Below are 72,089 nucleotides of genomic sequence, written 5' to 3' on the forward strand. Positions count from 1 at the left end.
CTTGGGGATTGTTTTAATGGTAAAATGTTCTTATCGTTGTCAAAATTTTACTTGACAGAACTTGAATTGTTTAAGTGGACTGTTAAACCGAAAACCAAGGCTTGCGTAGATTGCCAGATTTCGCGCTCCGATCACGATCGTGAAAATAAGAGCACGTGAGAAGGATCTATTTTCACGGGCGACAAAAATCAAATTTTTGTCAGGTAATATTTGGAACTTTGAATCCTGAAAATTGAAGTTTGAATCTTTTGGCATTCGACGGCTTACAATGGGCCAATTTTTCCTCAATTAAGCCTGTACTGCTACACTGGTCACGCGCTTCAGTTCATCTGTTAACAATACATTTTTCGGAATCTGGAAGCAGAGGGGTTTGAAGTTAAATTAACTTGGAAAAATATTTGATTGGTAGAAAATCCCGGGCGTGTAATATAACATGATTTGATTTCTAAAACGCAACATGTATTGTGAAGAGGAGTCCTCAGTTCTCCCTTTAGGTTGTTTCTCGTATAGAGAAGTAGGCCTCTTGCAAAAAAGAAAATTGGTTGGGTCCTCCGCTAGTGCTTGTTTCCTGAATTTGACGTCATATTCTTTTCTAGCATGATGACAACAGTGTAGTCATGATGACTACAGGCAAAATACCTGATGAGAAAACCGCTGTGGTTGAGAAAGTAGACTTGACGCTCATTGATTCGCCAGTCAAAAGGTAACACTGGTTGCCAATATTATTGGTGCCCTCCTTTACATTTCCGTACAATATATTTTATTGTCAAGAGAATGGGCTTTTTTGTGCTTGTATTAATCGAAACTCGACGGTCGTTTGCTCGAGCAAGTTTTCCGGTGGCCAATGCGACCTGAACTTTCAATTAACAAAAGTTACAATCAAGAATACTGCTCTCGACTTTCGACTGCAGTATTTAAATTATTTCATACAATTCAAACAATCATACTTAACAATAAATCAGTCTGATTTTTTTTTCTTATCAAGGGTGTGTGTGGATATTGAGACGAGCGACAGCGATGAGTGCCTTTTCAAACCAGTCTTTGCATCAGAAAAGTGAGTAACTCAAATATATATACCATAAAATTTCCGTGATAACAGTGGAGTCATTGAACGTGCTCTCCCGCTGTGGCGTTTGAGAAACCTATGAAATTCGTTTACTGTCTTCCATAGAGATGTGGCTGAAAAGGTAAATAAGAAAGTGCTGACACACCAGTTGAACGACTCCAGCGATAGCAGTGAAGACGAACAAGGAACTGATTACTTGAACGACGACCCAATGATTCCCATCTACCGACGGGGATTGCGTAAGGGTTTGGCCTCCAAGAAAGTGGTAGATATCCTCTTCCATCCGCCTCGAGAACTTATTGCACGTGCTGTTCCTTCCGCTATCTCCAAAAATTCTGTCTTTGTGGTGGACGTATCTGCCCCACACATAAAGCACTTTAAAAATGTTCTGGCTGACGACCTTGGTGCATGGAATCCAACTGGGACGAAACAGCAATACTACCGTGCTTTCACCAAGAGGAATCCAGTTCGTAAGGCTTCCCAATCAGAATATGATGATCATGAGGCACAGGTCTATAAATGTACGAGAAGCTTCTACAGGAATGAATCCTCTCCCGATTTGCAAAGGATTTTCATTTATCTGACTGGTAAGACTTTTTTAACAAATAAATGACAGTGAGGTCCTTATGGAAAAATCTCAAATGGAGGCCTAGCAGTATTAACCTAGCGATAGCGAGGTCATTAGTCAGTTTGAGAGGTCCCTGCTACAATGAATAAACAGTTGAGGTTAGTAAGACATTTGTAACATGGATCATGAAAAAAACTTCCGAAGAAAGAGAAAGTCAATTCAAACCAAGGGTCAAACTGCTCAAGTGAAATAAGTAAACTATGGCGTGCTCCGAAAAGTGGTGTGTGGCCAAAAATAGGAAACAAAATTATTGATGAAAACAAAACAAAACAAAATTTTTCTATATTCGAGTGAAAAACGTCCATCTTCAAAACCTCACCGTAAAAAAATTTACGTCCTCATTAGTCATAATGTAACAAATCTGACCAGCAAAAGGGGGTTTTAATCAATCACCAGTGCACAACATCTGGTTACCAAGCGCATTCAAATATCAAAACCTTTATTAATTTCATCTTCTCCTTTTTCAGATTCCAACGGAACGATTCACGATTTTGCTCTTCTGCAATATGTTTTTGATGATAATGAACACGAAGTTAAAGTGAAACCACATGGTAATTCTAAAAGTCTTTCCAAAGAGTATTACCGCACTTCGCATACTACCATGGAGAGGTTAAAAGAGCTCGCGAAATCTGACCCTCCCAAGACGGTGTTTTTCAAGAGTATCGAAGAAAAGGGAACAATTTCAGACTTTAGAAACGCAGCTAGCCATGCCAGAAATGTACAACAGATAAAGAACATTAAAAAAACCATGGAAGAGCAACCTGGGGATTCTACACTCGAGCTGATAGACATGCTGAAGCAAGGAAACAGAGACAAAGAGGATGCCTTCGTCCGTAAAGTAGAGACCTCGTCAGATCCTTGTGTTGTCCTAACGACTGACCAGCAACTTAAGGACGTGGAAAGATTTTGCACAAATCCTAGCCAGTTTAGTATTTTACGAGTCGATCCTACTTTCAATTTTGGAGACTATTATGTGACTCTTACTACATACAGGCATCTCCTTCTCAGAAACAAAGAAGACAAGAATCCAGTCCGGATCGGACCAACCCTAGTTCGCCACAAAAAAGAACCATCCAGCTATTACGAGCTCTCGTCTACCATGATAAAGCTAAATGCAAAAACCCAAAATGTTCTAGTATATGGTACTGACGGAGAAAAGGCATTGGGTGAGGGTTTCGGTAGACCTCTCCCTTATGCCCAGCATTTACTCTGTGACCTGCATATGAAAGACAACATAGTGTCAAAAATGAACGAACTTGGAATACGGGGCAAACCATCAGAAGTCATTCTAAGTGACATCTTCGGAAGAGATATTGGTTGTAAGAGGGTACCTGGTCTTATAGACTCGGAAAGCCATGCCCAGTTCGTGACCAATCTGGAAAAAATGAAGGAGGAGTGGCTTTCCTTACACCCATTCTCAGAGCGCTTTGTTACTTACTTTTGCAAGTATAAAGCGGATATTATAAGGCAAACGATGACAGCTGAATTGAGATCCATGGCTGGTCTAGGCTGGCCTCCAGGTGTATACGATCAGAACGGAAATGAATGTATGAACTCGGTTCTACAAAGAGAGAAACAACTTACAAGGAAAAGGAAGCTTTCCATTCCTGAATTTGTCAGGTTGTTGCAGACGGTGGTGAAAAGACAGAGAACAGAAGAGGATTTAGCATTTATTGGGCTCGGAGAGCTAAAAATGGACAAAAATTACGAGGAAGAGGGAATGAAGGAGTCTGTCTTTTACAGGAAGACGAGAGCGCAACAAGAAGCGGCGCTCAAAAAATTTCACAATCTCCCGGTAAAGACAGTTGACATAATTCCTATCGACCCGGAAAACACAAATGAGGCGGACACAATGTCACCATTGAGTTTGCCTCTGGAAGATTTTGGCATTATCCGGGTTCCCTTCAGTATTCTAGCACGTATGTACCATCGTGCATCGTTGATTTTGGCGCGCAAAGAAGAAAATATTCATCCCGATCCTGGAAGAGGGGACAATTTGCCACGTTGTGTGGCAAACGAGGCAATTGATGCTCCATCGTATGCAGTTTGCAAGAAACGTACCGTGCGACGTGGAACATATTATGTGTGCAGCAGCACTTGTATCGATTTTAAAGCGTATGACATTTGTGCCCATACTTTAGCTGTGGCTGAAATGGATCGTTCATTGACTGAGTTCGTTCATTGTTACAAGACAACGAACCAAAGGCCTCCTTACGTGGATGCCTTGATTCACATGGACCTCCCTCCTGGGCGTGGGTCAAAAAAGACCAAGGCAACACAAAGAAGGAAAGGTGCTACAAATAAAAAAAGAAAGGAAGTTGTGGAGAGTTACACTAACACCTCTCCAACTGACCAATCAGCAGCGAATCCGGCGTCGACTTTAGTAAGCTCCCCAGGAAACAGAGGCACAGAGAAGGAAGCAGAGAAGACAACAACACAAAAAGACACAGAAGAGCCTCAGGTATGTATATATTGTAAGGATCATTCACAGTTAATACAGGGTGTAATGCGTGATTCTGTTATCTCGGGTTTTAGATCGGTGAAAGGTTTCAAATTTTTTTGTGTGATTATGCTGCCAACTGTTTGATTTTTTATATCGACTGTGATCATGGTAAAGTCCCGATATATGTTAGCTCTGTGCAAGTCGTTCTATTTCACCAACTGGTGAGCTAATTGGGTTGAACGAAATAAAAACTCTATCAAATAAAGCTTGTAGTGATAATGCGCGGCAAGTCGAAAAAAACAGTCCTCCTAATCACAGAACCTTTCATTTGTAGAAATGGCCCGCTGGATATAAGGTTTATAAAGATTTAGCATCTGGCGAGACTGTCGGCTCGTTGCATAATTCCCACGCAGCCACCGACTAATCTTAGCTGTTAACTAAAATGCCATTAATTTTATTCTATCTGCAGAATAAAAGCCCCAACACATCAACGCCGGCAGTTCAAGAAAGTAGTTTCCAGTTGAGCCTTCTCAAAAGATGCAGCCCTCTGGTGAGAAGGTGTTACGGGTGTAAGGGTGTCTTGAAACTAAGGCGTGGTGAAGACTTTTTTATTCCCAACCCACCAGAAGACCTCGTCATAATATCAAGCACGAGACGGGCCTACTGGCAGAATGGAGAACAAAAGACTGGACGATTAGGAAACGTATATTTTCACTGTAAGGTTGAGTGCGTCCAAAAACTGCAGCCCCAATTTATTCCCTTCTTGGTGATCATTCCGGCGGCCGTTAAGCGTGAATTACTCGAAGTTCATCGAAATCATATACAGAAAGAGCTAGGTCTCTAGAGTACATATGGGGGGAAAAAATGCCACATTCAGGAAATGATAAATTCTCGCCATTTATTAATATGTTACGGTCACTGTTTTGTTTGATGACATACAATCACAACAAAAGGTGCTATAACATGTGCAGACAGAAAAGTTACCGTTGCCCATTTCCGCACAGCCCGCACACTTAAAACTTTATTTGTGCAATTTGGTTTTTCCTATTAGTGCATAATATTTTGATTTGGCCTGCAGTTAGCAAACACTTATCGAACTCTGACTGTTTCAGAAATTGGAAAGTTTTCTCTCGAGTCTTTGCGAAATGTCGAAGTCGTTTTGTCATTGCCTCTGAGAGGGCTTACTGTAATATTTGCGAAACGGAACAAAATGAAAACGTGTTCCTTGTGAGATTAATTTAATCGGATCGGTAATTTGCGAAAGGGAAATGATTCATTTGTAAATTAGAAATATGTTATTTTCGAAAAAGTTAATTCTGTAATTTGCACTTGTGTGAATTTAATGAATCAATGCAGAGGCCATATGAAAGAAAATGTGTGCCCTTAAGCTATTAAAGGCGAAAATGTTATTTGAAAAATTACCAAGTGCTGAAGTTGTGCTGTTTTGATCATCAATGTACGAATTGGAATGCGTGACATCACACTCAAGTGTGTGTTCATTGTATCTGAAAAGGGAAAACTGTGTCTCTGAAAAGAGAAAAGATTGCTTTGTACGATTGTACCAACAGTGATTTTATGTAGATGAGAGGCTTTTCGACTGACTATTTGTGTCAAAATTTTTGCGCTAGGCCGTAGCGTTTCTTCAATCTTTTGTCATGCGAATGCGAAACTGGCACTTACACTGGACTATAATTGTCATTGAAAATATCACCAATTCCATTCCTGTTTTCGATCCTCCACTATTGAGTTATACGTGTGCCTGTTAGGTCGACTTGTGCCAGTGCAAAGTGATACCGACGGGTTAGCATGAATCATCTTTCGGCTGCCTCACGTTTCCCTTTTTGTATGTGACAAAAAAAAGCGAAGGAAAGCGCGATGTCTTCATAATGGTTTCACAACATGGGGTGTAATTAATCCAGCTGTCAATGAAACTCTCCTGACATATCCAAGCTGCAGACAATAAAATTTTCCGGGCAGAATCGGTCACACTTACTGACTGCTCCGTTTTGCCGACGGAAAATATCGGCAAGCAACAGTAGCCTACGTACTTCCACTTGGCAGGTTACGTAGGTTTTTACACAAGAAGTGATTGGCAGCGGCCCGAGCAAATTGGAAAACAAACATAAGGGAGTCGCGAGGAATGCCCGGTCGCTATTTCCGGTGTTGGTGATTAACTCCTTTGTTTGTGAATACGTAAATTCTATATGCTGCTAAGTTTAGGGCTAATGACAGGAAATTTCGTGATCTTGTCTGATAAGATGAATGACAAAAGGAAGATCGGTAAATTTAGTAATTACATACTGTATACACGAAGGGAAGCGTGAAGCAACTGATGGTACACATGCCGACTCAAAAGGCACAGGCATAACTCAACAGTAGAGGATCTTAAACGCGATATTTTCAATAGAAATCAAAGTCCAGTGTTCACGTGGCAGTTTCGCTTTCGCAGGACGACAAAAATGAAGAACATTCAAAAAGTCAGTCGAAAAACCGATGAAGATAATTTGTAGGATCGAGTAAAAGCTCCATTAACAAGTAGTGTTTACTCTTACATCCACCTCTCACCCCTCACTGCCTAGCAATAGTCCTTCTCTCACCCCTCCCTGAGTAATAACACTCTGCCTCCCACCCCTCCCTCAGTACTAGTAGACTACATCCCACCCCTCCCTGAGTACTAATGGTATGCTTCCCCCCTATAAAATAGTCCAAAAAATGGTCCAAAAAATAGTCCAAAAAATGGTCCAAAAAATAGTCCAAAAAATGGTCCAAAAAATGGTCCAAAAAATGGTCCAAAAAATGGTCCAGTCCATGTTTTACCCTATGCCGGTTTTGGGTGCTATAGAGCTGAAAAGCGCAAAAATGTTGTTGTGGTTTAGACTTAAGTTAAAACAACGTGATTAGCTTCGAGCAGCCGAAAACCGTTTCCTGTGCGAAAAAAGTTGAGAACATTGAAATTTTTGACTTAAACGGGGAAAAACTTTCATTTGAGTGAGAACCAGCTAGAATTAGTGTGATACTCGCAAAAGCGGAAACCTTTTTTGGTGCAAAAAAACCTGCCAACAGCGTAATTTAGCAACAAAACGAGAAAAACATTGTTTGGAGTAAGATAAAGTAAGAATCATTGTAATTACCTGCAAAAAGACCAAAACCTCTATCCCGTGCAAAAAAGCTGAAAACAGCGTAATTTAGCAACGAAACAGCAAAAACCTTCCTTTTTAGTGAGATTAAGCTAAAATCAGTCAATTGGCCTAAAAAAAACCTAGGAAAGCAGTTTTCGTTCAATGAAGGTAAAACCTCCATAACAACAGCGAACAAGCACAAAAAGGGTTTTCCGTGCGATAGAGCTGAATAGAGCGTAAATTTCTAGCGAGAAGAAAAATGTTGTTGTGGTTGAGATTGACGTTAATACAACCTGATTACCTTCGAACAGCTCAAAACTGTTTCCAGTGCGAAAAAAGGTGAGGACATTGCAATTTTGGACTAAAACAGGAAAACGCTTTCATTTGAGTGAGAACAGCAAAAACCTTATTTTTAGTGAGATTAAGCTAAAATCAGTCAATTGGCCCAAAAAAGGCCAGGAAAGCAGTTTTTGTTCAAGGAAGGTAACAACTGCATAACAACAGAAAAGAAGCACCAAACGGGTTTACGGTGCGAAAGAGCTGAAAAGAGCGTAAATTACCAGCGAAAAGCAAAACTGTTCTTGTGCTTCAGATTTAAGTTAAAACAACTTGATTAGCTTCGAACAGCTGAAAACCGTTTCCAGTTCAAAAAAAGGTCACGATATTGCAACTTTGGACTAAAACAGGAAAACACTTTCATTTGAGTGAGAAACAGCTAGAATTAGCGTGATAAAGCTGCAAACAGGCGAAGACCTTTTTCCGTGCAAAAAAAACCTGACACCTAGCGTAATTTAGAAATAAAACGGCAAAAACATTCTTTGGAGTGAGAGAAAGTTACAATCATCGTAATTACCTGAAAAAAGACCAAAACTTCTATCCAGTACAAAAAAGCTGAAAACAGCGTAATTTAGGAACGAAACAGCAAAAACCTTCTTTTTAGTGAGATTATGCGAAAATCAGTCAATTGGCCCAGGAAAGGACAGGAAAGCAGTGTTTGTTCAAGGAGGGTAAAAACTGCATGACAACAGAAAAGAAGCACAAAAAGGGTTTCCGGTGCGAAAGAGCTGACAAGAGCGTAAATTACCAGCGAAAAGCAAAAATTTTGTTGTGCTTCAGATTTAAGTTAAAACAACGTGATTAGCTTCAAACAGCTGAAAACCGTTTCCAGTTCGAAAAAAGGTCAGGACATTGCAATTTTAGACTAAGACAGGAAAACACTTTCATTTGAGTGAGAAACAGCAAGAATTAGCGTGATAAAGCCGCCAACAGGCGAAGACCTTTTCGCTGCAAAAAAAACCTGAAAACAGCGTAATTTAGCAACAAAACAACAAAAATATTTCTTGGAGTGAGATAAAGTAACGATCATCGTGATTACCTGCAAAAAGACCAAAATCTCCATGCAGTGCAGAAAAGCTGAAACCAGCGTAATTTAGAAAGAAAAGAAGAAAACGTTTGTTTAGTGACATTGAGGTAACATCAATCAATTTCCCCAAAAAAGGCCGGGAAAGCAGTTTTTCTTCAACGAAAATAAAAACTGGATAACAACAGCCAACAAGCACAAAAACGGTTTTGGGTGCCATAGAGCGGAAAAGAGCGGAAATTACTAACCAAGACCAAAAATGTTCCTGTGCTTCAGATTTAGGTTAAAAACACCGTGATTAGCTTCGAAGAGCCGAAAACCGTTTCCAGTGCGAAAAAAGGTCAGGACATTGCAGTTTTGGACTAAGACAGGAAAAACTTTCATTTAAGTGAAAAACAGCTACAATTAGCGTGGTAAAGCCGCAAACAGGCGAAGACCTTTTTCGCTGCAAAAAAATTCTGACAACAGCGTAATTTAGCAACAAAACGGCAAAAACACTCTTTGGAGTGAGATGATTTACTTAGAATCATCGTGATTACCTGCAAAAAGACAAAACCTCTATGCCGTGTAAAAAGGCTTAAAACAGTGTAATTTGCTAATAACATGCACAAACTTTTATTTTAGTGAGATTAAGCTAAAATCAGTCAATTAGCTGCAAAAAGGCCGAAGAAACGGCTTTTTATACAAGAAAGCTTTAAAAAGCGTAAATAACAGCAAAGAAGCACAAAAAGGGTTTCTGGAGCGATATAGCTAAAAACAGCCTAGTTTAGCAGCGTAATTGGCTGCAAACACGCAAAAACCTCTATTAAGTGAAAAAGGTCTGACATCAGCTTAATTTAGCAAAAAGTCCAGCCCAAACCTTGTATCTGGTGAGATGAACATAAAATCAGTGAATTAGATGCAAAAAGGCCAAAAAACCGGTTATACTGCAACAAAGCTTTCAACAGCGTGACAAAAAGCAACAAGCACAAAAAGCGTTTTTGGTGCAATAGAGCTGAAAAGTGCGAAGTTTAGCAGCAAAAAAAAGAAAAACCTTGTTATGAATGATATGGCTAGAATCAGCATGATTAGCTGCAAACAGGCGAAAACCTTTTGCGAGAGCGAAAGAGCTGAAAATAGAGATGATTTTAGATATACGAAGTTCATATATTTGCACTGCTGTGAAGAGATGATATTAAGAGATCCACGCAGCTAAGAACACTACTGAAACGAGTAGTTGATATGAAAAATTCAGGCCCGTACAGGAGTTGAACCCATGATCTCTGCGATACTGGTGCAGGGCTCTGCCGACTGAGGTAACAAGCCAACTTTCTTCAGGTCCTATTTTATCTTTTTACTAGTTAATTAAACTATCCAAAACAGTTAAACTGCACAAATTGCACAGTTTATCTCAACTGGTTGAATTAGTTCAAATGTTCAAACTAGCTTAAACTGTGGAAGGGGACACCCGTCGAATGGTCGATCTCGGCAAGACAATTGGATTCTAGTAAATAATAAGTATTATAAGAAAAAATGCCGGCGCAAAATTACTGCGCAACAATAACAAAGAATACCTGATATCGGGGGAATGTGCGTAAAAGGCCCCAAGTGTCATGCTACTATCTTAAATAGTTAAACCACTAAAGGTAGATTGTGCAGTTTGTGCGATGGAACCATTTCAGCTAGTTATGCATTTTGTGCCGTTGGACCATTTCAACTACTTGAAACAATTGACAAAGATGCTGTAATCTGTGCAGTTTAACTTTGTCTACTGGTTTGACTATTTTACAAGTCGAATCGACGAAAATAGTTTGACTATTTTAAATACTTCAAGAAACTAAGCTAGATCGCGCAGTTTGCACCGTTCACTGATTGCGGCTAATTTGACCATTAAAAGTACTCCAACCGGCTGAGACAGATTGTGCGACTTTTCTTGGTTGACCTTTTACTGTTAAACCATTTGAACCATTTCAGCTTAATTGTTGAGATTGTGCAGTTAATACCAATTAAGCTAATTATGGTTTTTGTCCAAACGAACTGTTCAGGCTTCTTTTACCATGTGATTTACTTTCACTACCTAAAATAACTCTTGCAATTTGTACAGTTCATTTATGTTTCCTTGCTTGACTAATTAAGCAGTTGAAGCATTTAAGCTGGCTAATACTTCCATTGCGCAAACTGCACAATCTATCCCAAGTGGTTTAACTAGTTAGGATAGTAGTATAGTGTTTGGGGCTTTAAACGCATATTGACCAGATATCTGTCTTGTTATTATTGTGCAATGCTATATTCCAGAAGAGATCACCAGCACCATAAGGGACCAGCCATCATCCTCAAGAAAGATCTCGAGGAGTGCCTGCTGGAGTGGAAGCCAATCAAAAGCAGGCTCATAAAAGTGACATTCAAAGGGAGACACATCAACACATCTATCATCTAGTGTTACACACCAACAAACGACAGTGAGTAAGACAGCGAGGACACCTTCACGAAGAGCTTGAATCAGAACTGTAGAACACACCGCGTCGTGCGATGAAGATTTTGGTGGGAGATCTCGAGGCAAATGTTGGAAATGACAACACGAACTACGAAAGGGCCATGGGGAGAGAAGCATGTAGCACTATGAAGGACAATGGAGAGAGGCTACTGGACATCTAGACCGCCTTTGATTTTGTCATTGGAGGGACGCTCTTTCCACACTGAGACGTCCACAAGCTGTCCTAGTACTCGTTCAATGGAAGAGACAAGAACCAGATTGACCACCTGATAATCAACGGGATATGGAGGCAATCACTGCCAGACGCCCGAGTGAAAAGAGGAGCTGCTGCAGGAAGTGACAACAACACCACACTAAAGCTGGAGCTGAGGAATACCATATCCAGTCGGAGCGGGGGGGGGGGGGCAACACTCTGACGTGGAGAAGCTGCGAGACCTTAAAGTAAAGACTGCCTTCATACTTCAGCTGCAGAATAAGTTTCAGGTACTGGCAGATGCTGAAGACCAGACGCTGGAAAGCTCGAGAGACACCAATACAAAGTGGTAACAGCTGAAGATAGCCTATAAGCAGACCTGCAAGGCCTCCCATAGAACAAAGCAGAAGAAGAAGAAGAAGAAGAAGAAGAAGTGGATCACAGAGGATACCTGAGAAGCCATTGAAGACAGAAGAACTCTGAAGAAGAAAGTCTTTGAGGCCAAGAGAAAGAGAGATAAATCAACAGTAGAGGGGAGCGAGCCAAATAGTGAAGAGAGTGACAAGAACAGACGAGCAGATACTCATGAACGAGCTTGCAGGCCAGGCAGAAGATGTAGCAGGTAGGGGAGAGCAAGACAGAGTGATATTCGGAGCAAACAAACCACCACCAAAAGAAGCAGATATGCAAGAGGCAGCGAGAGACCTGGATGTCAACACTAATCCCCTAGGAAAAGATCAGAGCAGCTATCAACTCTCTCGAGAACGAAAAATCCCCTGGACAGGACAATCTTGGGCAGAAGTGTTTAAAGCAGATCCACAGCTAGCAGCTGACCTACTTCAGCCGCTCCTTAGAGACATCTGGGAGGAGAAGAAGTTGCATGAAGATCGGACAGAGGGAGTCATTGTGAAGATTCCGAAGAAAGGTGCCCTCGAAAACTGCAACAAGTCACGAGGAATCACCTTACTATCTGTGCCCAGCAAGATCCTGGCCAAGATCATCGTCCACCCAATAGCCAAGACAGTGGACCAACACCTAAGAAGAGAGCACGTAGGCTTTTGGAAAGGAAAGGGATGCACAGACCAGATCTTTATCCTGCGTAACATTATAGAGCAGTGCACAGAGTGCGAGAGGCAACTCTATATCAACTTGTAGGCTTTGAGAAGGCTTTTGACAGCGTGCACCGGGAAGGTCTGTGGCGTATCCTTCGGGCCAATGGGATGCCACACCAGATTATCGACATCATCAAAGGTTTCTGCAACTACTTCACATGCAGAGTAGCAGCGAAACCAGCTCTGAAGTGAGGTCTGCCCTCAGACAAGGCTGTACAATGTTTGCGATGCTCTTCAACATGAGCATTAACTTAGTAATGAGGCGCACAACAGAAGATCGGTCACGAGGTATCAGATGGACCCTCTTCCCCAACGATGGAGGACCCAGATTTTGCAGGTGATCTAGCTTTGGTCTCCCATACTCAGTGAGCCGTGCAGGAAAAGACAACCCGACGCATAGCAAGCTGACCTAAAGGTCAGCCAGAAGAATACAGAAGTGATGCTGTTGAACGTTTCCAACCCTAAACCAGTTCATCTTCACAGAGAAGACCTGACGACACCTGAGGAGTTCACTTACCTGGGCGGCACGGGAAGGTATGATCGAGGAGCAGGGAGTGACATCAAGAACCGTCTCAACAAGGTCAGAAACGCCTTCAGAATGCTCAACAACGTGTGGAAGTCCTCTCAGTACAGCACCAAGACCAAGCTGAAGATCTACCAAAGCTGTGTGATGTCCACGCTATGATATGGCTCTGAATGCCGGAAGAGGACAGAGAGCAAAATCACCAGGCTGTAAGTCTTCCACACAAAGAACCTCGGGAGAGTCCTGCGAGTCTTTTGGCCTGACACCATCTCTAGTCAACGGCTACTTTCCCGCTGCAATCAAGACAGCATGGAGACCATCATCATGCGAAAGTGATGGAGATGGATTGGGCACGTCATGAGGAGAGAGCAGGACAACATCACTCGCACAGCCCTTCACTGAACACCTGAAGGAAAGGAGAAGAGGCCATGCAACACACCTGCGGTACCATTCAGAAGCTGGCCCGGAACCGACACACGTTGCGATACTTCATAGGCGCCCTACGTGCCACACGGCATGATGGGCACGAGTGAGTGAATGTACTATCACAATTCTTGGACATTTTTTTTCATTTTTATTGAATGTATTGGTATACACGGAATATGAGCAAGCATATCCAGATGAGATAGTAGTTATCATAGTAGCCAATATGGTGATGATGTATATAGTAGTCCAGACGATTATTCAGATAGTAATGATAGTTATTAGAGTAGCTTTATAGGTGATAGTGAACTAAATGATGATGCTTCTTACTTTGATGACCAAGACGATATCTATACAAAATACTCATACATAATATTTATACAAAATAAACAAGATATTTTGATGATGGCAACATATTAGAGGCAGAAGAGGAACTACTTCAGATCAAATACGATTTAAGGAAACCAAGGATAACCCCTAATACTATTTTAGCATGTAATATTTATTTAGCATTATAATATAATGTTTATCGATCAAATAATTCATGGTGAATTGGACAAGGTAATATCTCCCTTCTGTTATAAACAAATAAAGGAACGATCAGTCATTACAGAAAAATTTGGGGAGGAACAGTGCTTCGAGAATTAACTCCATGTGATTGTGTGCACCAATTGTGGGCAAGTAGACGGCTATGAACCAATGAAAGAGTTTTGCAGCCTCCATGATAATAGGTGTAAAATAATACTTCATTATTTCAGGCAATACTATCTTAACAATGTAACATTTCATCTAACCAAATAGTATGACATAATAATAGCAACAAAGAGCAAAAATAAGAACATAACAGCCTTTGAAAAGATAAACAACGTATTACCACAGATTAATGGTAATAAAAAACGGATGATCAATATCAATTTCATTGCGATATCAAATGATGTGCAAATCAATATAGATTACAAAAAAAAAAGATCCAAAACAACCCTTTAATATTATCACAGCCACTAGAACAGTATATTCAAACTAATTAGTAATGACCAAAACAAAATCAGAAGTAAACTACTTCTCGAACTGTTGCTCTAAAGCATCAACCAGTGAACACATTTCTATGATAATATGATCTAGTTTTCAATTGGTCCAAATAACTCTCCTTATCAAATGACACTCCTCTTAAAAAGAACCTTCACTTAATGAGTGTCTTTACACAGGTAATAAAAGCAAATCGACAGAATTCGATCTTCTTTTTAAAATCTTTCATTTCACAGTGCGTTTTTTATATCAAAGCACTATCAAGTATAATGCCAACTACGATGGGACTTCTAGTTACCCCTCCACCTACAGTACCACCCACTATTAATCAAGATGATGACATAACAGATCTAGTCTCTTGAACCTCTTCTTGAGCTTCTCTATACAATCGAAGCCGTTTGTGATTGTATTAGTATAATAATGTTATTTCACTTATTGGGTTTTTGTTCAATGATATGATTGGTTTTTTTAAGACCCTCCAGAACCTGGTGGACCATGTATACTAATTACTTTGTTTTGTCAGTCTTGTATCAGCACCAGAAAGGATAACCATACATATAAGATGTGATTATACTAAATTAACTGATTTATTAATAAGAATCGGACTGTAAGAACCACCATCCGACATTCCTTGAGCTGTTTGAATCCTTACTTCAAATTCAACAGCTAGACTAATGGGATAAAAATAAGTAATGTCTGTACATTTATTGTTTGTGTCTTCAATATATAGACGAACAAAATATTAGGATTGACGCTCCGAGGATTTATATGTATATTACACGATGGGCCCTTGTATCTGTCTTGAAAATGTATCTCATAAATAACAGATATGTCAAGAGTTATATGACCAGTTGATGTTTCGAAAGAGAAATGGGCCCTATTTGATATGAAATCACTAGCTCCACTTGTGAGAAATCCTACTATTATACTATTACTATTATCATGTGAAAGGTAAATATATAGATTTAGCCAAGCCTAAAGGTGGATCTCGCATTTGTTTTCTCGCCGCACGCTTCAAGGGCACAACGCCTTGCCCCGGCCGGGACTAGAACCCGGGTCGTCCTCTATTGAAAAAAATTAACATCACCAACATTAATCACTCATTGCCTTTCATATCAAGACCTTATTGATACGTCCTAAGTAAAAGTTTTCCTGTCAGCATATTTCTTGTTAACCTCATCTTTATCACCGTTTTCACTGCCATCATAATCTGGTATTAACAACCTGCATTTTAATGTTTGGGGTAACAGATTGTCCATATCTACTTTCTTGCCTGTGACGTGTTTCATCTGCCCTAAGGTTACTGCCCCATTCTTATATTGTGTTCTACCGAGGTCGTAAATGGTCTTACTGTCAGCATCCCATGTGATACCAATTCCCAATTTCAACAATTGGTTATCATCACTTTTCTTTCTGTATCTTTTCTCACTAGATACCCTATTAACAGCATTAGTATTTGAGAAGTGAGTGTGTACAAGGTCTTATTACGGTTGTTATTTGTGTTTCTATCACCTTTTTACTTCCGTTTCACTTTTCATAGCTGACTTAAAACTTTGCACACAGTGCTCGGCTAGACCATTGCTAGCGGGATGGCATGTTGCAAGTGAAAGATGTTTGCTTCCGTATCTCTTGAGGAACATCTGAAAGTCCTCAGATATAAACTGTGGCCCATTGTCACCAACTTACTGGGATGGCACACCATATCTAGTGAATAGACTCTGCAATTTCTCAATGGTTTTCGTTGAGGTCGTGGTGTCCTTTTTTTTCCTATCTCCAGCCTTCTCGAATGGGCATCCATAACAATCAAAAACATGCAGCCGAGGAAAGGTCCAGCAAAATCAACATGGATTCGCTGTCAGGGTGCCGACGGCCATTCGCATAGATGATTAAGCCTTCATTAGCTGCCAACCCGAGCAGGTCCTCGCGGCTTCCTCGATTTCCTTGTGGATTCCTGGCCACCAGATGTATCTTCTTGGTAGGGCCTTGATCTTTATCCCTCCAAGATGTCCTCGATGGAGTTCTTCAGACGCTTGTGGACAAAGTTTTGGGGGCACAATGAGTGTGATTTCCCGCATCAAACAGCCTAAGTGTACTCTTATCTCGTCCCTGCGAGCGTAGAAGGGGTTGAGTACAGGAACATGGCTGCTTAGCCATCCTTTACCCACCATGTCATGGACTTGACCCAGGACAGGGGGCCTTTGGGCTTCTCTGCGGACGTTTTCAACCTATCTGGTAACGGCTCCAACTGTTTCATATTGAAAACATCCACTGCATGCACAACTTTTCTGCTCTTTCTTTGGTTTTAAGTGGTAGCCGAGAAAGGCCATCTGCACTGCTGTGCACTTTAGTATTCTTGTACCCGAATTGGTGGTTGTAGCCAGCCATGAATGATGCGTAGCGCCGAAGCCTGGCTACTGTAATTACTGGAACTCTCCTTCGTGGATGGAAGATCGATCTTAACGGCTAGCGATCGGTGTAAGGGTGAAATATTTTTTCAGTTTTCTGAGTGTCCTGGAAGCAAAAGCAATGGGTGTCTCAGTCTTTCATCACGTGGGATAGCACGGCACCAATTCCCACAGGGCATGCATTACAAGGAAGCCTTCGTGGGAGAGTGGGATCGTAATGTGTTAATATTTGCTCTGAGGTGATCTGATGGTTGTGGAATGCTGTTTCGCATCGTTCCGTCCATTTCCATAGAGAGTTGTTCTCTAACAACTGGTTCAGTCTGTAGTAGTAATTGACTAGCACCGGGAACAACCTTACTTCAGCTACATTGCATGGGCGAGGCGCTTTCAAAACTGCTTGCACTTTCTCTGATGACTTGTGGCTGGGACAGGCACATTTTGTGTGTCCCATTCACTCCCCTTCACTTTAGTGAGAATATTTTCATTCTGGAGTGTTCACAGCTCTTTTTCCAACTTTGGCCTAAATGCCTCTGGCATGAGTCTAATGTTGAGAAACTGTGCTTAGCTACCAACTTAAAGGGTTAACTTCCCTTTAGCTGATAAAAGGCTGCCCAGTTTATTTTCAATAACATCTGAGTACTTGTCTAGCATAACGTCCAAACGCTCTTTAGGACTTGAAGTAGCTAGTGAAGCCTGCAGCAACTTGATAGAGCCAATCTCTTCCCAAGAGAGCAGGGCCATTATTCTTGACAACATACAGGTCCAGCAACTCTCTTTGGGTTTGGCAATCCACAGGCACATTGAGCAATCCCACTGGCATGATATTTTCTCCGCTGTAGGTTTTCAAGGACGGTCCAGTATTGTGCAGGGTAAGCCTGTTAAATTTCTGCTGGTAGAGATCAAACGAGATGATCGACACAGCCGTACATGTGTCCAGTTCCATCTTAAGTGGTTTACCATCAACATCCAAATCAACCCAGACAATATCATTGCTCTGTTTCCTTACATTGCGTACCTCGAGGGTGCCTAAGATGTCTTCATAAGAATCAACTTCAACCTCAACAGGACGTACATCAGGGGTTTTGGTTGCTCGCTGGAGCTTTACTTGCTGTTTGGAAGGACAAACCCACTGAATATGGCCCTCTTTTCCACAGTGGTGGCAAATCTGGACCTTATATAAATAACTGAGTGTCATATGTGTGTTCACACCACAGCGGTGGCACTAGGGAGCAGTGGCCGGCTTCGTTCATGGTGGTCGTGTTCAGTCAGCCTATCTATACGGTACCATTGACCCATTGTATGTTGTAACCTGCATGCCACTACCAACTGACGTTACTGGTGGAAGAATTGGTGGCGGTTAATTTCTCTATCAGCCATAAAAGCCATTCAATATTCCTTTGGATCAGCAAGAATAGCCTTAATGACTGACGTAATGGCCTGTTAGCCTAAAACTTGACACAAGTTCCACTTTGGAATATAAGGAAAGAATGCTACATCATCTGCATATCTTTTAGAAATACTGATACTTTAGGTTAAAGTTTCGATATAAATAAGGAGTACTAGGACAGCTCGTGGACGTCTCAGTGTGGAAAGAGCGTCCCTCCAATGACAAAATCAAAGGCGGTCTAGATGTTCAGTAGCCTCTCTCCATTGTCCGTCATGGTGCCACATGCTTCTCTCCCCATAACCCTTTCGTAGTCCCTGTTGTCATTTCCAACATTTGCCTCGAGATCTCCCACCAAAATCTTCATCGCACGACGCGGTGTGTTCTACAGTTCTGATTCAAGCTCTTCGTGAAGGTGTCCTCGCTGTCTTACTCACTGTCGTTTGTTGGTGTGTAACACTGGATGATAGTTGTGTTGATGTGTCTCCCTTTGAATCTCACTTTTATAAGCCTGCTTTTGATTGGCTTCCACTCCAGCAGGCACTCCTCGAGATCTTTCTTGAGGATGATGGCTGGCCCCTTATGGTGCTGGTGATATCTTCTGGAATATACCATTGCACAATAATAACAAGACAGATATCTGGTCAATATGCGTTTAAAGCCCCAAGCACTATACTACTATCCTAACTAGTTAAACCACTTGGGATAGATTGTGCAGTTTGCGCAATGGAAGTATTAGCCATCTTAAATGCTTCAACTGCTTAATTAGTCAAGCAAGGAAACACAAATAAACTGTACAAATTGCAAGAGTTATTTGAAGTAGTGAAAGTAAATCACATGGTAAAAAAAGCCTAAACAGTTTGATTGGACAAAAACCATAATTAGCTTAATTGGTATTAACTGCACAACCTCAACAATTGAGCTGAAATGGTTCAAATGGTTTAACAGTAAAAGGTCAACCAAGAAAAGTCACACAATCTGTCTGAGCCGGTTGGAGTACTTTTAATGGTCAAATTAGCTGCAATCAATGAACGGTGCAAACTGCGCGATCTAGCTTAGTTTCTTGAAGTATTTAAAATAGTCAAAGTGTTTTCGTCGATTCGACTTGTAAAATAGTCAAACCAGTAGACAAAGTTAAACTGCACAGATTGCAGCATCTTTCTCAATTGGTTCAAGTAGTTGAAATGGTCCAACGGCACAAAATGCATAACAAGCTGAAATGGTTCCATCGCACAAACTGCACAATCTACCTTTAATGGTTTAACTATTTAAGATAGTAGCATGACACTTGTGGCCTTTTACGCACATTCTCCAGATATCAGGTGTTCTTTGTTATTGTTGCGCAGTAATTTTCCGCACGCCTTTTTTCTTATAATACTTATTATTTACTGGAATCCAACTGTCTTACAGAGATTGACCATTCGACGGTTTGAATCATTTTAAGATAGTGTCTGGCCATTTGAAAAAACTTTATCAATCAAGATACTAGTGCAATTTGTGAAAATTGTTAGTGTCTTAGCTACCTTGACTAATGAACTGATGAAGCGTGACTAATCAACTAATGAAGCGTGATTGTGCAGTTCCTGCAGTCGATCCTATTAAGCTACTCCTGCAGTTTTTTGCGCGTAAGTCGATGAATCGAGTTTGACCATCTGAACTACATGAACCATTTGACATAGATAGTGCAAATCGTGCACTCTCCCTGTTTTTGCTAGGTTGATTATTGCACAATTTCAACCAGATAAACTAGATTGAGGAGTCTGTGCGGTGGAACCTATAAAGCTCGCTATGCATTTTGTCCCCTTCAACAGTTTAAGGTAGTTTGAACATTTGAACTAATTCAACCAGTTGAGATAAATTGTGCAATTTGTGCAGGTTTACTGTTTTGGATAGTTTAATTAACTAGTAAAAAACTTTGAAATAGTCAAGTCAGCGAAGATAGCGAAATACACAAATTGAACAATGCTATCTCCGTTGGTTGTAGGGGTTCAAATGATCAAAGTAGCCAAAAAAGGGCAGCCGGACAAAATGCATAAGTAGGTCAAATAGTTCAAACGGTAAAATAGTGAAACTATTGCAAACAGCACAACTGCGCAGTCTACAGAATCTTTGTCAACTGGCTAGACAGCTTCAAATGGTCAATCAATCTTAAATTATTGGAGTGGACAAAATTCAAAACGCATAAGTGGCCTTAATGGCTCAACGGGCTAAATGTCATTAGGGCTATAACAGTTAAACTGCACAAATCGCACAATCTATCTATTTGGTCGAAGTAGTTAACATGGTGAAACTATCTTAAAGGCTTTGAGGATCAACAGCCCACACTTCACAATCTGACTTAAGTGGTCGAAGTAGTTTATATGGTTTAACTACCTTCAATGCTTCAACCGAACAAAATTACTAGAGTATTCAGTTCAACTGCATAATTTCAACAATCTAGCTCAAATACTTCATTTGGTTTAAAAGTCAAACTAAAGTCACCTGAGGAAAATCGCACAATCTATCTCAATCGGTTAAATTAACTTCAAGGAATAAGCCGCAGAAACTGCAGAATGTAGCTGAACTGAGTGAAGTAGCTAAAATAGTCAAACTAGTTAAATTGATTCGACTGGCTAAATAGTCAAACCAGCCAAGACACTTAAATTGCATAGATTATCTATGTTAATTGGTTGAAGTAGTCAAAATTCTCAAAGGAGCTGATATGGCTTAGCTTTTTCGCACTGTTTTAAGCTATGTCACACTCATTTAAACATTTTTTTATTTCTGGCTGCTAAATTACGCTCTTTTCAGCTCCATCGCACCGAAAACCCTTTTTGTGCTTGTTTTTATGCTGTTGCGCTGTTTCTACCTTCCTTGCACTTAAACTGGTTTTCTGGCCCTTTCCAGTTAATTGACTGATTTTAGCTTGATCTCACTGAAAGGAACGTTTTTGGTGTTTTCTTGCGAAATTGTGCTTTATTGAATACTTTTTTTTTTGCAGTGAATGACGATTTTTCCTGTCTGCAGCTGATTTAGCTACATCTCCCTCAAAAGAATGTTTCTGCTGTTTTGGAGCTAAATTAGGCTCCTTTCAGATGATGATATTAAGAGATCCTCGCAGGTAATAACACTACTGATACCGATGCAGCGCTCTACTAACTGAGCTAACAAGCCAACTTGGAGATGGTCAATGTGTTGGGTCCAAATAAACCATCCAAGTAATGAATGATGATTTTAGACAAATGAAGTTGATATATTTGCACTGCGGGTAAAGAGATGATATTAAGAGATCCTCGCAGCTGCACAGGACGAAATCACATGTTTCCGTATTTCTGAAACGTGGCGGAAACATGCAACTCCATGTTTCCGTTATGTTTACGTCTTACGGAAACGTGAAAATTAAAGTCTACGTGTTTCCGTCACATTAACGGAACGGAAATGCCAAGTCACGTTTCCGTCATATTTAAGCCAGCACATTTCCGCTGTTGTTCGTTTCCGTCATGTTTCTGCAAACGGATTTGCAGTTTTTTGCTACATCTTACCAAAACACAAACGCGAGATGGTTCTTTGAACAACAAGGAATCTTAATGCGACAGCTGTGTTATTTAATCCGGTTAGGCCAAATGAGACAGTTGTGTGACTTAGGTCGGTTGGTGCCAATGAGACAATTGTGTCATTTGATCTGGTTGACCCAAATGAGACGAGTTGTGTCATTTGATCCGGTTACCCAAAGAAGACAGTTGTGTGCACTGAGCTGGTTGGGCCAAACGAGACAGCCAAAATTAGACATTGTATTATCTAAGCCAGTTTAAGGCCAAATGAGACAGTTGTGTGATTTGGGCCAGCTGGGCCAAATGAGACAGTTATGTAATTTAAGTCGGTTGGGCCAAATGAGACCACTGTGTCATTTGATCTGGTTGGCCCAAGTAAGACAAGTTGAACCGGTTGTGCCAAATGAGACAGTTGTGTCATTTAATCTGGTTTGTCCAAATGAGACAGTTATGTGATTTAAGCCGGTTGTATCAGATGAGACAGTTGTGTAACTTGAGCCAGTTGGGCCAAATGAGATGGGCCAAATGAGACAGTTGTGTGATATGAGCCAGTTGGGTCAGGTAAGACAGTTGTGTGATTTAAGTCGATTGGGCAAAACAAGACAGTTGTGTGATTTAAGTCAGATGAGACGGTTGTGGGATTTGAGCCGGTTGGGCCAAATGAGACAGTTATGTAATTTAAGTCGGTTGGGCCAAATGAGACCACTGTGTCATTTGATCTGGTTGGCCCAAGTAAGACAAGTTGAACCGGTTGTGCCAAATGAGACAGTTGTGTCATTTAATCTGGTTTGTCCAAATGAGACAGTTGTGTGATTTGAGCCGGTTGTATCAGATGAGACAGTTGTGTGTTTTGAGCCAGTTGGGCCAAATGAGATGGGCCAAATGAGACAGTTGTGTGATATGAGCCGGTTGGGTCAGGTGAGACAGTTGTGTGATTTAAGTCGATTGGGCAAAACAAGACAGTTGTGTGATTTAAGTCAGATGAGACGGTTGTGGGATTTGAGCTGGTTGGGCCAAATGAGACAGTTATGTAATTTAGGTCGGTTGGGCCAAATGAGACCACTGTGTCATTTGATCTGGTTGGCCCAAGTAAGACAAGTTGAACCGGTTGTGCCAAATGAGATAGTTGTGTCATCTAATCTGGTTTGTCCAAATGAGACAGTTGTGTGATTTGAGCCGGTTGTATCAGATGAGACAGTTGTGTGACTTGAGCCAGTTGGGCCAAATGAGATGGGCCAAATGAGACAGTTGTGTGATATGAGCCAGTTGGGTCAGGTGAGACAGTTGTGTGATTTAAGTGGATTGGGCCAAATGAGACTGTTGTGTCGTTTGATTTGGTTGGCTCAAATGAGACAAGTTGTGCCAAATGAGACAGTTGTGTGATTTAAGTCGATTGGGCAAAACAAGACAGTTGTGTGATTTGAGTCAGATGAGACGGTTGTGGGATTTGAGCCAGTTGGGCCAAATGAGACAGTTGTGTCACTTGATCTGATTGGGCAAAATGAGACAGTTGTGTGATTTGTGCCGGTTGGGTCAGATGAGGCGGTTGTGGGATTTGAGCCAGTTGGGCCAAATGAGACAGTTGTGTCATTTGATCTGATTGGGCCGAATGAGACAGTGGTGTGATTTGAGCCAGTTAGGCCAAATGACACAGTTGTGTGATTTAAGTCGGTTGGGCCAAATGAGACAAGTTGAACCGGTTGTGCCAAATGAGACAGTTGTGTCATTTAATCTGGTTTGTCCAAATGAGACAGTTGTGTGATTTGAGCCGGTTGGATCAGATGAGATTGTTGTGTGATTTGAACCAGTTGGGCCAAGTGAGACATTTCTGGGATGTGAGCTGGTTAGGCCAAAAAGAGACAATTGTGTCATTTGAGCTGGTTAAGCCAAATGAGACATTCATGTGAGTGGAGTGGATTGGGCAAAATGAGACATTTCTGAGACAGTTCTGTGATTTGAGTCAAATGACACTGTGGTGTGATTTGAGCCTGTTAGGTCAAATGAGACAAATGTGTTTTGAGCCAGTTGTGTCATTTGATTAAGTTGGGCCAAATGAAACAGTTGTCTGATTTGAGCCAGTTGGGCCAAATGAGACAGTTGTACAAATTGAGCCGGTTGCGCCAAATGAGACAGTTGTGTCACTTAATCAAGTAGGGGCAAATTAGACAGTTGTGTGATTTTAGCCGGTTGGGCCAAATGAAGCAGTTGTGTGATTTGAGTAGGTTGGATTAAATGAGACAGTCGTGTCATTTAACCGGTTGAGCCAATAAGACAGGTGTGCCATTTGAGCCACTGTGGCCAAATAATATAGTTGTGTGATTGAGCCAAAAAGTTGTTATACCAGTTGAGGATGAGCCTACTTAACCCCCCCCCTGCCTTCTTAAATAAAAAAAACAACAACGTCAGGTAGACAACTTTCTGAATTTCAGGTAATAGACCTGTAAATTATTTTTATTAGTTCCACCAGTCACCAACAATACAAAAAAAAAACAAAGAAATTGTCAGTAAATCTAACAGAATCAAAAGAGCAAAAACACCACTGAAAAGCCTAAGAAAGGCAAAAGTGAACAGCGAATGGCTAAGAATAAAATGTACATTTCCTTATTTGTTAACCAAAGTATTGTAAAAGGAACTCATTGATGACAACATTAATAATTAATCCCATACAAGGCCTTATAACATTGTCAATATTCAATCAGTGTCACACAACACCAATTACCTAACAACTCTGAACTGCCTTAGGAGGTTTGGATAATTTAAAAGTTATAAACTCCCAACTGAGTTTGGTTTGTATAACTGTCAATTTAAAAATCTGAAGTTCTGCCAATCTCCCTTATTTGTAGATGACACTAAGTGAACACGAAAAAAGTTATTTATCACTCTCAAGAGTAATGTTTCTCATATGTACATCATTATTGAAATTCAGTATTATCCCTGGTTTAAATTTTCCTTTGTTTCAAACTCATCAACAGATATTATCATATCTAAACACAAAGTAAAATAAAATTTAAAGCAAGGTTAAAATTGAACCACAACAGCCACACATAGTTACCTAGCTAAACCTTACAAAGGTGCTTAGATGTACTCTAAACACACCTGCATGTATCAGAAACAAAAGCATATAATAAATTTGGTAAATTATATAAAGTACCTTATTATATGGACATGTCTCACAAGGACTGGAAACTATTCCTGAATTTGATTGGCTAAAATCAATACTGACCTTGGTCTAGATTTTCCAAACTATACCGGCATTTAAACCACATTTTAGTGTAAATTAAGGGTACATTTAAGTGGTGAAAAAACTTGGAAACAAAAACAAAAAATATCGACGACATTTTCTTCTAGTGAGAAATACTAAATGGAAGTGCAAAAATGCCTGACAAGAAAAAGTAGAGAGGACTAGCAAACTTTGAAAAATTTAAGTTCAGCTTATCACCATGCACAAGCAAAATGTCAGCTAGTACAAAACACTTACATTACATGTAAACAAACAAAATTCTTCTTTTTGTCTGGCCATATAATAACATCTTATCAATCCCTTTTCAAACTCCCCCCCCCCTGTTTGTAAGTTAGTTACAACAAAATTCTCCTGGAGATGGGAGACATGAGCAAGTATTTCTGTCCTGACAAAAGTTTTTCAGCTGACAAATACTTTGAGTGAATCCTTTGGACAGGTAGAAATACAGATGGCCCTGAAGTATCGTAGCCTCTTGCATGCCAAACTGATAGTGGGTTCTTAAAGCCAAAGTCTTGTTCAGAAGGTTTCAGCCAGTTCACAACTGCAAAAACATGAACATATTGCTTTCTTTGAATTTCCAGACTATGGACTATGTAATAACGTACAATTCCTGGCCTCAACAAGCCAGGGTCAATGCATCCATTTTCAGCGCACCATGATGCTGTTACATGGGCATATGGACATAGTCTTGAAGCTAATGTGGAACCATATCTCTCGCCAGCTACTGTTAGAGATGAGTACTTCTTGTACAAAGTAGCCATAGCCGGTGATGTTTCGGCCAATGTTGGATACAGGGTATGATAAACTACACGCAGTGCTGCTAGTTCATCCTGATCCAGTCTGGCCAGCTTGTAAGGGCTTCCAAACTTAATTGATGATAAATCTGCCCATAAAGATTCTTTACCAATTAATGATCCAGTGGAGGCCATCATAAGCTGTGGCAGTTCTGCAATGTTTTCTAAGACTCCTTTGGAACCTAACATGGCTTTGCAATTGTCAAAAAAGAATTCTTGATACTCTTCTGGAAGGCAATACTGCATATTTGCCAGACTACAAGATGTCATAAACTTGCGCATAATTTGTATTTCCACAGTCTTATAGTTTGTGTGATAGGATCCTAACATTCCATTATACCGTTCAAAGCTAAACAGCCAAAAACCGTATATGCTGCCGTAATTTTCCACGCATTCTTTGAGGTGGAGATGGAGGTGCATGTTAGGAGATATTGCCAATTTGCCATTAAGTTTCTCATATTCCTTTAAGAAGTCAATGAGTTTATAGTCTGCAAGCATTAAGTCAGTTTTTGTAATGCAAGGCTTACAGAGAAGGCGGCAAGCTAGCACAAAGGATTGCCAGTAATGAAGGTGTTGCTCTGGAAGTATGTCCTTTAGTGCATACATTGAGTACAGAAGAACAAAATTTTTCCATTGAGCAGCTGTGTATCCACCATAATTTGACTTGATGTTTCCAGGAAGTCTTCCTATATCAGATGATGTAGAAATCTCTTCAATCCTGCTTTGAATGTTCTCTAGCCCAGCCTTTCCAAAAAAGTCACTTTCGATCCATTTTGAGAAAACCCTTTTTGCTGTCCCTAAGAATAAGTTATGCATAGGGACTATAGCACACATTTGAATGGCCTCATAATAAGGCAGTTCCAATAAGGCTGTATACCTAGTGCCAAGTTTACTGGCTAGCGTTTCAGCTTCAGTTTCGGATTTGCAGTTTCTGACTCTGTAAGCATCCTGACGATGCTGCTGTGAGGTCCTCCTTGGCCACTGGTCTCTGTCAAAACCACTGTAGTCTTTGCGCTCTCCAAAGCCCCCAGGAAAGAATTTGTAGCAGTGGGAACATCCTCTGTTAGCAGAATGGCCGAGAAATCCACATAGTTTCCGTGCAGCAGGGATGTCAGCAGCACAACATAAAAGAGCTGCACGAACCTCTACTGAGGTTGATGGACTGTTACAAGTGTTAACCTTAACACCTATCCAGAGGGCTTTCAGTTCATTGATTGCAGGCTCCAGAAAGTGGTTAAGAGACTTGGGCTCATGAGCAAGAGCTGGAATGATACCAACCAAAATAACATTTTGTTTTTTAAATCTAATGTTTCTTGGCAGATTCATCAATACCATGTACATTACACCAACCGAATAATCATTCCGATGTTTAAATGGTTGAAACCAGTTAACATTCAACATAAGACCAAATGATCGAGACAGGATGAGAAATTCCTTTGTGCCCTTCCAGTTGCCAAACTTTTTCCAAACTTTGCTATCGTAAACATCTGCATACAAGTCATCATCTCTAGCTCTGTTTCTCCACTTTTCACACTGTTCCTCAAGACCAGAGCGTTTCAGTAAGGCTTCTAGTGACTCGGTGATGCTCTTGTAGCAGTACGTCTTAAGAGCATAGAACTTAGTTTTTCCATTCTTTAAAGTTACCTTGTTAGCAAGCTGTGCTTCACAAATCTTACGCCGCCTTCCTTGTGGAAACGGAATATTGTTACAAGTCCTTGCAACAGTTCGGTGACCCTCATTGATAACAACTTCATCCATCTGATAGAGTTTCGTACATTTGGGACAGACAACATACTGCTGAAAGTTGTCCCAATCAATTTTCAACAGCTTTCTTGCTGAGTACAGAGAAGTTGGAATATTAGTGGCAAGAACAATACACAACTCTGTGTGGTCCTTGATCAGCTCCCCAATGCAAAACAGTAACTGTTGCACAAACTTCAGCAACTGTTCAATGGCATTGTCACTAACATAGTTCTTGTACTGCCACAGCAAAACAAAATAAACAATCCAGGTCAGAATAACTCGGGTACGTTGCTGATTGGTACTCATTGGAGAAGGCTGAGGCAATTCTACTTCCTCTGGCTGCAGCATATCTTCTATATCACTGGAATCAGAATCTGCATAATCCGTGCCTTCATCTTCACTACAGCTCTGCCCCTCATCGGAACTACCAAGTTCAGACTTGTCAGACTCCAGTGAATCCTTTCATTAAGAAAAATAATAAAGTCAAAAGTTATGTATGATAGTAAACACTTACACAATGTAGTTGCAACCGACTACATTCATCTCGTATGACTTAATTTTACATGATTGTATTGACAAAACAATTTTTTTAGAAAACAAAAACCTCTAAAAGCCATTTTGAACATAATCTTGAATATCATAATCTTGTCTTGATCATACAGTGTAGTCAGCACTTAGTACTGCAACATATGTCTGTTCGTGAAAGAGGGCCCACAAATTGCCTTTTAAGTGATTTGAAATTTTTAAGCAAAATGAGTTAAACTTTAGACCTGAACTGATGCCTTCAATTAGAAAGTGAAAAAAGGTGAACAAAGTATGTGTAAGTATGTACATTGTAAAGTAATCTTGAATTAAGATTATCACAGTATTCCACCGGTTTTGCCATTCAAGAATCTTGCGTATCTTGGGCATTGACATCTTAGGCCCGGGTCAAATGCCAAACTTCACATGAGCCGAAAAAAATTCCATTATCAAGGTAGTAGAACTACAGTCTACTATAAGGTCAAAAATAAACCACACCTAAAAATTCAGTTGTTCAAAAGATATTTTAGAGTTTAGAACAAATGCAAGATGCGGGTTTGTTTTCAGCTAGGAGCGGAGAAAATAAAGGCTGAAATTGGTTACTACGGGCACCTTTTTGCGATGTTAATAATAAGCAGTCTGCAATCCAAGTCGATAATTGACCTGGCATCGACATCTATATTACACAAACTCATTTTTCAGCATGCGATCCCGCCTTCGCAGTTCTAACGAAATTGTAGAAAAAACTGGGAATATTTCTTTGGTATAACAATCTTCAGGAATGTTCACCATGTTTGTTTGGGAATTTAAACGCCGACTTTTATCTAAAATTAAGTAGGACTAACAACACATAAGATTGGCATTTGACACAATTCAGCCAATCTGAAGTAATCTGGGTCGGCCCTAAAAACTAGTCAATAATTTGATTTGGCTCATGTGGAGTACAATGTTTGACCAGGGCCTTAAAGCTTATGAAAAGATGTACAGCTTACCAGATTATTAGCTTACTATACCTGTTGAGCTGCATCGCGAGTTTCTGAACCATCCCGATTGTCTGTGAAGTACAAGAGAGGAACCATATTTAGTTTTTATATTTGTCACTCAAACTTTAAGACTCTCTTGTTCTTTCTTGTGTTGTCATTGAATTCTACATAATATTATATATTATTCATGTTAGAAATTTGACAGATATAACTGCAAAACAAACAACTTCAGTGCGCAGTCTCACAATGACTCAAGTCAACAATATTTTTTCTCAAAGAAATAAATAAAAATAAATACACACAGGTAAGGAGTCCTTACCGGAATCACTCCCAGAAAGACCTTAGGCATGTACAGATGGCTCATAGGATGAATCCATGTTTCCATCTATTTTACAAGATACGTTATATAGTTCAGTTATTAATTTATACATGTATTTTCTACCCTAAATTACACCAAAAAGCCATTGATATACAGAGAGCTGTAACTATAAATGTTTCCTTTGTTTCTAACAGTTTGAGTCATTTTTTCAGTAGATTATAGAAATTTCCACCAATTTAAAATAATTATTATATAAGCCAATTAGGTTCATTTAATGACCTACATTGTAAGAATGATCAGTATTTCTTTTCATCTACAACTAACAGCATCAATTATTGTGAAAGCAGAAAGGTTTGAGGATAATACGAATTGGCATTGCTGCACTGAGTTGGATTCCTGGCTACTCATGTGCAGTCTGTATGCTTCTTAAACACATTTAATTTAACAATTCACCAAGTTAAAACAAAGAAAATCATAACTGTGAAGGAAGTTTGGATACCCAGGTTTTAATTATTTTGCTGTCAAACACTCCAAACAGTGTTTCATTGCCTATCCAAACACTTGGTATTTCGTCAAAAATACCCCACCACACATCACATTTTTAACTCTCTTCTCTTTATTTGGATATCTTGATGAAACACTGTCTCTGGTGTTTGATGTATTTATTATTACATGAAAAAACTCAATTTTGCTGTGTGGCAAACTTTAACATTGTGTTCATCTTGCTGGTATACACACAAACAAACAAACAACTAAACAAAAATTTGGCTGTGAAGCAGAAATGCAGAAGATAAAGAAACCAGAAGTGAAATTGCACAGATTGCACGACAACTATTGAGCTTGGTGAGGAGGAACGGGGTAGCAGGCCCTTAACCATGCAGCAGGAAAAACTTATCCTGAAAGACCAGACAGGACTTCTCTAAGCACAGGACGAAATTACATGTTTCCGTATTTCTGAAACGTGGCGGAAACATGCAACTCCATGTTTCCGTTATGTTTACGTCTTACGGAAACGTGAAAATTAAAGTCTACGTGTTTCCGTCACGTTAACGGAACGGAAATGCCAAGTCACGTTTCCGTCATATTTAAGCCAGCACATTTCCGCTGTTGTTCGTTTCCGTCATGTTTCTGCAAACGGATTTGCAGTTTTTTGCTACATCTTACCAAAACACAAACTCGAGATGGTTCTTTGAACAACAAGGAATCTTAATGCGACAGCTGTGTTATTTAATCCGGTTAGGCCAAATGAGACAGTTGTGTGACTTAGGTCGGTTGGTGCCAATGAGACAATTGTGTCATTTGATCTGGTTGACCCAAATGAGACGAGTTGTGTCATTTGATCCGGTTACCCAAAGAAGACAGTTGTGTGCACTGAGCTGGTTAGGCCAAACGAGACAGCCAAAATTAGACATTGTATTATTTAAGCCAGTTTAAGGCCAAATGAGACAGTTGTGTGATTTGGGCCAGCTGGGCCAAATGAGACAGTTATGTAATTTAAGTCGGTTAAGCCAAATGAGACCACTGTGTCATTTGATCTGGTTGGCCCAAGTAAGACAAGTTGAACCGGTTGTGCCAAATGAGACAGTTGTGTCATTTAATCTGGTTTGTCCAAATGAGACAGTTGTGTGATTTGAACCGGTTGTATCAGATGAGACAGTTGTGTGACTTGAGCCAGTTGGGCCAAATGAGATGGGCCAAATGAGACAGTTGTGTGATATGAGCCAGTTGGGTCAGGTAAGACAGTTGTGTGATTTAAGTCGATTGGGCAAAACAAGACAGTTGTGTGATTTAAGTCAGATGAGACGATTGTGGGATTTGAGCCGGTTGGGCCAAATGAGACAGTTATGTAATTTAAGTCGGTTGGGCCAAATGAGACCACTGTGTCATTTGATCTGGTTGGCCCAAGTAAGACAAGTTGAACCGGTTGTGCCGAATGAGACAGTTGTGTCATTTAATCTGGTTTGTCCAAATGAGACAGTTGTGTGATTTGAGCCGGTTGTATCAGATGAGACAGTTGTGTGACTTGAGCCAGTTGGGCCAAATGAGATGGGCCAAATGAGACAGTTGTGTGATATGAGCCAGTTGGGTCAGGTAAGACAGTTGTGTGATTTAAGTCGATTGGGCAAAACAAGACAGTTGTGTGATTTAAGTCAGATGAGACGGTTGTGGGATTTGAGCCGGTTGGGCCAAATGAGACAGTTATGTAATTTAAGTCGGTTGGGCCAAATGAGACCACTGTGTCATTTGATCTGGTTGGCCCAAGTAAGACAAGTTGAACCGGTTGTGCCAAATGAGACAGTTGTGTCATTTAATCTGGTTTGTCCAAATGAGACAGTTGTGTGATTTGAGCCAGTTGTATCAGATGAGACAGTTGTGTGACTTGAGCCAGTTGGGCCAAATGAGATGGGCCAAATGAGACAGATGTGTGATATGAGCCAGTTGGGTCAGGTGAGACAGTTGTGTGATTTAAGTGGATTGGGCCAAATGAGACTGTTGTGTCGTTTGATTTGGTTGGCTCAAATGAGACAAGTTGTGCCAAATGAGACAGTTGTGTGATTTAAGTTGATTGGGCAAAACAAGACAGTTGTGTGATTTGAGTCAGATGAGACGGTTGTGGGATTTGAGCCGGTTGGGCCAAGTGAGACAGTTGTGTCGCTTGATCTGATTGGGCAAAATGAGACAGTTGTGTGATTTGTGCCGGTTGGGTCAGTTGAGGCGGTTGTGGGATTTTAGCCAGTTGGGCCAAATGAGACAGTTGTGTCATTTGATCTGATTGGGCCGAATGAGACAGTGGTGTGATTTGAGCCAGTTAGGCCAAATGACACAGTTGTGTGATTTAAGTCGGTTGGGCCAAATGAGACCACTGTGTCATTTGATCTGGTTGGCCCAAATAAGACAAGTTGAACCGGTTGTGCCAAATGAGACAGTTGTGTCATTTAATCTGGTTTGTCCAAATGAGACAGTTGTGTGATTTGAGCCGGTTGGATCAGATGAGATTGTTGTGTGATTTGAACCAGTTGGGCCAAGTGAGACATTTCTGGGATGTGAGCTGGTTAGGCCAAAAAGAGACAATTGTGTCATTTGAGCTGGTTAAGCCAAATGAGACATTCATGTGAGTGGAGTGGATTGGGCAAAATGAGACATTTCTGAGACAGTTCTGTGATTTGAGCTAAATGACACTGTGGTGTGATTTGAGCCTTTTAGGTCAAATGAGACAAATGTGTTTTGAGCCAGTTGTGTCATTTGATTAAGTTGGGCCAAATGAGACAGTTGTCTGATTTGAGCCAGTTGGGCCAAATGAGACAGTTGTACAAATTGAGCCGGTGGCGCCAAATGACACAGTTGTGTCACTTAATCAAGTAGGGGCAAATTAGACAGTTGTGTGATTTTAGCCGGTTGGGCTAAATGAAGCAGTTGTGTGATTTGAGTAGGTTGGATTAAATGAGACAGTCGTGTCATTTAACCGGTTGAGCCAAATAAGACAGGTGTGCCATTTGAGCCACTGTGGCCAAATAATATAGTTGTGTGATTGAGCCAAAAAGTTGTTATACCAGTTGAGGATGAGCCTACTTAACCCCCCCCCCCCCTGCCTTCTTAAATATAAAAAACAACAACGTCAGGTACACAACTTTCTGAATTTCAGGTAATAGACCTGTAAATTGTTTTTATTAGTTCCACCAGTCACCAACAATACAAAAAAAAAAACAAAGAAATTGTCAGTAAATCTAACAGAATCAAAAGAGCAAAAACACCACTGAAAAGCCTAAGAAAGGCAAAAGTGAACAGCGAATGGCTAAGAATAAAATGTACATTTCCTTATTTGTTAACCGAAGTATTGTAAAAGGAACTCATTGATAACAACATTAATAATTAATCCCATACAAGGCCTTATAACATTGTCAATGTTCAATCAGTGTCACACAAATTTTAGTGTCATTTAAGTAAAATTAAACAACTATTAAACCCAAAGACAAATTTAAGCCATGTTTACTAAACTTAAACATGACTTAAAAATGTACCTTTGTTTAGGCGAGGTTTAAGCATTCTTAAATGCAAATTAAATCGACATTGAGATTTAAGCTATGTTTAAGTCATTTTAACCGTACTTAAATCCTTTGAAGGATTTAGGGTTACTTTAAACCACCTTAAATCTAACGTTAAACCTATTGGGGAGATTTAAGGTCTAGTTAAAGGAGCCTTAAATACAACATTAAATTTATCATAATATTTATGCCGTGTTTAAGGACCTTAAAAACACATCAAATCTTTTGGTGTACACCAAGTCTACTTTATTGACATAATCTCTCACCAGAACCAGAAACCATACGAGAGCAGCCTCCAGCAACCTTCAATGAATTAATCATAGATTAATATTAATATTATGTATTTAGTAAAGCCACAATATTTCACGCTACTGATTTTATTGCTTTTTCAATTCTTTGGGTAATGAAACTGTGTTTGTTGATTGTGAACAAGAGACTTGATTTCTTGTGTTGGAAACTGTTTCACTAAAGGAAGGTGGTTGCACAGGGAATTTGACTAACCTGAGCAAATAAGATACATTTCTTCAAAACCATATAATTTTAGTATATACCAAACCAGTGGACAGTGTTTTTTGCATGCTCTGATTGGCTACTCAAACTCAGGATAGTACATGCATGTGCTATCCACTTCCCAGCTTTAGCTGAAGTGTGAAAAACTTTTTTTGGCAGTGTTCTGAGATATAAATTTATAATTCTTTTATCTCACTGGTTTGGTATATACTTCACAGCTCATTAAATATCCACCACCACTAAGGGGAATAATATTTATTGTTAAATATATTAAAAACAACAACGACATGTGAATGTAGATTGATGTTAATAACTGGCTGGTAAAATAATGGCACGGCGTGGAATAGGGCAAACTGCCATGAGTTTTACATTGTCAAGAGTTAAATAAGCTCCAGCAAAAAGACTGTGTATCCTATAAACAGGCAAAAAGTAGCTTGATGCTCTAGGTTCAAAGTTATTTGCGTCCCACACACAAAGGGTATTAAAACTTCCCAAGCATTGGTTTTGCTGAACAAGGAAACCGGGGTTTCTGAGCATGAAGTAAACAGCTCTGAACTGCAAACGTCACCAGACATCTCTAACTGAACGTTGAAAAGCGCGCGTTTGTATCGAGGACGCGGTATGTCTCGTCCCCAGAGTGAGGCCGAGATCCTTATGCGCATGACAAATACCGTATGAACGCCAATCAAATGTCCAAAACTATAATCGCGGGATATTTGATCTTTCACTGTCGTTCGTTCACTCGGTCGAGTTTCGTTTCGTTGCGGGCACGTGTTTGGATTCTTCCTCGATAGGATGATGGCTGCAAACGATCCAGTTCAAGAGAGACAGCTTGTTCTTATGGAAAGAATGAGTAGAAGGATTGATTCGATTCTCGAAGGGCAAAAGAAACTAGAAGATACGAATGCAGTCCTTCGGCAAGAAAATGCAAAGCTGAAGAACCAACTTGCGAGTCTGGAAGGGCAGGCAAAGAAGAAAGGCAACAAACGTTCTAAAAGCTCTCGCAGAGAATCAAATGTTGTGATTCCAAATGACTTAAGGGTAAATATTCTTTAATTACTTTAAGGATATAAATTTTTTCAACTTTAGTACCGTTAAGTTGTGTTTGAGAGTTTCAGTTGCGGTGTATCAGAAGCATAAAACGTGTCTTCAGAGACACCGCCATTCCGCCATCACGCGTGTTCTGTGTTAACTTAAAGCACAATATGTGTAGATGTTGGTTCTAGTGCTTATCACAAAGTTGGAACATCCTTGTGCTGAATTCCTGTGCCTATTTTGCAAGCATTTAGCAAAAATACTGTTTACCCAGTTTAAAATTCCACTGTGTACTGTTTACCCAAAAACCCTGCTGACCCTGATTAAAGAAATAAACAAGTTTGTGGTTTGAATTGACTTTTGACATATGATGTTCTTCCATATTATCTTCCAGAAACGGTTTCGGTTCATCTACAAAAAGATGGTAGAAAAAAAAGTGACACAAGGTTTCATCATTGATGAGGAGTATGTTATTTTTTTACCATACATAAGATGATGTATTTAAATAGCAAGGCACTAAGAGAGATGGCATGCAAGATATTAGAATTAAAACTTTACCACCAAGAACTAAATATCTCTCTGACCAGCTTCTTCTAAGGGACTGTTAGTTATCTGTTTTGAGGCCAGTGTTTAGAGTCTGGGGCCAGTGTAAAATATTCAAATTGGGAGTAGGAGGTGGTAAACTTTTAGAATCTGTTATTTCAACTACTATGTTGCTGATAGATTAATACATGATTTTTGTAAAATTTTCAGTTTTGAGAAATCTTTTTCCTCCAGGAACCAGAAATCCTAATGTCAGTTTGAAGGTGTAAAAAGCATGTAGCTTCTGCACTGTACCAGCAGTGATTAGAAAATTGTCCCTCTTGTATAACTGCTTTACTTGAATTATTATTTCCTTTTTTGGCTGAATAATAATAATAATATTATTATAACTGCCTCTGGCTATTGTTTAAAACAAAAATAACATTCTCATTTTTATTACAGTCCACAGTCAGAGAGAAACTAGAGTATTTTTACAAAAGTGAAAGAAGTACTGAAAAAAGAGCATGGAGGAGAAAGCTGCCTATGGACTGACTTACAAATGGAAGGTATTACATTACAGGAATCAAGTTTTAATGTTGTGTGCAAGTTAGAACAAGAAACATTTACCTTGTGCAAAGTCAAACAAATTTTCTGAAATATGTTGGACAGAAAACTTAAAAACTAAGAGGGAAAACACAATATTACCATCATTAATTCTTTTAATTAATATATATCCATAAGCGGTTTACGGTCAACTCGCCGACGGACCAACTCGCCGACACCAACTCGCCGACGTATAAAATCGAGTAGAGACGTCGGCGAGTTGGTCGTCAATCCAATACAACTTATTAGAAGCTAAACATACAGAAAATTAAACGATATTTAGTAAAAAAACATTGGACATTGGTGAACATCAAACAGAAGCTTAAACATCGGTGAACATTGGTGAATATCACCAATGACTATAACAGCTTAAGACGCGAACGAGTTATTGTGCGACAACAACACCGTAAAGACTAATCATGTCAATCGCTCAGATTTTTTAACGAAAACGTGGCTTTCTAGACGAGATCTTTAGTAAAAAGCATTTCTTTTTATTTGCAAAGTTTATAAGGATCTTAAGGCGAATAAAGCGAAGTAAACCTCACCAACGACTCTAACAGCTTCAGACGCGAACGAGTTATTGTGTGACAACAACACCGTAAAGACTCATCATGACAATCGGTCAGATTTTAAAGGAAACTTGGCTTTCTAGTCAAGATCTTTAGTAAAAAGCAATTCTTTGCATTTGCAACGAAGTTTATAAGGATCTCAAGGCGAATAAAGTAAAGTAAACATCACCAATGACTCTAACAGCTTCAAACACGAACGAGTTATTGTATGACAACAACACTGTAAAGACTCATCATGACAATTGGTCAGATTTTTTAACGAAAACTTGGCTTTCTAGACAAGATCTTTGGTAAAAAGTATTTCTTTTTATTTGCAACAAAGTTTATAAGGATCTTAAGGCAAATAAAGCGAAGTAAACCTCACCAACGACTCTAACAGCTTCAGACGCGAACGAGTTATTGTGTGACAACAACACCGTAGACTCATCATGTCAATCGCTCAGTTTTTTTCAACGAAAACTTGGCTTTCTAGACAAGATCTTTAGTAAAAAGCGTTTCTTTTTATTTGCAACAAAGTTTATAAGGATCTTAAGGCGAATAAAGCGAAGTAAACCTCACCGATGACTCTAACAGCTTCAGACGCGAACGAGTTGTGAAAACTCATCATGTCAATCGCTCAGTTTTTTTCACGAAAACTTGGCTTTCTAGACAAGATCTTTAGTAAAAAGCAATTCTTTTTATTTGCAACAAAGTTTATAAGGATCTTAAGGCGAATAAAGCTAAGTAAACCTCACCAATGACTCTAACAGCTTCAGACGCGAACGAGTTATTGTGTGACAACCATAGCAACCACGCGGAACCACATGTTTTTCTTTTAACTTTAAAGAAAGATTTATTCATGATCGAGAACGTTTGATTTACGATAATAACGATAAAATTCCATTTATTATAAAGATCAGATGAACATGTGAAAGTAATGTATATCATGCAATTACTCTGCTCTTGTAGGTCCGTTTAATCTCGACATCGATTTCAATAATTGGGCCGCTGTTCTTTCACCATTTTCATATTTCTCCCATAATCCAAACACCTTACTCTGTAATTGCCTAATAAAAAGAAATGCTTTTTACTTAAGATCTTTTCTAGAAAGCCAAGTTTTCGTTAAAAAATCTGAGCGATTGACATGATGAGTCTTTACGGTGTTGTTGTCGCACAATAACTCGTTCGTTATAGTCATTGGTGATGTTCACCAATGTTCACCGATGTTTAAGCTTCTGTTTGATGTTCACCAATGTTCGCCAGTGTTTTTTTTTACTAAATATCGTTTACTTCTCTGTATGTTTAACTTCTAATAAGTTGTATCGGATTGACGACCAACTCGCCAACGTCTCTACTCGATTTTATACGTTGGCGAGTTGGTGTCGGCGAGTTGGTCCGTCGGCGAGTTGACTGGTTACCCCATAAGCTGATGTTACATATACACATAGACTTGTCATTGTATTGTAATTTTAGGATATCATGCAGCGATAATAATTATTGTTTTTAACTCAACAGCTCAGTTTTATCGGTACTTCAAAACAACTAAAGAAAGAGAGCAGAGGATAAGAAAAGGGAAAAATGAAGAGCATAAAGAAAAGTGCAAAAGGAGCAGGCGTTTGCTAAATGTAAGGACTAGCTAAGTTGTCTTGCTTTTGCCATGCTAAACCTATATTCAAGAATAAATTTTCAAGATAGTGTGGCTGAAGCATGGCTTCTGAATCAAACGTTTCAATTCAGTTTGACAACAAGTGTTGTTTAATACTGTGGCAAATTTGTGCATGGCATTGTACCACAATACAATGTGGGATAATATACAGCAACAAAAAATGAAACAATGCCATGCACAAATTTGTCATACACTGTAAGTAGGACTGGTATGTTTACAACTGGTGTACAAATACACATTAATTAGGAAAGTCAACCTTGCTGGTAGTTAACCAAATAACATGGGTTTGCTTTAATTTAGTACTGTTTTGTAGCATGAATTTTTTTCTGGGAGTTCTATTTATTGCTGATTGTTATTTTCATATTTTATATCTTTTGTGGGATATCATTTTGAGTTAGAAAAGTATTTCTATTTGACAATAAATTATATGTTTCATAGATATAATTTGGTCTGGTTATTAACTAAATAATGACTAAATTGTTGCTTTTTGTTCCATTAGAAACTGGAAAGGCGTCAGTCATCCTATGAGATGCTACAAACTTCTATGACACCAAAAGAAAAACAGTATTATAGTGAAATCCTTTACATTGATTATATGAGTAGCAAAGAATCAGATTATGAGGAGCAAGAAGATTTCATTGCTGGTGAAAAAGAAAAGAAACTGGCAAGATATGTAACCAAGAAGCTATCATGGGAAAGAACAAGCTTGACAAATGCAAAAGCCAGGCTAGACAGAACCTACAAAAATAATTTGACCCCCCATGCCAGGGCAATGGCTAAGCCAAGGAGTGTTGGTGGCATGTCGGAGAGGCCCGCACCTGCTGGCCCACTTTGGGCTGTCAGGCAGATAAACAAAGAGTCGTGATTGAAAAAATACTTAACACTTTTTTGACTTTTTATTCATTTATTTATCATGTATTTAATGGCAAACTGAAGTAATTGTTTTGTTAGAACAAATTATTGTCATCTAGATCACAGGGATAGTTTCTTCCAAGTATTGTTAAATTTATTGACTTATGATGGGGAAAATTTGTTCCTGTCAAGCATAAATAAGCTAGGTATGTGTGACATTTTAACCCTTTAACTCCCAAGATCTGATTGGTAACTATCCTCTCTAGCTGCTACATATTTCCCTGTAACTTAGTTATGAGAATCTGGTGTGATATCAAGACAAAGACCTATACCTGATAAGTTTGAGAATTCTCATTATCTCTTTGCTGGATATGTTCAAGATATTTTAGGGAGAAGTTACTTGTTAATCACTCCTGGGAGTTAAAGGGTTAATTACAAATAGGCAGTAGCTTTAAGAATGTGTACCAGTGAATTTAAAATAAAAGAAACTTGAAACATATATTGTTTAGTGTGATATGTGACCTGGTGGGTGGCAGTTTAGTAATGAAACAACAAAACAATAATATTTCACTGATTTCACAAATTTGATTCAAAACTAATTAACTAAACAGGATTAATCCATGTTTAAGGACACCTAAATATATCTTTTCTCCATGTGAAACATGAAACAGACCTTAGTTTCCGGAACGGTTTCTTGTGTTTCCGCAGGTTCCATCACCCATTCAGTAGCCCGGAATACGTCAACGGAAACATGGAAAAGACATGTTTCCGCAACGTTTTCTTGTGTTTCCGCAAATGTAAACCCGAAATTACGATTGCGGAAACATTTGTTTCCTCTAGCTGAAACTTGACGGAAACATGCACAAAAAGTGGTCCGGTTCCGTTGTATACGCAGCAACGGAAACGCGAGAAAACGTCACGAAACCGGTAACGGAAACACAGGTTATCCGTCGTGTTTCCGGAACGGTTTAACATGTTTCTGCCACGTTTCCGTTTACGGATTCTTGCAATTTCGTCCTGTGCTGAGAGCACTTTTGAAACGAGCAGTTGATAATAGGATCTGAAGAAAGTTGGCTTGTTACCTCAGCGGGCAGAGCCCTTCACCGGTATCGCAGAGATCATGGGTTCAACTCCTGTACGGGCCTGAATTTTTCATAGTTCCTATTATCAACTACTCGTCGAAGTAGCGTTTTTAGCCGCGTACATCTCTTAATATCATCTCTTCACAGCAGTGCAAATATATGAACTTCATATATCTAAAATCATCTCTATTTCCAGCTCTTTTGCACTCGCAAGAGGTTTTCGCCTGTTTGCAGCTAATCATGCTGATTCTAGCTGTATCATTCATAACAAGGTTTTTCTTTTTTTTGCTGCTAAACTTCGCACTTTTCAGCTCTATTGCACCAAAAACGCTTTTTGTGCTTGTTGCTTTTTGTCACGCTGTTGTAAGCTTTGTTGCAGTAAAACCGGTTTTTTGGCCTTTTTGCATCTAATTCATTGATTTTATGTTCATCTCACCAGATACAAGGTTTGGGCTGGATTTTTTGCTAAATTAACCTAATGTTAGCCCTTTTTCACTTAATAGAGGTTTTCGCGTGTTTCCAGCCTATTACGCTGCTAAATTAGGTTGATTTTAAACCTTTTTGTGCTTCTTTGCTGTTATTTACGCTATTTAAAACTTTCTTGTATAAAAAGCCGTTTCTTCGGTGTTTTTGCAGCTAATTGACTGATTTTAGCTTGATCTCACTAAAATAAAAGTTTGCGCTGGTTATTGCGAAATTACGCTGTTTGAAGGTGTTTTGCACTGCATAGAGGTTTTGGTCTTTTTGCAGGTGATCAGGATGATTGTAACTTTCTCTCACTCCAAAGAATGTTTTCTCAGGGTTTTTTCCACCGAAAAGGGTCTTGGCCTGTTTGCTGCCTGATCACGCTAATTCTAGCTCTTTCTCACTGAAATGAAAGTTATTCCTGTTTTACTCAAAAATTCCAATGTCTTCACCTTTTTCGCGCTGGAAACGATTTTAAGCCGTTCGAAGCTAATCTGGTTGTTTTAACTTAAATCTGAAGCACAAGAACATTTTTGCTTTTCGCTCGTAATTTACGCTCTTTTCAGGTCTTTCGTACGGAAAACCCTTTTTGTGTTTGTTTGCTGTTGTTATGCAGTGATTACCTTCCTTGAACAAAACCTGCTTTCCTGGCCTTTTTTGGGCCAATTGAGTGATTTTAGCTTAATCTCACTAAAAGAAACGTTTTTGCTGTTAAATTATGCTGTTGTCCGGTTTTTTTTGCACTGAAAAAGGGCATGGCCTGTTAGCAGCTTTATCACGCTAATTGTAGCTGTTTCTCACTCAAATGAAAGTTTTCTCCTGTTTTAGTCCAAATTTGCAATGTCTTGACCTTTTTTCGCACTGGAAACAGTTTTCAGCTCTTCGAGGATAATCACGTTGTTTTAACTTAAATACAAAGCACAACTACATATTTGCTTTTCGCGAGTAATTTACGCCCTTTTTTAGCTATATCGCACCCAAAACCCTTTTTGTGCTTGTTTGCTGTTGTTATGCAGTTTTTCTTTCCCTTGAACAAAAACTGCTTTCCAGGGTTTTTTTGGGCCAGTTGACTGATTTTAGCTGAATCTCACTGAAAAGAACGTTTTTTCTGTTTCATTGCTAAATTACCCTCTCTTCAGCTTTTTTGCAGTGGATAGAGGTTGGTCTTTTTGTAGGTAATCACGAGAAGAATTTGGTCTCTTTGAAGGTAATCACGATGATTCAGCAGTTTCTGTTCAAACAAAGTAAAAACTGCATAACAACAGCAAAGAAGCAAAAAAAAGGGTTTTGGGTGCTATAGAGCTGAAAAGAGCGTAAATTACCAGGCAAAAGCAAAAATGTTGTTGTGGTTTAGATTTAAGTTAAAACAACGTGATTAGCTTCGAATAGCCGAAAACCGTTTGCAGTGCGAAAAAAGTTGAGGACGTTTACTTAAACGGGGAAAAACTTTCATTTGAGTGAGAACCAGCTAGAATTAGTGTGATAACCCGCAAACAAGCGGAAACCTTCTTCGGTGCAGAAAAACCTGCCAACAGCCTAATTTAGCAACAAAAAACGAGAAAAACATTGTTTGGAGTAGGATAAACTAAGAATCATTGTGATTACCTGAAAAAAGACCAAAACCTCTATCCCGTGCAAAAAAGCTGAAAACAGCGTAATTTAGCAACGAAGCAGCAAAAACCTTACTTTTGGTGAGATTAAGCTAAAATCAGTCAATTGGCGCAAAAAAGGCCAGGAAAGCAGTTTTTGTTCAAGGAAGGTAAAAACTGCATAACAACAGAAAAGAAGCACAAAAAGGTTTTCCGGTGCGAAAGAGCTTAAAAGAGCGTAAATTACCAGCGAAAAGCAAAAATTTTGTTGTGCTTCAGTGAAATAAAGCTACGATCATCGTGATTACCTGCAAAAAGACCAAAACCTCTATGCAGTGGAAAAAGGATGAAAACAGCGTAATTTAGCAACGAAAGAGGAAAAATGTTCTTTTGAGTGAGATTAACCCAACATCGGTCAATTTGCCCTAAAAAAGGCCAGGAAAGTAGTTCTTGTTCCAAGAAAGTAAATACTGGATAACACCAGCAAAACAGCACATAAATGATTTTGGTTACCATAAAGCTGAAAAGAGCGTAAATTACCAGCGTAAACCAAAAATGTTGTTGTGCTTCAGATTTAATTTAGAAGAACCTGGTTAGCTCTGAACAGCTTAAAACCGTTTCTAGTCCAAAGGAAAGTCAGGATATTGCAATTTTGGACTAAAACCGGTTAACACTTTCAGAATTAGCGTGATAAAGTGAAAATGAAAGTTTTCTCCTGTTTTAGTCCAAATTTGCAATGTCCTCGCCTTTTTTCGCACTGGAAACGGTTTTCAGCTCTTCGAAGCTAATCACGTTGTTTTAACTTAAATCTAAAGCACAAAAACATTTTTGCTTTTGGCTTGTAATTTACGCTCCTTTCAGCGCTATCGCACAGAAAACCCTTTTTGTTTGTGTTTGCTGTTGTTATGGAGTTTTTACCTTCCTTGAACAAAAACTGCTCTCCTAGGTTTTTTTTGGCCTAATTGACTGATTTTAGCTTAATCTCACTGAAAAGAAGGTTTTTGCTGTTTCGTTGCTTAATTACGCTGTTTTCAGCTTTTTTGCACGGGATAGAGGTTTTGGTCTTTTTGCAGGTAATCACAATGATTCTTACTTAATTCTTACTCCAAACAATGTTTTTCTCGTTTTGTTGCTAAATTACGCTGTTGGCAGGTTTTTTTGCACCGAAAAAGGTTTCGGCTTGTTTCCAGGTATCACACTAATTCTACCTGGTTCTCACTCAAATGAAAGTTTTTCCCCGTTTAAGTAAAAAATTTCAATGTTCTCAAATTTTTTCGCACTGGAAACGGTTTTCGGCTGTTCGAAGCTAATCACGTTGTTTTAACTTAAATCTAAACTACAACAACATTTTTGCTTTTGCCTGGTAAGTTACGATCTTTTCAGTTCTATAGCACCCAAAACCCTTTTTTTTTCATTTTTGCTGTTGTTATGCAGTTTTTACTTTCTTTGAACAGAAACTGCTGAATCATCGTGATTACCTGCAAAAAGACCAAATTCTTCTCGTGATTACCTAAAGATTACCTGAAGAGAGGGTAATTTAGCAACGAAACAGAAAAAAAGTTCTTTTTAGTGAAATAAAGCTAAAATCAGTCAACTGGCCAAAAAAAAACCCAGGAAAGCAGTTTTTGTTGAAGGGAAGGAAAAACTGCATATCAACAGCAAACAAGCGCAAAAAGGGTTTTGGGTGCGATAGAGCTAAAAAGAGCAGAAATTACAAGCGAAAAGCAAAAATGTTGTTGTGCTCTAGATTTAAGTTAAAACAACGTGATTAGCTTCGAAGAGCTGAAAACCGTTTCCAGTGCGAAAAAAGGCGAGGACATTGCAAATTTGGACTAAAACAGGAAAAAACTTTCATTTGAGTGAGAAACAGCTACAATTAGCGTGATAAAGCCGCCAACAGGCGAAGCCCTTTTTCAGTGCAAAAAAAACCTGACAACAGCATAATTTAACAGCAAAAACGTTTCTTTTAGTGAGATTAAGCTAAAATCACTCAATTGGCCCAAAAAAGGCCAGGAAAGCAGGTTTTGTTCAAGGAAGGTAAACACTGCATAACAACAGCAAACAAACACAAAAAGGGTTTTCCGTGCGAAAGAGCTCAAAAGAGCGTAAATTACGAGTGAAAAGCAAAAATGTTCTTGTGCTTCAGATTTAAGTTAAAACAACCAGATTACCTTCGAACGGCTAAAAACCGTTTGCAGTGCGAACAGGTGAGGACAGTGGAATTTTTGACTAAAAAAGGAATAACTTTAATTTGAGTGAGAAAGAGCTAGAATCAGCGTGATTAAGCTGCAAACAGGCCAAGACCCTTTTCGGTGGAAGAAAACCTGACAAGAGCGTAATTAGCAACAAAACGACAAAAACATTCTTTGGAGTGAGAGAAAGTTACAATTGTCGTGATCACCTGCAAAAAGACCAAAACCTCTATTCAGTGCAAAAAAGCTAAAAACAGCCTACTTTAGCAACGAAACAGCAAAAACGTTGCTTTTAGTGAGATTTAGCTAAAATCAGTCAATTGGTCCAAAAAAGGCCAGGAAAGCAGTTTTTGTTCAAGGAATGTAAAACTGCGTAACAACAGAAAAGAAGCACATAAGGGGTTTTCGATGCGATATAGCTGAAAAGAACGTAAATTACCAGCGAAAAGGAAAAATGTTGTTGTGCTTCAGATTAAAGTTAAAACAACGTGATTAGCTTCGAACAGCTTAAAACCGTTTCCAGTTCGAAAAAAGGTCACCATATTGCAACTTTGGACTGAAACAGGGAAAAACTTTCATTTGAGTGAAAAACAGCTACAATTGGGGTCATAAAGCCGCAAACAGGCAAAGACCTTTTTCGCTGAAAAAAAACCTAAAAACAGCGTAATTTAGCAACAAAACGACAAAATCGTTCTTTGGAGTGAGAGAAAGTTACAATCGTCCTGATCACCTGCAAAAAGACCAAAACCTCTATTCAGTGCAAAAAAGCTAAAAACAGCCTAATTTAGCAACAAAACAGCAAAAACGTTGCTTTTAGTAAGATTTAGCTAAAATCAGTCAATTGGCTCAAAAAAGGCCAGAAAAGCAGTTTTTGTTCAAGGAATGTAAAAACTGCGTGACAACAGACAAGAAGCACATAAAGGGTTTTCGATGCGATATAGCTGAAAAGAACGTAAATTACCAGCGAAAAGGAAAAATGTTGTTGTGCTTCAGATTAAAGTTAAAACAACGTGATTAGCTTAGAACAGATTACAACCGTTCCAATGCGAAAAAAGGTGAGGACATTGCAATTTTGGACTAAGACAGGGAAAAACTTTCATTTCAGTGAGAAACAGCTACAATTCGCGCGATAAAGCCGCAAACAGGCGAAGACCTTTTCCGCTGAAAAAGAAACCTGAAAACAGCGTAATTTAGCAACAAAACCACAAAAACATTTTTTGCAGTGATATAAAGTTACGATCATCGTGATTACGTGCAAAAAGACCAAAACCTCTATGCAGTGCAAAAAAGCTGAAAACAGCCTAATTTAGTGGCAAAACAGCAAAAACGTTCTTTTTAGTGAAATTGAGCTAACATCAGTCAATTGGCCCAAAAAAGGCCAGGAAAGCAGTTTTTCTTTAAAGAAAGTAAAAACTGGATAACAACAGCAAACAAATACAAAGAGGGTTTTGGGTGCCATAGAGCTGAAAAGAGCCTAAATTACCAGCGAAAAGCAAAAATGTGGTTGTGCTTCAGATTTAGGTTAAAACAACGTGATTAGCTTCGAAGAGCTGAAAACTGTTTCCAGTGCGAAAAAAGGTCAGGACATTGACAATTTTGGACTAAAACAGGAAAAACAGTTTTGTGTTTTTTTGTGTTGCAGTTTTTACCCTTTTTGAACAAACACTGCTTTCCTGGCCTTTCCTGGGTCAATTGACTGATTTTAGCTTAATCTCACTAAAAAGAAGGTTTTTGCTGTTTCGTTGCTAAACTACGCTGTTTTCAGCTTTTTTGTACTGGATAGAAGTTTTAGTCTTTTTTCGGGAAATCACGATGATTTTAACTTTTTCTTACTCAAAAGAATGGTTTTGTCGCTTTGTTGCTAAATTACGCTATTGTCAGGTTTTTTTTGCACCGCAAAAGATCTTCGCCTCTTTGCAGCTTTATCACGCTAATTCTGAAAGTGTTAACCTGTTTTAGTCCAAAATTGCAATATCCTGACTTTCCTTCGCACTAGAAAGGGTTTTAAGCTGTTCAGAGCTAACCAGGTTCTTCTAAATTAAATCTGAAGCACAACAACATTTTTGGTTTACGCTGGTAATTTACGCTCTTTTCAGCTTTATGGTAACCAAAATCATTTATGTGCTGTTTTGCTGGTGTTATCCAGTATTTACTTTCTTGGAACAAGAACTACTTTCCTGGCCTTTTTTAGGGCAAATTGACTGATGTTGGGTTAATCTCACTCAAAAGAACATTTTTCCTCTTTCGTTGCTAAATTACGCTGTTTTCATCCTTTTTCCACTGCATAGAGGTTTTGGTCTTTTTGCAGGTAATCACGATGATCGTAGCTTTATTTCACAGAAGCACAGCAAAATTTTTGCTTTTCGCTGGTAATTTACGCTTTTTTAAGGTCTTTCGCACCGGAAAACCTTTTTGTGCTTCTTTTCTGTTGTTATGCAGTTTTTACCTTCCTTGAACAAAAACTGCTTTCCTGGCCTTTTTTGGGCCAATTGACTGATTTTAGCTTAATCTCACTAAAAATAAGGTTTTTGCTGTTTCGTTGCTAAATTACGCTGTTTTCAGCTTTTTTGCACGGGATAGAGGTTTTGGTCTTTTTTCAGGTAATCACAATGATTCTTAGTTTATCTTACTCCAAACAATGTTTTTCTCGTTTTTTGTTGCTAAATTAGGCTGTTGGCAGGTTTTTCTACACCGAAGAAGGTTTCCGCTTGTTTGCGGGTTATCACACTAATTCTAGCTGGTTCTCACTCAAATGAAAGTTTTTCCCCGTTTAAGTAAACGTCCTCAACTTTTTTCGCACTGCAAACGGTTTTCGGCTATTCGAAGCTAATCACGTTGTTTTAACTTAAATCTAAACCACAACAACATTTTTGCTTTTGCCTGGTAATTTACGCTCTTTTCAGCTCTATAGCAACCAAAACCCTTTTTTTTGCTTCTTTGCTGTTGTTATGCAGTTTTTACTTTCTTTAAAGAGAAACTGCTGAATCATCGTGATTACCTTCAAAGAGACCAAATTCTTCTTGTGATTACCTACAAAAAGACCAAAACCTCTATCCACTGCAAAAAAGCTGAAGAGAGCGTAATTTAGCAACGAAACAGAAAAAACGTTCTTTTCAGTGAAATTCAGCTAAAATCAGTCAACTGGCCCAAAAAAACCCTGGAAAGCAGTTTTTGTTCAAGGGAAAGAAAAACTGCATAACAACAGCAAACAAGCACAAAAAGGGTTTTGGGTGCGATATAGCTAAAAAAGGGCGTAAATTACTCGCGAAAAGCAAATATGTAGTTGTGCTTTGTATTTAAGTTAAAACAACGTGATTATCTTCGAAGAGCTGAAAACTGTTTCCAGTGCGAAAAAAGGTCAAGACATTGCAAATTTGGACTAAAACAGGAGAAAACTTTCATTTGAGTGAGAAACAGCTACAATTAGCGTGATAAAGCTGCTAACAGGCCATGCCCTTTTTCAGTGCAAAAAAAACCTGACAACAGCGTAATTTAACAGCAAAAACGTTTTTTTTAGTGAGATTAAGCTAAAATCACTCAATTGGCCCAAAAAAGGCCAGGAAAGCAGGTTTTGTTCAAGGAAGGTAATCACTGCATAACAACAGCAAACAAACACAAAAAGGGTTTTCCGTACGAAAGACCTGAAAAGAGCGTAAATTACGAGCGAAAAGCAAAAATGTTCTTGTGCTTCAGATTCAAGTTAAAACAACCAGATTACCTTCGAACGGCTTAAAATCGTTTCCAGCGCGAAAAAGGTGAAGACATTGGAATTTTTGAGTAAAACAGGAATAACTTTCATTTCAGTGAGAAAGAGCTAGAATTAGCGTGATCAGGCAGCAAACAGGCCAAGACCCTTTTCGGTGGAAAAAACCCTGACAACAGCGTTATTTAGCAACAAAACGACAAAAACATTCTTTTCAAGTCCTAAAGAGCGTTTGGACGTTATGCTAGACAAGTACTCAGATGTTATTGAAAATAAACTGGGCAGCCTTTTATCAGCTAAAGGGAAGTTAACTCTTTAAGTTGGTAGCTAAGCACAGTTTCTCAACATTAGACTCATGCCAGAGGCATTTAGGCCAAAGTTGGAAAAAGAGCTGTGAACACTCCAGAATGAAAATATTCTCACTAAAGTGAAGGGGAGTGAATGGGACACACAAAATGTGCCTGTCCCAGCCACAAGTCATCAGAGAAAGTGCAAGCAGTTTTGAAAGCGCCTCGCCCATGCAATGTAGCTGAAGTAAGGTTGTTCCCGGTGCTAGTCAATTACTACTACAGATTGAACCAGTTGTTAGAGAACAACTCTCTGTGGAAATGGACGGAACGATGCGAAACAGCATTCCACAACCATCAGATCACCTCAGAGCAAATATTAACACATTACGATCCCACTCTCCCACGAAGGCTTCCTTGTAATGCATGCCCTGTGGGAATTGGTGCCGTACTATCCCACGTGATGAAAGACTGAGACACCCATTGCTTTTGCTTCCAGGACACTCAGAAAACTGAAAAAATATTTCACCCTTACACCGATCGCTAGCCGTTAAGATCGATCTTCCATCCACGAAGGAGAGTTCCAGTAATTACAGTAGCCAGGCTTCGGCGCTACGCATCATTCATGGCTGGCTACGACCACCAATTCGGGTACAAGAATACTAAAGTGCACAGCAGTGCAGATGGCCTTTCTCGACTACCACTTAAAACCAAAGAAAGAGCAGAAAAGTTGTGGATGCAGTGAATGTTTTCAATATGAAACAGTTGGAGCCGTTACCAGATAGGTTGAAAACGTCTGCAGAGAAGCCCAAAGGCCCCCTGTCCTGGGTCAAGTCCATGACATGGTGGGTAAAGGATGGCTAACCAGCCATGTTCCTGTACTCAACCCCTTCTACGCTCGCAGGGACGAGATAAGAGTACACTTAGGCTGTTTGATGCGGGAAATCACACTCATTGTGCCCCCAAAACTTTGTCCACAAGCGTCTGAAGAACTCCATCGAGGACATCTTGGAGGGATGAAGATCAAGGCCCTACCAAGAAGATACATCTGGGGTGGCCAGGAATCCACAAGGAAATCGAGGAAGCCGCGAGGACCTGCTCGGGTTGGCAGCTAATGAAGGCTTAATAATCTATGCGAATGGCCGTCGGTAACCTGACAGCGAATCCATGTTGATTTTGCTGGACCTTTCCTCGGCTGCATGTTTTTGATTGTTATGGATGCCCATTCGAGAAGGCTGGAGATAGGAAAAAAAAGGACACCACGACCTCAACGAAAACCATTGAGAAATTGCAGAGTCTATTCACTAGATATGGTGTGCCATCCCAGTAAGTTGGTGACAATGGGCCACAGTTTATATCTGAGGACTTTCAGATGTTCCTCAAGAGATACGGAAGCAAACATCTTTCACTTGCAACATACCATCCCGCTAGCAATGGTCTAGCCGAGCACTGTGTGCAAAGTTTTAAGTCAGCTATGAAAAGTGAAACGGAAGTAAAAAGGTGATAGAAACACAAATAACAACCGTAATAAGACCTTGGACACACTCACTTCTCAAATACTAATGCTGTTAATAGGGTATCTAGTGAGAAAAGATACAGAAAGAAAAGTGATGATAACCAATTGTTGAAATTGGGAATTGGTATCACATGGGATGCTGACGGTAAGACCATTTACGACCTCAGTAGAACACAATATGAGAATGGGGCAGTAACCTTAGGGCAGATGAAACACGTCACAGGCAAGAAAGTAGATATGGACAATCTGTTACCCCAAACATTAAAATGCAGGTTGTTAATACCAGATTATGACGGCAGTGAAAACGGTGATAAAGATGAGGTTAACAAGAAATATGCTGACAGGAAAACTTTTACTTAAGACGTATCAATAAGGTCTTGATATGAGAGGCAATGAGTGATTGATGTTGGTGATGTTAATTTTTTTCAATAGAGGACGACCCGGGTTCTAGTCCCGGCCGGGGCAAGGTGTTGTGCCCTTGAAGCGTGCGGCGAGAAAACAAATGCGAGATCCACCTTTAGGCTTGGCTAAATCTATATATTTAGCTTTCACATGATAATAGTAATAGTATAATAGTAGGATTTCTCACAAGTGGAGCTAGTGATTTCATACCAAATAGGGCCCATTTCTCTTTCGAAACATCAACTGGTCATATAACTCTTGACATATCTGTTATTTATGAGATACATTTTCAAGACAGATACAAGGGCCCATCGTGTAATATACATATAAATCCTCGGAGCGTCAATCCTAATATTTTGTTCGTCTATATATTGAAGACACAAACAATAAATGTACAGACATTACTTATTTTTATCCCATTAGTCTAGCTGTTGAATTTGAAGTAAGGATTCAAACAGTTCAAGGAATGTCGAATGGTGGTTCTTACAGTCCGATTCTTATTAATAAATCAGTTAACTTAGTATAATCACATCTTATATGTATGGTTATCCTTTCTGGTGCTGATACAAGACTGACAAAACAGAGTAATTAGTATACATGGTCCACCAGGTTCTGGAGGGTCTTAAAAAAACCAATCATATCATTGAACAAAAACCCAATAAGTGAAATAACATTATTATACTAATACAATCACAAACGGCTTCGATTGTATAGAGATGCTCAAGAAGAGGTTCAAGAGACTAGATCTGTTATGTCATCATCTTGTTTAATAGTGGGTGGTACTGTAGGTGGAGGGGTAACTAGAAGTCCCATCGTAGTTGGCATTATACTTGATAATGCTTTGATATAAAAAACGCACTGTGAAATGAAAGATTTTAAAAAGAAGATCGAATTCTGTCGATTTGCCTTTATTACCTGTGTAAAGACACTCATTAAGTAAAGGTTCTTTTTAAGAGGAGTGTCATTTGATAAGGAGAGTTATTTGGACCAATTGAAAACTAGATCATATTATCATAGACATGTGTTCACTGGTTGATGCTTTAGAGCAACAGTTCGAGAAGTAGTTTACTTCTGATTTTGTTTTGGTCATTACTAATTAGTTTGAATATACTGTTCTAGTGGCTGTGATAATATTAAAGGGTTGTTTTGGATCTTTTTTTTGTAATCTATATTGATTTGCACATCATTTGATATCGCAATGAAATTGATATTGATCATCCGTTTTTTATTACCATTAATCTGTGGTAATACGTTGTCTATCTTTTCAAAGGCTGTTATGTTCTTATTTTTGCTCTTTGTTGCTATTATTATGTCATACTATTTGGTTAGATTAAATGTTACCTTATTAAGATAGTATTGCCTGAAATACTGAAGTATTATTTTACACCTATTATCATGGAGGCTGCAAAACTCTTTCATTGGTTCATAGCCGTCTACTTGCCCACAATTGGTACACACAATCACATGGGGTTAATTCTCGAAGCACTGTTCCTCCCAAAATTTTTCTGTAATGACTGATCGTTCCTTTATTTGTTTATAACAGAAGGAAGATATTACCTTGTCCAATTCACCATGAATTATTTGATCGATAAACATTATATTATAATGCTAAATAAATATTACATGCTAAAATAGTATTAGGGGTTATCCTTGGTTTCCTTAAATCGTATTTGATCCGAAGTAGTTCCTCTTCTGCCTCTAATATGTTGCCATCATCAAAATATCTTGTTTATTTTGTATAAATATTATGTATGAGTATTTTGTATAGATATCGTCTTGGTCATCAAAGTAAGAAGCATCATCATTTAGTTCACTATCACCTATAAAGCTACTCTAATAACTATCATTACTATCTGAATAATCGTCTGGACTACTATATACATCATCACCATATTGGCTACTATGATAATTACTATCTCATCTGGATATGCTTGCTCATATTCCGTGTATACCAATACGATCAATAAAAATGAAAAAAAAATGTCCAAGAATTGTGATAGTACATTCACTCACTCGTGCCCATCATGCCGTGTGGCACGTAGGGCGCCTATGAAGTATCACAACGTGTGTCGGTTCCGGGCCAGCTTCTGAATGGTACCGCAGGTGTGTTGCATGGCCTCTTCTCCTTTCCTTCAGGTGTTCAGTGAAGGGCTGTGCGAGTGATGTTGTCCTGCGCTCTCCTCATGACGTGCCCAATCCATCTCCATCACTTTCGCATGATGATGGTCTCCATGCTGTCTTGATTGCAGCGGGAAAGTAGCCGTTGACTAGAGATGGTGTCAGGCCAAAAGACTCGCAGGACTCTCCCGAGGTTCTTTGTGTGGAAGACTTACAGCCTGGTGATTTTGCTCTCTGTCCTCTTCCGGCATTCAGAGCCATATCATAGCGTGGACATCACACAGCTTTGGTAGATCTTCAGCTTGGTCTTGGTGCTGTACTGAGAGGACTTCCACACGTTGTTGAGCATTCTGAAGGCGTTTCTAACCTTGTTAAGACGGTTCTTGATGTCACTCCCTGCTCCTCGATCATACCTTCCCGTGCCGCCCAGGTAAGTGAACTCCTCAGGTGTCGTCACGTCTTCTCTGTGAAGATGAACTGGTTTAGGGTTGGAAACGTTCAACAGCATCACTTCTGTATTCTTCTGGCTGACCTTTAGGTCAGCTTGCTATGCGTCGGGTTGTCTTTTCCTGCACGGCTTACTGAGTATGGGAGACCAAAGCTAGATCACCTGCAAAATCTGGGTCCTCCATCGTTGGGGAAGAGGGTCCATCTGATACCTCGTGACCGATCTTCTGTTGTGCGCCTCATTACTAAGTTAATGCTCATGTTGAAGAGCATCGCAAACATTGTACAGCCTTGTCTGAGGGCAGACCTCACTTCAGAGCTGGTTTCGCTGCTACTCTGCATGTGAAGTAGTCGCAGAAAACCTTTGATGATGTCGATAATCTGGTGTGGCATCCCATTGGCCCGAAGGATACGCCACAGACCTTCCCGGTGCACGCTGTCAAAAGCCTTCTCAAAGCCTACAAGTTGATATAGAGTTGCCTCTCGCACTCTGTGCACTGCTCTATAATGTTACGCAGGATAAAGATCTGGTCTGTGCATCCCTTTCCTTTCCAAAAGCCTACGTGCTCTCTTCTTAGGTATTGGTCCACTGTCTCGGCTATTGGGTGGACGATGATCTTGGCCAGGATCTTGCTGGGCACAGATAGTAAGGTGATTCCTCGTGACTTGTTGCAGTTTTCGAGGGCACCTTTCTTCGGAATCTTCACAATGACTCCCTCTGTCCGATCTTCATGCAACTTCTTCTCCTCCCAGATGTCTCTAAGGAGCGGCTGAAGTAGGTCAGCTGCTAGCTGTGGATCTGCTTTAAACACTTCTGCCCAAGATTGTCCTGTCCAGGGGATTTGTCGTTCTCGAGAGAGTTGATAGCTGCTCTGATCTTTTCCTAGGGGATTAGTGTTGACATCCAGGTCTCTCGCTGCCTCTTGCATATCTGCTTCTTTTGGTGGTGGTTTGTATGCTCCGAATATCACTCTGTCTTGCTCTCCCCTACCTGCTACATCTTCTGCCTGGCCTGCAAGCTCGTTCATGAGTATCTGCTCGTCTGTTCTTGTCACTCTCTTCACTATTTGGCTCGCTCCCCTCTACTGTTGATTTATCTCTCTTTCTCTTTACCTCAAAGACTTTCTTCTTCAGAGTTCTTCTGTCTTCAATGGCTTCTCAGGTATCCTCTGTGATCCACTTCTTCTTCTTCTTCTTCTTCTTCTTCTTCTGCTTTGTTCTATGGGAGGCCTTGCAGGTCTGCTTATAGGCTATCTTCAGCTGTTACCACTTTGTATTGGTGTCTCTCGAGCTTTCCAGCGTCTGGTCTTCAGCATCTGCCAATACCTGAAACTTATTCTGCAGCTGAAGTATGAAGGCAGTCTTTACTTTAAGGTCTTGCAGCTTCTCCACGTCAGAGTGTTGCCCCCCCCCCCCCCCGCTCCGACTGGATATGGTATTCCTCAGCTCCAGCTTTAGTGTGGTGTTGTTGTCACTTCCTGCAGCAGCTCCTCTTCTCACTCGGGCGTCTGGCAGTGATTGCCTCCATATCCCGTTGATTATCAGGTGGTCAATCTGGTTCTTGTCTCTTCCATTGAACGAGTACTAGGACAGCTTGTGGACGTCTCAGTGTGGAAAGAGCGTCCCTCCAATGACAAAATCAAAGGCGGTCTAGATGTCCAGTAGCCTCTCTCCATTGTCCTTCATAGTGCTACATGCTTCTCTCCCCATGGCCCTTTCGTAGTTCGTGTTGTCATTTCCAACATTTGCCTCGAGATCTCCCACCAAACTCTTCATCGCACGACGCGGTGTGTTCTACAGTTCTGATTCAAGCTCTTCGTGAAGGTGTCCTCGCTGTCTTACTCACTGTCGTTTGTTGGTGTGTAACACTAGATGATAGATGTGTTGATGTGTCTCCCTTTGAATGTCACTTTTATGAGCCTGCGTTTGATTGGCTTCCACTCCAGCAGGCACTCCTCGAGATCTTTCTTGAGGATGATGGCTGGTCCCTTATGGTGCTGGTGATCTCTTCTGGAATATAGCATTGCACAATAATAACAAGACAGATATCTGGTCAATATGCGTTTAAAGCCCCAAGCACTATACTACTATCCTAACTAGTTAAACCACTTGGGATAGATTGTGCAGTTTGCGCAATGGAAGTATTAGCCAGCTTAAATGCTTCAACTGCTTAATTAGTCAAGCAAGGAAACATAAATGAACTGTACAAATTGCAAGAGTTATTTTAGGTAGTGAAAGTAAATCACATGGGAAAAGAAGCCTACACACTTCGTTTGGACAAAAACCATAATTAGCTTAATTGGTATTAACTGCACAATCTCAACAATTGAGCTGAAATGGTTCAAATGGTTTAACAGTAAAAGGTCAACCAAGAAAAGTCGCACAATCTGTCTCAGCCGGTTGGAGTACTTTTAATGGTCAAATTAGCCGCAATCAGTGAACGCTGCAAACTGCGCAATCTAGCTTAGTTTCTTGAAGTATTTAAAATAGTCAAACTATTTTCGTCGATTCGACTTGTAAAATAGTCAAACCAGTAGACAAAGTTAAACTGCACAGATTACAGCATCTTTGTCAATTGCTTCAAGTAGTTGAAATGGTCCAACGGCACAAAATGCATAACTAGCTGAAATGGTTCCATCGCACAAACTGCACAATCTACCTTTAGTGGTTTAACTATTTAAGATAGTAGCATGACACTTGGGGCCTTTTACGCACATTCCCCCGATATCAGGTATTCTTTGTTATTGTTGCGCAGTAATTTTGCGGCGGCCTTTTTTCTTATAATACTTATTATTTACTGGAATCCAATTGTCTTGCCGAGATCGACCATTCGACGGGTGTCCCCTTCCACAGTTTAAGCTAGTTTGAACATTTGAACTAATTCAACCAGTTGAGATAAACTGTGCAATTTGTGCAGTTTAACTGTTTTGGATAGTTTAATTAACTAGTAAAAAGATAAAATAGGACCTGAAGAAAGTTGGCTTGTTACCTCAGTCGGCAGAGCCCTGCACCAGTATCGCAGAGATCATGGGTTCAACTCCTGTACGGGCCTGAATTTTTCATATCAACTACTCGTTTCAGTAGTGTTCTTAGCTGCGTGGATCTCTTAATATCATCTCTTCACAGCAGTGCAAATATATGAACTTCGTATATCTAAAATCATCTCTATTTTCAGCTCTTTCGCTCTCGCAAAAGGTTTTCGCCTGTTTGCAGCTAATCATGCTGATTCTAGCCATATCATTCATAACAAGGTTTTTCTTTTTTTTGCTGCTAAACTTCGCACTTTTCAGCTCTATTGCACCAAAAACGCTTTTTGTGCTTGTTGCTTTTTGTCACGCTGTTGAAAGCTTTGTTGCAGTATAACCGGTTTTTTGGCCTTTTTGCATCTAATTCACTGATTTTATGTTCATCTCACCAGATACAAGGTTTGGGCTGTACTTTTTGCTAAATTAAGCCGATGTCAGACCTTTTTCACTTAATAGAGGTTTTTGCGTGTTTGCAGCCAATTACGCTGCTAAACTAGGCTGTTTTTAGCTATATCGCTCCAGAAACCCTTTTTGTGCTTCTTTGCTGTTATTTACGCTTTTTAAAGCTTTCTTGTATAAAAAGCCGTTTCTTCGGCCTTTTTGCAGCTAATTGACTGATTTTAGCTTCATCTCACCAAAATAAAAGTTTGTGCATGTTATTACCAAATTACACTGTTTTAAGCCTTTTTACACTGCATAGAGGTTTTGTCTTTTTGCAGGTAATCACGATGATTCTAAGTAAATCATCTCACTCCAAAGAGTGTTTTTGCCGTTTTGTTGCTAAATTACGCTGTTGTCAGGATTTTTTTGCAGCGAAAAAGGTCTTCGCCTGTTTGCGGCTTTATCACGCTAATTGTAGCTGTTTTTCACTTAAATGAAAGTTTTTCCTGTCTTAGTCCAAAACTGCAATGTCCTGACCTTTTTTCGCACTGGAAACGGTTTTCGGCTCTTCGAAGCTAATCACGTTGTTTTTAACCTAAGTCTGAAGCACAGGAACATTTTTGGTCTTGGTTGGTAATTTACGCTCTTTTCCGCTCTATGGCACCCAAAACCGTTTTTGTGCTTGTTGGCTGTTGTTATCCAGTTTTTATATTCGTTGAAGAAAAACTGCTTTCCCGGCCTTTTTTGGGGAAATTGACTGATGTTACCTCAATGTCACTAAACAAACGTTTTCTTCTTTTCTTTCTAAATTACGCTGGTTTCAGCTTTTCTGCGCTGCATGGAGGTTTTGGTCTTTTTGCAGGTAATCACGATGATCGTTGCTTTATCTCACTCCAAGAAATATTTTTGTTGTTTTGTTGCTAAATTACGCTGTTTTCAGGTTTTTTTGCAGCGAAAAGGTCTTCGCCTGTTGGCGGCTTTATCACGCTAATTCTTGCTGTTTCTCACTCAAATGAAATTGTTTTCCTCTCTTACTCAAAAATTGTAATGTCCTGACCTTTTTTAGAACTGGAAACGGTTTTCAGCTGTTTGAAGCTAATGACGTTGTTTTAACTTAAATCTGAAGCACAACAAAAATTTTGCTTTTCGCTGGTAATTTACGCTCTTGTCAGCTCTTTCGCACCGGAAACCCTTTTTGTGCTTCTTTTCTGTTGTCATGCAGTTTTTACCCTCCTTGAACAAACACTGCTTTTCTGTCCTTTCCTGGGCCAATTGACTGATTTTCGCATAATCTCACTAAAAAGGTTTTTTCTGTTTCGTTCCTAAATTACGCTGTTTTCAGCTTTTTTGTACTGGATAGAAGTTTTGGTCTTTTTTCAGGTAATTACGATGATTGTAACTTTCTCTCACTCCAAAGAATGTTTTTGCCGTTTTATTTCTAAATTACGCTAGGTGTCAGGTTTTTTTTGCACGGAAAAAGGTCTTCGCCTGTTTGCAGCTTTATCACGCTAATTCTAGCTGTTTCTCACTCAAATGAAAGTGTTTTCCTGTTTTAGTCCAAAGTTGCAATTTCGTGACCTTGTTTTTTTAACTGGAAACGGTTTTCAGTTGTTCGAAGCTAATCAAGTTGTTTTAACTTAAATCTGAAGCACAAGAACAGTTTTGCTTTTTGCTGGTAATTTACGCTCTTTTCAGCTCTTTCGCACCGTAAACCCGTTTGGTGCTTCTTTTCTGTTGTTATGCAGTTGTTACCTTCCTTGAACAAAAACTGCTTTCCTGGCCTTTTTTGGGCCAATTGACTGATTTTAGCTTAATCTCACTAAAAATAAGGTTTTTGCTGTTCTCACTCAAATGAAAGCGTTTTCCTGTTTTAGTCCAAAATTGCAATATCCTCACCTTTTTTCGCACTGGAAACAGTTTTGAGCTGTTCGAAGGTAATCAGGTTGTATTAACGTCAATCTCAACCACAACAACATTTTTCTTTTCGCTAGAAATTTACGCTCTATTCAGCTCTATCGCACGGAAAACCCTTTTTGTGCTTGTATGCTGTTGTTATGGAGGTTTTACCTTCATTGAACGAAAACTGCTTTCCTAGGTTTTTTTTAGGCCAATTAACTGATTTTAGCTTAATCTCACTAAAAAGGAAGGTTTTTGCTGTTTCGTTGCTAAATTACGCTGTTTTTAGCTTTTTTGCACGGGATAGAGGTTTTAGTCTTTTTGCAGGTAATCACAATGATTCTTACTTTATCTTTTTCCAAACAATGTTTTTCTCGTTTTGTTGCTAAATTACGCTGTTGGCAGGTTTTTTTGCACCAAAAAAGGTTTCCGCTTTTGCGAGTATCACACTAATTCTAGCTGGTTCTCACTCAAATGAAAGTTTTTCCCCGTTTAAGTCAAAAATTTCAATGTTCTCAACTTTTTTCGCACAGGAAACGGTTTTCGGCTGCTCGAAGCTAATCACGTAGTTTTAACTTAAGTCTAAACCACAACAGCATTTTTGCACTTTTCAGCTCTATAGCACCCAAAACCCTTTTTTTACTTCTTTGCTGTTGTTATGCAGTTTTTACTTTCTTTGAACAGAAACTGCTGAATCATCGTGATTACCTGAAAAAAGACCAAATTCTTCTCGTGATTAACTACAAAAAGACCAAAACCTCTATCCACTGCAAAAAAGCTGAAGAAAAACTGCATAAGAACAGCAAAGAAGCACAAAAAGGGTTTTAAGGTGCGATAGAGCTGAAAAAGAGCGTAAATTACCAGCGAAAAGCAAAAATGTTGTTGTGCTTTAGATTTAAGTTAAAACAACGTGATTAGCTTCGAAGACCTGAAAACCGTTTCCAGTGCAAAAAAAAGCGAGGACATTGCAAATTTGGACTAAAACAGGAGAAAACTTTCATTTGAGTGAGAAACAGCTACAATTAGCCTGATAAAGCCGCCAACAGGCGAAGCCCTTTTTCAGTGCAAAAAAAACCTGACAACAGCGTAATTTAACAGCAAAAACGTTTCTTTTAGTGAGATTAAGCTAAAATCACTCAATTGGCCCAAAAAAGGCCAGGAAAGCAGTTTTTGTTCAAGGAAGGTAAGCACTGGATAACAACAGCAAACAAACACAAAAAGGGTTTTCCGTGCAAACGAGCTGAAAAGAGCGTAAATTACGAGCGAAAAGCAAAAATTTTGTTGCAGTGCGAAACAGGTGAAGACATTGGAATTTTTGACTAAAACAGGAATAACTTTAATTTGACTGAGAGAGAGCTAGAATCAGCGTGATTAAGCTGCAAACAGGCCAAGACCCTTTTCAGTGGAAAAAAACCTGACAGCAGCGTAATTTAGCAACAAAACAACAAAAACATTCTTTAAAGTGAGAGAAAGTTACAATCATCCTGATCACCTGCAAAAAGACCAAAACCTCTATTCAGTGCAAAAAAGCTAAAAACAGCCTAATTTAGCAACGAAAACAGCAAAAACGTTTCTTTTGGTGAGATTTAAAATTAGTCAATTCGCCCAAAAAAGGCTAGGAAAGCAGTTTTTTTTCAAGGAATGTAAAAACGGCGTGACAACAGAAAAAGAAGCACATATACCTGAAGAGAACGTAAATTACCAGCGAAAAGCAAAAATGTTGTTGTGCTTCAGATTAAAGTTAAAACAACGTGATTAGCTTCAAACAGCTTAAAACTGTCTCCAGCGCGAAAAAAAGTGGGGACATTGCAATTTTGGACTAAAGCAGGAAAAACTTTCATTTGAGTGAGAGACAGCTACAATTAGCGTGATAAAGCCGCAAACAGGCGAACACCTTTTTCGCTGCAAAAAAACCTGACAACAGCGTTATTTAGCAACAAAACGGCAAAAACATTTTTTGGAGTGAGAAAGTTAGAATCATTGCGATTACCTGCAAAAGACCAAAACCTCTATGAAGCGCAAAAAAACGTTCAAACAGCGTAATTTCGCAATAACCAGCACAAACTTTTATTTTAGTGAGATTAAGCTAAAATCAGTGAATTAGCTGCAAAAAGGCCCAAAGAACGGGTTTTTACACAAGAAAGTTTTAAATAGCGTAAATAACAGCAAAAAAGAACAAAAAGGTTTTCCGGAGCGATAGAGCTAAAATAAGCCTAATTTAGCAGCGTAATTAAGATGAACATAAAATCAGTGAATTACATGCAAAAAGGCCAAAAAACCGGTTTTACTGCAACAAAGCTTACAACAGCGTGACAAAAAGCAACAAGCACAAAAAGCGTTTTTGGTGCAATAGAGCTGAAAAGTGGGAGGTTTAGCAGCAAAAAAAAGAAAAACCTTGTTATGAATGATATAGCTAGAATCAGCACGATTAACTGCAAACAGGCGAAAACCTCTTGCGAGTGCGAAAAAGCTTGAAATAGAGATGATTTTAGATATATGAAGTTCATATATTTGCACTGCTGTGAAGAGATGATATTAAGAGATCTACGCGGCTAAGATCACTACTGGAACGAGTAGTTGATAACAGGACCTATGAAAAATTCAGGCTCGTACAGGAGTTGAACCCATGATCTCTGCGATACCAGTGAAGGGCTCTGCCCGCTGAGGTAACAAGCCAACTTTCTTTAGGTCCTATTATCAACTGCTTGTTTCAAAAGTGCTCTCAGCTGCGAGGATCTCTTAATATCATCTCTTTACCGCAGTGCAAATATATGAACTTCATTTGCCTAAAATCATCATTCATTACTTGGATGGTTTATTTGGACCCAACACATTGACCATCTCCAAGTCGGCTTGTTAGCTCAGTTAGTAGATCGCTGCACCGGTCTCAGTAGTGTTATTTGCTGCGAGGATCTCTTAATATCATCATCTGAAAAGAGCCTAATTTAGCACCAAAACAGCAGAAACGTTCTTTTGAGGGAGATGTAGCTAAATCAGCTGCAGACAGGAAAAATCGTCATTCGCTGCTAAAAAAAAAGAAGTATTCAATAAAGCACAATTTCGCAAGAAAACAACACAAACGTTCCTTTCAGTGAGATCAAGGGAAAATCAGTCTATTAACTGGAAAGGGCCAGAAAACCAGTTTAAGTGCAAGAAGGTAGAAACATTGCAACAGCATAAAAACAAGCACAAAAAGGGTTTTCGGTGCGATGGAGCTGAAAAGAGCGTAATTTAGCAGCCAGAAATAAAAAATGTTTAAATGAGTGTGACATAGCTGCCAAACAGTGCGAAAAAGCTAAGCCATATCAGCTCCTTTGAGAATTTTGACTACTTCAACCAATTTACAAAGATAATCTATGCAATTTAAGTGTCTTGGCTGGTTTGACTATTTCACCAGTCGAATCAATTAAAATAGTTTGACTATTTTAGCTACTTCACTCAGTTCAGCTAGATTCTGCAGTTTCTGCGGCTTATTCCTTAAAGTTAATTTAACCGATTGAGATAGATTGTGCGATTTTCCTCAGGTGACTTTAGTTTGACTTTTAAACCAAATGAAGTATTTGAGCTAGATTGTTGAAATTGTGCACTTGAACTGAATACTCTAGTAATTTTGTTCAGTTGAAGCATTGAAGGTAGTTAAACCATATAAACTACTTCGACCACTTAAGTCAGATTGTGAAGTGTGGGCTGTTGATCCTCAAAGCCTTTAAAATAGTTTCACCATGTTAACTACTTCGACCAAATAGATAGATTGTGCGATTTGTGCAGTTTAACTGTTTTAGCCCTGATGACATTTAGCCCGTTGAGCCATTAAGGCCACTTATGCGTTTTGAATTTTGTCCACTCCAATTATTTAAGATTGATTGACCATTTGAGGCTGTCTAGCCAGTTGACAAAGATTCTGTAGACTGCGCAGTTGTGCTGTTTGCAATAGTTTCAGTATGTTACCGTTTGAACTATTTGACCTACCTATGCATTTTGTCCGGTTGACCTTTTTTGGCTACTTTGATCATTTGAACCCCTACAACCAACGGTGATAGCATTGTTCAATTTGTGTATTTAGCTATCTTCCCTGACTTGACTATTTCAAAGTTTTTTGTTAGTTAATTAAACTATCCAAAACAGTAAACCTGCACAAATTGCACAGTTTATCTCAACTGGTTGAATCAGTTCAAATGTTCAAACTAGCTTAAACTGTTGAAGGGGACAAAATGCATAGAGAGCTTTATAGGTTCCACCGTACAGACTCCTCAATTTAGTTTAACTGTTTGAAATTGTGAAATAATCAATTTAGCAAAAACAGGGAGAGTGCACGATTGGCACTTTCTATGTCAAATGGTCCATGTAGTTCAGATGGTCAAACTCGATTCATCGATTTACGCGCAAAAAACTGCAGAAGTAGCCTAATAGGATCGACTGCAGGAACTGCACAATCACGCTTCATTACTTGATTAGTCACACTTCATCAGTTCATTAGTCAAGGTAGCTAAGACACTAACTGCGCAATTTTCACAAATTGCACAATCCATCTTGATTGATAAAGTTTTTTCAAATGGCCAGACACTATCTTAAAATGATTCAAACCGTCGAATGGTCAATCTCTGTAAGACAGTTGGATTCCAGTAAATAATAAGTATTATAAGAAAAAAGGCCGGCGCAAAATTACTGCGCAACAATAACAAAGAACACCTGATATCTGGAGAATGCGCGTAAAAGGCCCCAAGTGTCATGCTACTATCTTAAATAGTTAAACCACTAAAGGTAGATTGTGCAGTTTGTGCGATGGAACCATTTCAGCTAGTTATGCATTTTGTGCCGTTGGACCATTTCAACTACTTGAACCAATTGAGAAAGATGCTGCAATCTGTGCAGTTTAACTTTGTCTACTGGTTTGACTATTTTACAAGTCCAATCGACGAAAATACTTTGACTATTTTAAATACTTCAAGAAACTAAGCTAGATCGCGCAGTTTGCACTGCTCATTGATTGCAGCTAATTTGACCATTAAAAGTACTCCAACCGGCTGAGACAGATTATGCGACTTTTCTTGGTTGACCTTTTACTGTTAAACCATTTGAACAATTTCAGCTCAATTGTTGAGATTGTGCAGTTAATACCGATAAAGCTAATTATGGTTTTTGTCCAATCGAACTGATTAGGCTTCTTTCACCATGTGATTTACTTTCACTACTTAAAATAACTTTTGCAATCTGTACAGTCTATTTGTGTTTCCTTGCTTGACTAATTAAGCAGTTGAAGCATTTAAGATGGCTAATACTTCCATTGCGCAAACTGCACAATCTATCCCAAGTAGTTTAACTAGTTAGGATAGTAGTATAGTGCTTGGGGCTTTAAACGCATATTGACCAGATATCTGTCTTGTTATTATTGTGCAATGCTATATTCCAGAAGATATCACCAGCACCATAAGGGACCAGCCATCATCCTCAAGAAAGATCTCGAGGAGTGCCTGCTGAAGTGGAAGCCAATCAAAAGCAGGCTCATAAAAGTGAGATTCAAAGGGAGACACATCAACACAGCTATCATCCAGTGTTACACACCAAAAAACGACAATGAGTAAAACAGCGAGGACACCTTCACAAAGAGCTTGAATCAGAACTGCAGAACACGCCGCGTCGTGCGATGAAGATTTTGGTGGGAGATGTCGAGGCAAATGTTGGAAATGACAACAGGAACTACGAAAGGGCCATGGGGAGAGAAGCATGTGGCACCATGAAGGACAATGGTGAGAGGCTACTGGACATCTAGACCGCCTTAGATTTTGTCATTGGAGGGAGGTTCTTTCCACACTGAGACGTCGACAAGCTGTCCTAGTACTCATTCAATGGAAGAGACAAGAACCAGATTGACCAACTGATAATCAACGGGATATGGAGGCAATCACTGCCAGACGCCCGAGTGAGAAGAGGAGCTGCTGCAGGAAGTGACAACAACACCACACTGAAGCTGGAGCTGAGGAATACCATATCCAGTCGGAGCGGGGGGCAACACTCTGAGGTGGAGAAGCTGCGAGACCTTAAAGTAAAGACTGCCTTCATACTTCAGCTGCAGAATAAGTTCCAGTTATTGGCAGATGCTGAAGACCAGACGCTGGAAAGCTCGAGAGATACCAATACAAAGTGGTAACAGCTGAAGATAGCCTACGAGCAGACCTGCAAAGCCTGCCAAACAACAAAGCAGAGGAAGAGGAAGTGGATCACAGAGGATACCTGAGAAGCCATTGAAGACAGAAGATCTCTGAAGAAGAAAGTCTTTGAGGCCAACAGAAAGAGAGATAAATCAACAGTAGAGGGAAGCGAGCCAAATAGTGAAGAGAGTGACAAGAACAGACGATCAGATACTCAGGACCGAGCTTGTAAGCCAGGCAGAAGATGTAGCAGGCAGGGCAAGACAAAGTGATATTCGGAACAAAGAAACCACCACCAAAAGAAGCAGATATACAAGAGGCAGCGAGAGACCTGGATGTCAATAGTAATTCCCCAGGAAAAAATCAGAGCAGCCATCAACTCTCTCGAGAACGAAAAATCCCCTGGACAGGACAATCTCGGTGCAGAAGTGTTTAAAGCAGATCCACAGCTAGCAGCTGACCTACTTCAGCCGCTCCTTAGAGACATCTGGGAGGAGAAGAAGTTGCTTGAATATCGGACAGAGGGAGTCATTGTGAAGATTCCGAAGAAAGGTGCCCTCAAAAACTGCAACAAGTCGCGAGGAATCATCTTACTATCTGTACCCAGCAAGATCCTGGCCAAGATCATCGTCCAGCCAATAGCCGAGACAGTGGACCAACACCTGAGAAGAGAGCACCCAGGCTTTTCGAAAGGAAAGGGGTACACAGACCAGATCTTTATCCTGCGCAACATTATAGAGCAGTGCACAGAGTGCCAGAGGCAACTCTATATCAACTTGTAGACTTTGAGAAGGCTTTTGACAGCGTGCACCGGGAAGGTCCGTGGCGGATCCTTCGGGCCAATGGGATGCCACAACAGATTATCGACATCATTAAAGACTTCTGCAACTACTTCACATGCAGAGTAGCAGCGAAACCAGCTCTGAAGTGAGGTCTGCCCTCAGACAAGGCTGTACAATGTCCGCGATGCTCTTCAACATGACCATTAACTTAGTAATGAGGCGCACAACAGAAGATCGGTCACGAGGTATCAGATGGATTCTCTTCCTAACGATGGAGGACCTAGATTTTGCAGGTGATCTAGCGTTCGTCTCTCATACTTAGGAAGACGTGCAGGAAAAGACAACCCGACACATAGCAAGTTGACCTGAAGGTCAGCCAGAAGGATACAGAAGTGATGATGTTGAACGTTTCCAACCCTAAGCCAGTTCATGTTCACAGAGAAGACCTGACGACGCCTGAGGAGTTCACTAACCTGGGCAGCACGGTAAGGTATGATCGAAGAGCAGGGAGTGACATCAAGAACCGTCTCGACAAGGTCAGAAACGCCTTCAGAATGATCAACAACGTGTGGAAGTCCTCTCAGTACAGCACCAAGACCAAGCTGAAGATCTACCAAAGCTGTGTGATGTCCACGCTATGATATGGCTCCAATTGCCGAAAGAGGACAGAGAGCAAAATCACCAGGCTGTAAGTCTTCCACACAAAGAACCTCAGGAGAATCCTGCGAGTCTTTTGGCCTGACACCATCTATAGTCAACGGCTGCTTGCCCGCTGCAATCAAGACAGCATGGAAGCCATCATCATGCGAAGGTGATGGAGATGGATTGGGCACGTCATGAGGAGAGAGCAGGACAACATCACTCGCACAGCCCTTCACTGAACACCTGAAGGAAAGGAGAAGAGGCCATGCAACACACCTGCGGTACCATCCAGAGGCTGGCCAGGAACCGACAGACGTTGCGATCCTTCATAGCCGCCCTATGTGTCACACGGCATGATGGGCACGAGTGAGTGAATGTGCTATCACAATTCTTGGACATTTTTTTCGCTGTCAGGGTGCCGACGGCCATTCGCATAGATGGATAGCTCCGGTACTAGGTTCAGCCTCCATTAGCTGCCAACCCGAGCAGGTCCTCGGGGCTTCCTCGATTTCCTTGTGTATTCCTGGCCACCAGATGTATCTTCTTGGTTGGGCCTTGATCTTCATGCCTCCAAGATTTCCTCGATGGAGTTGTTCAGGCGCTTGTGGACAAAGTTTTGGGGGTACAATGACTCTGATTTCCCGCATCAAACAGCCTAACTGTACTCTTATCTCGTCCCTGCGAGCGTAGAAGGGGTTGAATACAGGAACATGGCTGGTTAGCCATCCTTTACCCACCATGTCATGGACTTGGCCCAGGACAGGGGGCCTTTGGACTTCTCTTCGGACGTTTTCAACCTATCTGGTAACGGCTCCAACTGTTTCATATTGAAAACATTCACTGCATGCACAACTTTTTCGGTTCTTTCTTTGGTTTTAAATGGTAGCCGAGAAAGGCCATCTGCACTGCTGTACACTTTAGTATTCTTGTACCCGAATTGGTGGTCGTAGCCAGCCATGAATGATGCATATTGCCAAAGCCTGGCTACTGTAATTACTGAAACGCTCCTTCGTGGATGGAAGATCGATCTTAACGGCTAGCGATTGGTCTCAAAACGTTTAAAAGGGGTAAATTTGCACCAAAATAACAGAGACGTTCTTTTGAGCGATACATAAAATGAATTAGCGTGATTAGCTACTAACAGGAAAAAAATCTTTATTACGTGTAAAAGGCTGAAAATAGCCTAGTTTAGCTTTAAAAAAATGCAGCTACTCGGTTTTCAGCTGAGGTGAAGCTAAAATCTATTAATAACTTGTAAAGAAGCTAGAAAACCAGTATTAGTGTAAGTAGGGTAAAAACAGCGCAACAAAAACAAAGAAACGCCTAGGAAGGTTTTCGGTGAGAGAGTTTTTCTGGGTGATAGAGAAAGCGTATTCAGCAGCCACTTTAAGGAGAACTCCTGTCTTGGTTACTTACGGGAGTTAGATGGTTAAAGCTGTCCCATCGAGGAAACAAGAGCTCTTTCAAAAACCCCTTTAACTTGGTAGTCTGGAACTTTGTATCATAAGTGTTTTATTATTTTTAGTAAGATGTGTATTTTAAGATGAAAACTACGGTACACAGTTACTTGTTATAACCAAACTCAATGTACAATAGTGTGTATGGATGTTTTAACATTCCCATAAAATTATATACTCCTTATTTATATCTAAACTTTAACCTAAAGTATCAGTATTTCTAAAAGATATGCAGATGATGTAGCATTCTTTCCTTATATTCCAAAGTGGAACTTGTGTCAAGTTTTAGGCTAACAGGCCATCACGTCAGTCATTAAGGCTATTCTTGCTGATCCAAAGGAATATTGAATGGCTTTTATGGCTGATAGAGAAATTAACCGCCACCAACTCTTCCGCCACTAACGTCAGTTGGTAGTGGCATGCAGGTTACAACATACAATGAATCAATGGTACCATATAGACAGGTTGACTGAACACGACCACCATGAACGAAGCCAGCCATTGCTCCCCAGTGCCACCGCTGTGGTGTGAAGACACATATGACACTCAGTTATTTATATAAGGTCCAGATTTGCCACCACTGTGGAAAAGAGGGCCATATTCAGCGGGTTTGTCCTTCCAAACAGCAAGTAAAGCTCCAGCGAGCAACCAAAACCCCTGACGTACGTCCTGTTGAGGTTGGAGTTGATGCTTATGAAGACATCTTAGGCACCCTCGAGGTACGCAATGTAAGGAAACAGAGCAATGATATTGTCTGGGTTGATTTGGATGTTGATGGTAAACCACTTAAGATGGAACTGGACACATGTATGGCTGTGTCGATCATCTCAGCGAATCCATGTTGATTTTGCTGGACCTTTCCTCGGCTGCATGTTTTTGATTGTTATGGATGCCCATTCGAGAAGGCTGGAGATAGGAAAAAAAAGGACACCACGACCTCAACGAAAACCATTGAGAAATTGCAGAGTCTATTCACTAGATATGGTGTGCCATCCCAGTAAGTTGGTGAAAATGGGCCACAGTTTATTTCTGAGGACTTTCACATGTTCTAGAAGAGATACGGAAGCAAACATCTTTCACTTGCAACATACCATCTCTCTAGCAATGGTCTAGCCGAGCACTGTGTGCAAAGTTTTAAGTCAGCTATTAAAAGTGAAACGGAAGTAAAAAGGTGATAGAAACACAAACAACAACCCTAATAAGACCTCGCACACACTCACTTCTCAAATACTAATGCTTTTAATAGGGTATCTAGTGAGAAAAGATACAGAAAGAAAATGATAACCAATTGTTGAAATTGGGAATTGGTATCACATGGGATGCTGACGGTAAGACCATTTATTGTTTCTTTAGAGGGCACGGTAACGAATCTTGCAATCTGATTGGTTCTTTAGCCGGTCAGTATTTTCCTATCTCTGTCCACGGGCCACGGTAACGCTTTCGTGAGTCGCCGAGTACATCCCAACTTTCGTGGTCATTTTTCATAAATATACCTCGTTTTCCAGCTGGGCAGTATTTTTAAGCAAACACGTCGGTCACTACCTCAAGCCGATAAATAACTTATGAATCCTCCCTTTTCTCTCTATCAAATCACTTTGGTTGACAGAAAAATATTGGTTTCAGAATGAATTTGTATAAACAATAGCGTCATTACGTTGGTTGACAAGCGGCCTAAAAAATTAATTTTAATCGTTCACAAAAAGTACCCAGAAAGTTGAAACGTGAGGTATTTGGTTACAGTTAAACTGAACGATGGAACTTTCATTCATTTAATATCTGAATTTTCTCGAGCAATTTGTTCATAGAAAAAAAAAGCGAGCGAAGTTTTAATTTAAGTTCTACAACAAATATACGCTCCTGGTGAGTCTTTCCAATTCCGTTCAATTTGGACATTTGTACCTGAAATTGCACAACAGAAATTGAAGGAATTGAGAAAAGGCTGCATTAAATTCCCTTGTGTCTCGTTGGAGTGTGCTGTTCGAATTTAGTTTTTGTGAAGGAAAGATCAGAGTTAAACACGCCATTACAGGAAACAAACGAGCAAACTCTCACAACTTCAAAATAAAAAATTGAATTTACTCACAATTACTTTCCTCGCCGTTTACTTAATGAACAGAGGTAAATCTTCGTACATGAATGAATGGTCGATGAGAGTAAATAATACTTTCCGTTAGATCATTAACTGATTTTGAAGAAAACATTGTCGTAACAGTCCTTGCCAAACTAGTTCTGTTGGTTTTCAAATGTTCCTACGATTTTTTTTTCTTGCGCGCTCTCTAATTGACAGGTGTCAGTTTGTGTGAATAATGTTTCAAAGTTTGTTTGGAAGCCTTTTAAATCACCTTTATCGTTACGGAAATGAAAATGTTTCGCTGAGGCATCTCTCTTAAATTTGCATCACCTCTATTTTAACTACCATTTACTCACTCAAAAATTGTTCAGTTTATGGAACATCTTGCCGTATTTACGGCCATAAGTCATTCGGGTTCTTTCGGAAAGAATTTCGTCAAGGTTAAAAACAATAAATATGTTATTTACCGGCTAAGGGTCGGTCCGTATGGTGAAAAACTGTGACCTCGGTCTTGAAAATGCTGCCCTCGGCAGTATTTTCAAGACCTCGCTCACAGTTTTTCACCATACGGACCTCCCAGCCGGCAAATAACATATATTTATGACCTCAGTAGAACACAATATGATAATGGGGCTGTAACCTTAGGGCAGATGAAACACGTCACAGGCAAGAAAGTAGATATCGACAATCTGTTACCCCAAACATTAAAATGCAGGTTGGTAATACCAGATTATGACAGCAGTGAAAACGGTGATAAAGATGAGGTTAACAAGAAATATGCTGACAGGAAAACTTTTACTTAAGACGCATCAATAAGAAGTTGATATGAAAGGCAATGAGTGATTAATGTTGGTGATGTTAATTTTTTTCAATAGAGGACGACCCGGGTTCTAGTCCCGGCCGGGGCAAGGCGTTGTGCCCTTGAAACGTGCGGCGAGAAAAAAAATCTATATATAAATCTATATATTTACCTTTCACATGATAATAGTAATAGTATAATAGTAGGATTTCTCACGAGTGGAGCTAGTGATTTCATATCAAATAGGGCCTATTTCTCTTTCGAAACATCAACTGGTCATATAACTCTTGACATATCTGTTATTTATGAGATACATTTTCAAGACAGATACAAAGGCCCATCGTGTAATATACATATAAATCTTCGGAGCGTCAATCCTAATATTTTGTTCGTCTATATATTGAAGACACAAACAATAAATGTACAGACATTACTTTTTTTTATCCCATTAGTCTAGCTGCTGAATTTGAAGTAAGGATTCAAACGGCTCAAAAAATGTCGGATGGTGGTTCTTACAGTCCGATTCTTATTAATAAATCAGTTAATTAAGTGTAATCACATCTTATATGTATGGTTATCCTTTCTGGTTCTGATACAAGACTGACAAAAGAGAGTAATTAGTATACGTGGTCCACCAGGTTCTGGAGGGTCTTAAAAAAACCAATCATATTATTGAACAAAAAACCCAATAAGTGAAATAACATTATTATACTAATACAATCACAAACGGCTTCGATTGTATAGAGAAGCTCAAGAAGAGGTTCAAGAGACTAGATCTGTTATGCACTATGTCATCATCTTGTTTAATAGTGGGTGGTACTGTAGGTGGAGGGGTAACTAGAAGTCCCATCGTAGTTGGCATTATACTTGATAATGCTTTGATATAAAAAACGCACTGTGAGATGAAAGATTTTAAAATCATCAAAATATCTTGTTTATTTTGTATAAATATTAGGTGTGAGTATTTTGTATAGATATGGTCTTGGTCGTCAAAGTAAGAAGCATCATCATTTAGTTCACTATCATCTATAAAGCTACTCTAATAACTATCATTACTATCTGAATAATCGTCTGGACTACTATATACATCATCACCATCTTGGCTACTATGATAACTACTATCTCATCTGGATATGCTTGCTCATATTCCGTGTATACCAATACATTCAATAAAAATGAAAAAAAATGTCCAAGAATTGTGATAGCACATTCACTCACTCGTGCCCATCATGCCGTGTGGCACGTAGGGCGGCTATGAAGGATCGCAACGTGTGTCCGTTCCGGGCCAGCTTCTGGATGGTACCGCAGGTGTGTTGCATGACCTCTTCTCCTTTCCTTCAGGTGTTCAGTGAAGGGCTGTGCTAGTGATGTTGTCCTGCTCTCTCCTCACGACGTGCCCAATCTATCTCCATAGATTGAGACTCGCAGGATTCTCCCGAGGTTCTTTGTGTGGAAGACTTACAGCCTGGTGATTTTGCTCTCTGTCCTCTTCCGGCATTCAGAGCCATATCATAGCGTGGACATCACACAGCTTTGGTAAATCTTCAGCTTGGTCTTGGTGCTGTACTGAGAGGACTTCCACACGTTGTTGAGCATTCTGAAGGCGTTTCGGACCTTGTTGAGACGGTTCTTGATGTCACTCCCTGCTCTTCGATCATACCTTACCGTGCTGCCCAGGTTAGTGAACTCCTCAGGTGTCGTCAGGTCTTCTCTGTGAACATGAACTGGTTTAGGGTTGGAAACGTTCAACAGCATCACTTCTGTATCCTTCTGGCTGACCTTCAGGTCAACTTGCTATGCGTCGGGTTGTCTTTTCCTGCACGTCTTCCTGAGTATAAGAGACCAACGCTAGATAACCTGCAAAATCTAGGTCCTGCATCGTTGGGAAGAGGGTCCATCTGATACCTCGTGACCGATCTTCTGTTGTGCGCCTCATTACTAAGTTAATGGTCATGTTGAAGAGCATCGCGGACATTGTACAGCCTTGTCTGAGGGCAGACCTCACTTCAGAGCTGGTTT

General features: G+C 39.7%; 4 protein-coding genes across 5 annotated transcripts in view; 3 read left to right on the plus strand and 1 right to left on the minus strand.

Annotated features, from left to right (window-relative positions):
• LOC149052885 (uncharacterized) overlaps nt 1-5,558 on the plus strand; it is a 5,990-nt gene extending 432 nt beyond the window's left edge. Inside the window, exons 3-7 of the mRNA XM_089206268.1 lie at nt 597-703; nt 986-1,054; nt 1,172-1,653; nt 2,162-4,155; nt 4,607-5,558. Coding sequence (XP_089062394.1) covers nt 597-703; nt 986-1,054; nt 1,172-1,653; nt 2,162-4,155; nt 4,607-4,981 — 3,027 coding nt within the window. The 3' untranslated portion in view covers nt 4,982-5,558. The remainder of the gene's footprint in view (nt 1-596; nt 704-985; nt 1,055-1,171; nt 1,654-2,161; nt 4,156-4,606) is intronic.
• An 18,414-nt stretch (nt 5,559-23,972) lies between these two features.
• LOC149052886 (uncharacterized) lies at nt 23,973-30,197 on the minus strand. The gene is made up of 3 exons (XM_089206295.1): nt 29,288-30,197; nt 28,999-29,039; nt 23,973-27,922 (listed from the first exon to the last, which is right to left on the minus strand). Exon 3 carries the CDS (start codon nt 27,809-27,811, stop codon nt 25,262-25,264), a length of 2,550 nt encoding a protein of 849 aa, XP_089062421.1. The 5' UTR covers nt 27,812-27,922; nt 28,999-29,039; nt 29,288-30,197; the 3' UTR covers nt 23,973-25,261.
• Nucleotides 30,198-34,485: 4,288 nt separating this feature from the next.
• Nucleotides 34,486-36,003, plus strand: LOC149052887 (uncharacterized). Of its 2 annotated transcripts, XM_089197777.1 has the most exons (3): nt 34,486-34,881; nt 35,270-35,340; nt 35,860-36,003. In XM_089197777.1, the coding sequence occupies exons 1-3, from the start codon at nt 34,636-34,638 to the stop codon at nt 35,879-35,881; spliced, it is 339 nt and encodes a 112-aa protein (XP_089053903.1). In that variant the 5' UTR covers nt 34,486-34,635; the 3' UTR covers nt 35,882-36,003. The 2 variants fall into 2 exon arrangements, with proteins under 2 accessions (XP_089053903.1, XP_089053900.1); XM_089197774.1 differs by lacking the exon at nt 35,860-36,003 and having other exon boundaries at nt 35,270-35,439.
• A 2,041-nt stretch (nt 36,004-38,044) lies between these two features.
• LOC149052888 (uncharacterized) lies at nt 38,045-39,563 on the plus strand. Its single transcript, XM_089197782.1, has 2 exons — nt 38,045-38,173; nt 38,714-39,563. The coding sequence occupies exon 2, from the start codon at nt 38,744-38,746 to the stop codon at nt 39,077-39,079; it is 336 nt and encodes a 111-aa protein (XP_089053908.1). The 5' UTR covers nt 38,045-38,173; nt 38,714-38,743; the 3' UTR covers nt 39,080-39,563.
• Nucleotides 39,564-72,089: the final 32,526 nt, after the last annotated feature.

This window comes from Pocillopora damicornis, chromosome 1, assembly GCF_964200805.1.
Source record: "Pocillopora damicornis chromosome 1, jaPocDami1.2, whole genome shotgun sequence".
Lineage (NCBI taxonomy): Eukaryota > Metazoa > Cnidaria > Anthozoa > Scleractinia > Pocilloporidae > Pocillopora > Pocillopora damicornis.

Coding starts and splice junctions, on each gene's coding strand:
- LOC149052886 (XM_089206295.1), bottom strand. CDS start 27,811: ATGCTGCAGCCAGAGGAAGTAGAATTGCCTCAGCCTTCTCCAATGAGT.
- LOC149052887 (XM_089197774.1), top strand. CDS start 34,636: ATGATGGCTGCAAACGATCCAGTTCAAGAGAGACAGCTTGTTCTTATG. Junction 34,882..35,269: donor TGATTCCAAATGACTTAAGG/GTAAATATTCTT, acceptor ATTATCTTCCAG/AAACGGTTTCGGTTCATCTA.
- LOC149052888 (XM_089197782.1), top strand. CDS start 38,744: ATGCTACAAACTTCTATGACACCAAAAGAAAAACAGTATTATAGTGAA.